Genomic DNA, 72,089 nt, shown 5'->3' on the forward strand with positions numbered 1-72,089 from the left:
TGTGCGGGTTAGGTGGATTGGTCATGCTAAAATTGCCCTTAGTGTCCAAAAAAGTTAAATGGGAGTTACTGGGTTACGGGGATAGGGTAGATACGTGGGCTTGAGTAGGTGCTCTTTGTAAGAGCAGACTCGATGGGCTGAATGGCCTCCTTCTGCACTGTAAATTCTATGATTCTATGATACACGTTCTCCCCGTGTTTCCATGGGTTTCCTCCGGGTGCTCCGTTTCCTCCCACAAGTCCTGAAAGACGTGCTGTTAGATCATTTGTACAATCTGAATTCTCCTCAGTGTACCCGAAGAGGCGCCGGAGTGTGGCGACTAGGGGATTTTCACAGTAACTTCAATGCAGAATTAACGTAAGCCTACTTGTGACACTAATAAAAATTATTATTATTTTAAATCCATAGAGGAAGACTCCAGACAATGTGGGGCGTGTGGCCGGAGAAGCCACAGGGAGCGGAAGCCACAGGGCAGCCAACAAACCCGCCACCCCCTCTCAAAATACACATCAACCCAGATCCCACACTTTTCAATTCGAACAGCCCAATGATGAATGCATACAGCTGAAATGCATCGCAGCACCCCAAGTTTCCTCCATTCAGATCACCCTCTCGTAGTGGAAGTGGAAAAGAATCTGCCATGGGCAAGGGAAACGCTACAGGAAGAGGCTTCACTCAAGTAAAAAGGCAATTGACTTCATAGAACATAGAACAGTACAGCGCAGTACAGGCCCTTCGGCCCTCGATGTTGCGCCGATCTGTGAAACCAATCTAAAGCCCACCTACACTATTCCATTATCATCTATATGTTTACCCAAAGACCATTTAAAGGCCCTTAATGTTGGCGAGTCCACTGTTGTTGCAGGCAGGGCATTCCACGCCCTTACTACTCTCCGAGTAAAGAACCTACATCTGACATCTGACCTATATCTATCTCCCCTCAACTTAAAGCTATGTCCCCTCGTGCTAGCCATCACCATCCGAGGAAAAAGACTCTCACTGTCCACCCTATCTAATCCTCTGATCATCTTGTATGCCTCTATTAAGTCACCTCTTAACCTTCTTCTCTCCAACAAAAACACCCTCAAGTCCCTCAGCCTTTCCTCATAAGATCTTCCCTCCATACCAGGCACATCCTGGTAAATCTCCTCTGCACCCTTTCCAATGCTTCCACATCCTTCCTATAATGCGGTGACCAGAACTGCACACAATACTCCAACTGCGAGTTAACCTTTTATCTCTAGACCTTTTGCTATAAAGTGCAAAGAAGGCCCACCAGGAGACCTGGGTCCTTGGTGTGGCTCTTGATGCCTCTGTTTATTTTGCCTGGATTTGTTGCTTCAAAGGAAATGTCCTTGGCAGCCGGACAGCCACTATTCCCATTTGTAAAAGTGCAAGAATCACACTCAGCGCTTTGCCGTTGATTGAGGCAAGACCGCGCTGCCCACAAAGAACTGAGATCCCACTCACTTCATGATAATGCTGGTTGGGTTTAAATTCACACAGTCTGCTGATGGTGGGAGAGCCACTTGTTGACCTTGGTTGCCATCCTGTAAATTGAAGCAAAAAAATAAAAATAAAAATTCCTCACCCGGAGAAAGTGAGCAGTTTTTCTCTTCCTTAAGCTGGCCTGTTAACGCACTACAATCCTGCCAAACCTCTAGCAGCCACATGTGATGCCTCACCGTACGGCATTGGTGCTGTGTTGCCCCACCGCTTGGACAACGGTAGAGAACGACCAATTGCATTCACCTCTAAACCACTGGCTTCTCTGAGAAAACCAGAGAACAACCAGAGGAGAACTACACACAAATTTAAAAAGAATTGGCCCTAGCTTCCGTAGTCAAAAGGTGCATCAGTACATGTATGGATGTCGCTTTACAATACTGATGGACCACAAAGTGTTGTTGTGACTTTTCAAGGAGGACAAGGCTATTCTGTCTATTGCGTTGGCCTGGATCCAAAGATGGGCTCGCTCCCTGGTGGTGTATGAGTATCTGTTCAAGCACCGACCAGGCACACAATCTGCAAACACGAATATTGAGCATACTTCCGCTGCTGTCACGACCACCGACTCCCCCAGAGTCGACAAAGTTGCAGCCACATTGAACTTCATGGATACATTGCAAGTCATGGCGAATACATGAGTGGACGCAAACCGATCCATTATCGTGCTATATGGTGGTCAACACCGGAAACTGCCCAACGAGCTAAAGGCATTTTCGACCAAGGTAGCAGAGTTCAGCGTTGAAGGTGCTGTAACTCATAGAATTTTTTTACATAGAATTTACAGTGCAGAAGGAGGCCATTCGGCCCATCGAGTCTGCACCGGCTCCTGGAAAGAGCACCCTACCCAAGGTTAACACCTCCACCCTATCCCCATAACCCAGTAACCCCACCCAACACCAAGGGCAATTTTGGACACTAAGGGCACTCGTGTTGTGATTCCACACAAGGGGCACGACTTTATACTGGCTGATCTACATAACAGGCACCCGGACTTATCAAAAATGAAAATACTCGTGTGAAGTTACTTTTGGTGACCAGGCCTGGATGCAGAGATAGAGTGACTGGCCCACCAGTGCATCATCTGCCAAGAACAGCAGAAGCTACCACCCACCATGCCTCTTCACCCATGAGAATGGTTGGGATGGCCTTGGGTGCAACTTCATGCCAACTTTCCCGGTCTTTTCCTGGGCTCCATGTTTCTGATTATGGCTAGAGGTCCACAAGATGTCGTCTACTGCTTTGAAGGCACCGATTGAAATATTGCAACTCTCGTTTACACATAATATTCCGGGGTTATTGGTGACTGACATCGGCACGCCTTTTACTAGCAAAGAATTTGGGGAATTCATGAAGGCAAATGGGGTGCGGCACATCCGCACAGGCCCGGACCACCCAGCTTAAAATGGGCGGTGCAAACTTTTAAAAGTGGCTTAAAGAAGCAGGCCCTGAGGTCTCTCGACACAAGGCTGGCCAGATTTTTTATTTTATTACGGAATCACACCACCTGCCCCAACTGGCGTGGCACCGGAAGATCCTTTCATGGGCCGAAGACTCCAGACCCGCCTTAGCCTTGCATTCCAGATATTGGCAGGAAAGTATGCTGCAGTCAGGGCAGCAGGGGCATTAGCCAAACAGGCGGTCACAGACCAGACAGATCACACCAGGTTACGTAGTTTACATTTAAAACATGGCGCCAAGTGTTTCTCAGGAACAGTAGCTCAACAGACAGGGCTAGTTTCATACCAGGTTTGGGCACAGGACTGAATGAAGAAGAAGCATGTGGACCACCTAAGAAGCAGGTCCATTGGGTTGCATTTAAAAGTGGCAGCAGGTGAAATAAAAGCCATGCAGTGACTGGGCAGGGTAAAGGGCAGAGGGTTTGCTCCCTCACCCGCCACCCCCAGAAGCAGGAGACCAGTTCAACGTGAAACTCCTCTAGAGGGATCAGTTTCAAATCAGACAACGCCGGCATCAGTGTATTCAAGGACGTTGTCCCTGGGGGACCCCATGCAGAAGGTTGAGGACTCTGACTCCAATATGGAGTCTCGGGCATCAGACATTTCTGATGGTGAACAAGCCAGGGAGCAACCACCAGCAGTGCCCCAATCCCCATGGTAATCAGCAACAAAACTGCTTTCACCATCCAGATATACACCTCCTGATCCGGCCCCACAAGCGCAGGAGGCACAATCACGAGCGAAAAAGAGCAGGCGCCCTCCTGCTCCACCTTCCTCAGACCGGCCTTCAGACTTTCGGGAGGTGGACGGGGGGGGGGGGGGGGGGGGGGGGGGGGGGGGAAGGGATGTCATAACCTGCACAAGACATACGGGAATGGACCAATTAGCCTCCCCGCGAGCCTCGTTGAATACAAGCTTTTTTTTCATAGAATTTACAGTGCAGATGGAGGCCATTTGGCCCATCGAGCTCTTGGAAAGAGGACCCCAATCAAGGCCACCCCTCCACCCTATCCCCGTAACCCCACCTAACCGTTTTTTTGGACACGAAGGGCAATTTAGCATGGCCAAGCCACCTAACCTGCACATCTTTGGACTGTGGGAGGAAACCCACGCAGACACGGGGAGTACGTGCAGACTCCTCAGAGACATTGACCAAAGCCGGGAATCAAACTTGGGACCTTGGAGCTATGAAGCAACTGTGCTAACCGCTGTGCTCCGGTGCCGGGGTGGGGGCTCTTCAGCGGAGTAATGGACTTGTCATAAAAGTCGGCCCAGATGGGAGCCGAACATGAATATAGTCCCAGTTGGGACTTGGTGTGTACAATAGTTTGATTTGCAATCCGGTTGCATTTAAAAGTAGCAGCAGGCAAAATAAGTCTCTTTATGCCTCTCCTTTTAGAGTCCTCTGGGGTCACTAAAGTTTGATAAATTGTTGATAGGGAGTCGTCTGAGCTTAAGGCGACATTCATTTCCACTGGGCCCCGTGCATTTTCTTTGCTAAGTGAGATTAAAACTGGTGGTGGATGTCAGGGATAAAGGCAGCAGGAAGGCCTGCTTTTGGCCTCCTGTCAATCATCCGAGCAGCAGCGCCCACCGGCGCCACCTGCAGGGCGGCGACAGCGCAGCAGGTCACGTGGCGGCCGCGCCGGGTCCCCGGCTGTGGGGGGCGGGGAGCAAAATGGCGACTCAGAGCGGAGCGGCGTCGGGCATCTTGGTCCCCGGGGTGGATTCTGGCGGAGAGGAGGCTTTTAAAGTATTTCTCACCGAGGTAAAGGCATCCGGCCTGAGGAAAGGGGAAGCGGGGTGGCGGGGTAGGTGGACGGATCTCATCTCTCGGGCGCCAAGCGGTCTGTCTATCTCTCTATTCCCTGACCTCTCTCCCTCTTAGGAAAAGGCGGCTGAAGCCTGAGGCCTATAGGTCACCCAGATTCCAAACGTTAACTCCATTCCCTCTCCACAGATGCTGTCAGACCTGCTGAGATTTTCCAGTATTTTCTGTTATTGCAGCCTATAGGCTTTGGTTTATAATGGGTTGGAGGGTGAGGGAGCAAACCCTCTGCCCTTTACCCTGCCCAGTCACTGCATGGCTTTTATTTTGCCTGCTGCCACTTTTAAATGCAACCGGATGGACTAATCTTGTTTTTTAAAAATAATGTAGCCAGCAATGCAGCAGCTGTGGATCAGAGAATAAACGTTCTTGTCTCGAGATAGAAAATGTTGATTCTGTTTCGTGTTTGATTCTGACTCTGCATGTGCACAAAAAAATGAGGGCCGACACTCCCAGTACAGTACTGAGGGAGTGCTGCACTGTCAGTTGGGACGGTAGTTCAGATCGGACATGTAACGGGTAGCATGGTGGCGCAGTGGTTAACATTGCTACCTCACGGCGTCGAGGTCCTAGGTTTGATTCCGACTCTGGTTCACTGTCTGTGTGGAGTTTGCACATTTTCCCTGTGTTTGCGGGGGTTTTGCCCCCACAACCCAAAGATGTGCAGGGTACGTAGAACGTACAGTGCAGAAGGAGGCCATTCGGCCCATTGAGTCTGCACCGACCCACATAAGCCCTCACTTCCACCCTATCCCTGTAACCCAATAATCCCTTTTAATATTTTTTGGTCCTAAGGCAATTTATCATGGCCAGTACACCTAACCTGCACGTCTTTGGACTGTGGGAAGAAATTGGAGCACCTGGAGGAAACCCAGGCAGACATGGGGACTCTGCACATACCCTGCAGGGAATCGAACCTGGGGTAGGCGGATTGGCTACACTAAACTGCCCCTTAACTGGAAAAAATGAATTGGGTACTCTAATTAAAAAAAAAAAAAAAAATCAAACATTTAACCCAGACTGCCCACTCAAGTGGATGTAGGTGATTTTATCCCAACCCCTAATTTTGAAGAAGAGCAAGTGTCCCTGGTGATTTGGTTGTCATATTGCTTGTGGTGGAAATTTGTGTGCAAACTGCCATGTTTTTTTACATTATGACACTTCAAGAGTACTTGGGAGAAGTGCTCTATAAATGAATGTTTTTCCCCTATCCCAGGAGTCGGGTAGACTCAATTGGTGATTTAAAAAGGAATGCTTGACAAATGTGGTCTTCCTGCACTGATAGTGTGCACTGTGGTGTTCCTGCATTGCATTTTATGGCTGTTGGTTAAGTCCTGGAGTGAGTCTTGAATCCACCTCCTTCTGATTTGTAACTTTAGCAAAGCAGCAAAATGGCAAATATAGCACATTGATATCTATCTGACTAGTTGAAGTCTTAAGAATATATTTGAAAGCTCTTTTGAATCTTATAAATGACAGAAGCAAAGTACTTTGGCTGCTGGAAATCTGAAATAATAGAAAATGCTGGCTGTACTCGAGGGATAGCAGCATCTGTTTGAGAAGGGTCTCTAGGAAGGAGCGATCACAATATGGTAGAATTTAAAATACAGATGGAGGGTGAGAAGGTAAAATCAAACACTAGTGTTTTGTGTTTAAACAAAGGAGATTACAATGGGATGAGAGAAGAACTAGCTACGGTAGACTGGGAGCAAAGACTTTATGGTGGAACAGTGGAGAACCTTCCAAGCGATTTTTCAGTGCTCAGCAAAGGTTTATACCAACAAAAAGGAAGGACGGTAGAAAGAGGGAAAATCGACCATGGATATCTAAGGAAATAAGGGAGAGTATCAAATTGAAGGAAAAAGCATATAAAGTGGCAAAGATTGGTAGGAGACTAGAGGACTGGGAAATCTTTAGGGGGCAACAGAAAGCTACCAAAAAAGCTATATAGAGTATGAGAGTAAACTTGCTCAGAATATAAAAACAGACAGTAAAAGTTTTTACAAATATATAAAACAAAAAAGAGTGGCTAAGGTAAATATTGGTCATTTAGAGCAGTGCTTCTCAAAGTATGGTACGCGTACCGGTGCCGGTACGCGAGCCATCGTCTGCCGGTACTTGGAGTGTTTCCAGAAAAGAAAGAGACAGTAATCCTGGATTGGCTTGTTTTGCTCACCGGTCCCTGGCACATTGAAAAAAAAAACTGCCGGTCCGCCACATCAGATAGTTTGAGATGCACTGCTTTAGAGGATGAGAAGGGAGTTTTAATAATGGGAGATGAGGAAATGGCTGAGGAACTGAACAGGTTTTTCGGGTCGGTCTTCACAGTGGAAGACACAAATAACATGCCAGCGACTGATAGAAATGAGGCTATGACAGGTGAGGACCTTGAGAGGATTGTTATCACTAAGGAGGTAGTAATGGGCAAGCTAATGGGGCTAAAGGTAGACAAGTCTCCTGGCCCTGATGGAATGCACCCCAGAGTGCTAAAAGCGATGGCTAGGGAAATTGCAGATGCACTAGTGATGATTTACCAAAATTCACTAGACTCTGGGGTGGTCCCGGTGGATTGGAAATTAGAAAACATGACACCACTGTTTTAAAAAAAGGAGGTAGGCAGAGAGCGGGATATTATAGGCCAGTGAGCTTAACTTTGGTAGTAGGGAAGATGCTGGAATCTATCATCAAGGAAGAAATAGTGAGGCATCTGGATAGAAATTGTCCCATTGGGCAGACGCAGCATGAGTTCATAAAGGGCAGGTCGTGCCTAACTAATTTAGTGGAATTTTTTGAGGACATTACCAGTGCAGTAGATAACAGGGAGCCAATGGATGTGGCATATCTGGATTTCCAGAAAGCCTTTGACAAGGTGCCACACAAAAGGTTACTGCATAATATAAAGATGCATGGCATTAAGGGTAAAGTAGTAGCATGGATAGAGGATTGGTTAATTAATAGAAAGCAAAGAGTGGGGATTAATGGGTGTTTCTCTGGTCGGCAATCAGTAGCTAGTGGTGTCCCTCAGGGATCCGTGTTGGGCCCACAATTGTTCACAATTTACATAGATGATTTGGAGTGGGGACCAAGGGCAATGTGTCCAAGTTTGCAGATGACACTAAGATTAGTGGTAAAGCAAAAAGTGCAGAGGATACTGGAAGTCTGCAGAGGGATTTGGATAGTTTAAGTGAATGGGCTAGGGTCTGGCAGATGGAATACAATGTTGACAAATGTGAGGTTATCCATTTTGGTAGGAATAACAGCAAACGGGATTATTATTTAAATGATAAAATATTAAAACATGCTGCTGTGCAGAGCGACCTGGGTGTGCTAGTGCATGAGTCACAGAAAGTTGGTTCACAGGTGCAACAGGTGATTCAGAAGGCAAATGGAATTTTGTCCTTCATTGCTAGAGGGATGGAGTTTAAGACTAGGGAGGTTATGCTGCAATTGTATAAGGTGTTACTGAGGCCACACCTGGAGTATTGTGTTCAGTTTTGGTCTCCTTACTTGAGAAAGGACGTACTGGCACTGGAGGGTGTGCAGAGGAGATTCACTAGGTTAATCCCAGAGCTGAAGGGGTTGGATTATGAGGAGAGGTTGAGTAGACTGGGACTGTACTCGTTGGAATTTAGAAGGATGAGGGGGGATCTTATAGAAACATTTAAAATTATGAAGGGAATAGATAGGATAGATGCGGGCAGGTTGTTTCCACTGGCGGGTGAAAACAGAACTAGGGGGCATAGCCTCAAAATAAGGGGAAGTAGATTTAGGACTGAGTATAGGAGGAACTTCTTCACCCAAAGGGTTGTGAATCTATGGAATTCCTTGCCCAGTGAAGCAGTTGAGGCTCCTTCATTAAATGTTTTTAAGGTAAAGATAGTTTTTTGAAGAATAAAGGGATTAAGGGTTATGGTGTTCGGGCCGGAAAGTGGAGCTGAGTCCACAAAAGATCAGCCATGATCTCGTTAAATGGTGGAGCAGGCTTGAGGGGCCAGATGGCCTACTCCTGCTCCTAGTTCTTATGTTCCTATGTAGAACAAAACAGCCATTTCTTTGTAATTATAATTGGAAGCTCTGATTTCTACCAGAAGGCAGGATTCCTACCAGCACAGTTGATTGTGCTTGCAATGGCTGACCTATTTGCATTTAACGTCTTACAGATTCCCATGCATCCACCTACAATAATGAAATGTTGCATTTATGTAATATCTTATCACATTCTGCACATGCCCTTGAGGCTCACAATCACTGACTTATTTTGAACAGCTTTCATTCTTGTGGAGACAATTGCAGCAGCCCGTTTAAAATTAGAACCTTTCATAGGCGATTTCATCAATTGATGGATCAATATACATCGGTTCTCAATATCAGGACAGTTGTCAGTTAAACACAATCGTTCAGTTTCCTTTTGTGAAATTGATCAGCATTTATTATGTACTATCTGATACCTACAGTAAGTGAGCCTACTGATTCTTTTGAGGCTTGCATGGTGCTATTGAAGAGGAAAACCCAACTTTTGGGTCATAGAATTTCGTGAGTGGAACACAGATTGTAGTATTTATAGAAAAATTTCTTGTTGATTTAGAGTTTTATTCACCAGGGGTTTCCCCTATGTGAACATTGGAATGAGTGTTATTTATTTTCAACTTAAATTTGTAAACACCTTTCCCCTACCAGATGGTATTCTGACTGTAAGACTTGTTCAAATGTTCTAATTTGTGGCAAAATTGAACCTACTTGGTTTTTAACCACCTGGGTGTTGGAAAGTTAGGCTGGTCACGTAGTGCTTTGACGAGATGTTCAAGAAGCTTGGCAAATGTCAATGATGGGGTATCATCCCACTGATTAAGTAATAAGTTTTTATTCACTCTAGTTTAGATTTTGACTGGCTGTTGTCTGCAGTTAACTATCTAAAATGTGTGCACGATGCAGAACATTTTGGCACATTTGGTATTAGTCCAGTGATCTTGATATTTCAGGAGTAAAAAGGAATTGTTTTATTTGAGCCATCAGTAGTGGCAGTATTTTGTTTCTCCCTTTAAAATCCTAACCTCTGTAATGCCAACAGTTATTTTTAAATGCAGGCACTGCGTAATTCCATTTTAGTCAAACAGATATTTTAGGATTATGGGGTCCAGTGATGGCTGTCCTTGCTCCATATGGAACTTGGAATGAAAAAGGGATCTTTAGATTGATTCTGGGGATGAAAGGGTGGGGTTGACTATGAGCAGAGATTAAACAGTTTGGGCTTATACTCGCTGAAGTTTATAAGGATAAGAGGGGATCTGATCAAGGTGTATAGAATACTAAATGAGTGATAAGTGAATGTAGACCAGATGTCCCCCTTGTGGGTAATCTCGAAAGAGAGGTCACGGATATAGGTTGAGACACGGTAGATTTAGAAGTGAGATGAGGAGGAAATACTTCTCGCAGAGGGTGGTGAATTTGTGGAACTCGCTGCCCCATAGTGCGGTGGAGTCTGAGTCGTTAAATGGTTTCAAGACACATTTTTTATAAAAACGGGTTAAAGGTATATGGGCAACAGGTGGGGAGGTGGATTTGAGACCAAGAAGAGATCAGCAATTGAATGGCGGAGCAGGCTCAAAGGACTGAATTGCCTACTTCTGCTCCTAATTCCTATGTTCCTGTATTCGTCGCACTATATCAGATACAAAAAAAAATCAAAATGGTCCCACTTCTCATTTCTTTCCTACTGGGGAGTGGGTTCAGAGTTGGTGTACAATGCAACTGATAAAAGCATGGCTCTTGTTGTAGGATTCTATTAGGAGCTGTGGCTATGTTTTTCATGCACAGTATTGTTCCCGTACCAGCCTCCCTAGACAGGTGCCGGAATGTGTCGACTAGGGGCTTTTCACAGTAACTTCATTGAACCCTACTCGTGACAATAAGCGATTTTCATTTTTTCATTTCATTTGTAATGAGAATGCAGTAGGTTGCCATGTGACCTCTACCCTCTGTGTTTCCATCTAAAGAGAGCACTTGTCCAGAGAAAACGTAAAGCTGTAAACCTAAATATGTAGCCAGCCCTCAATAATTAACTGGTGATTGATCTTGTATGCATGGTCAGTACTCTGTGTAATAATACACGGGTGAAGCAAAATTAATATGGTGGTAGTGGTGGGATTTTAAAATTCTGAATAACGAGGAGCTCGTCGTAGATATTAAACGATTTGTTGGCTACATGGTTTGGAAAACTGCATCAACTTATGTCGGCAGAAGGGCAGCACGGTGGCCTAGTGGTTAGCACAACCGCCTCACGGCGCTGAGGTCCCAGGTTCGATCCCGGCTCTGGGTCACTGTCTGTGTGGAGTTTGCACATTCTCCCCGTGTCTGCGTGGGTTTCACCCCCACAACCCAAAAATGTGCAGAGTAGGTAGATTGGCCACGCTAAATTGCCCCTTAATGGGAAAAAATAATTGGGTAATCTAAATTTAAAAAAAAACTTATGTCGGCAGTTCTGCATTCGTGTCGTGTAAAGTTGTTTGCACATTAATAGCCATATAGTGTTCCAGCACAGAAAGAGGGCCATTGGCCCATCATGCCTATGCCAGTCATCTAGCACCTATCTATTCTAACCCCATTTTTGCAGTACTTGGTCCGTAGTCTGTATGCTATGCAGTTTCAAGTGCTTATCTCAGCCCTCAAATGCTGTGAGGGTTTCCCCTCTATCACAGTTTCAGGCAGTGAGTTCCAGATTCCCACCACCTTCTGGGTGAAAAAGACTTTTCCTCAAACCCCCGCTAAATCTCCTGCCCATAACCTAATCCACATCCCATGGTTATTGGCTCCTCCACTTAAAGGGAAAGATTTCTTCCTATCTACCCTATCTATGTCCCTCAATTCTGTACAGATCAATCTCCCGAAGGAGAACACCCTCTTGTCGTAGCTGAAACAGACCAGCCCAGGTAACATTCTGGTCAATCTTCTCTGCACCCTTTCTAGTGCAAGCACTTTATAAAAAATACCCAAATATTTTTTTCCAATTAAGGGGCAATTTAGTGTCTTCAATCCACCTACTCTGCACATCTTTGGGTTGTCGGGGTGAAACCCGCATAAACACGGGGAGAATGTGCAAACTCCACACAGACTGTGACCCAGAGCTGAGATCGAACCTGGGACCTTGGAGCCGTGAGGCTGCAGTGCTAACCACTGTGCCACCGTGCTGCCCTTTCTAGTGCAATTCCCCTTCTAATGAAGCTACCAGAACTGTACACAAACTCCAGTTGTGGTCTAACGAGTGTTTTATACAGCTTCATCATAACCTCCCTGCTTTATATTATATGCCGTGGTTAATAAAGGCATGTATCTCATATGCCTTCTTGACCATCTTATCTACCTGTCCTGCTACCTTCAGGGACCAATGAATATGCACGCCAAGGCTCTGGTCCTCTGTACTTCCTAGTGTCCTACCATTCATTATCCCTTGCTTTGTTAGTCCTCCTAAAATGCATCACTTCACACTTTTCGGGGTTAAATTCCATCTGCCACTGTTTTGCCCATCTGACCAGCCCGTCTACATCACCCTGTAATGTAAGGCTTTCCTCCTCGCTATTTGTCATGCCACTAAATTTTGTGTCATCTGAACTTACTCATCATACCACCCACGTTTCTGTCTAGATCATTAATGTACACTACAAACACAAGGGGACCTAGCAGACTCTAGGGACCGAACGGCCTCCTCCTGTTCCTATTTCTTATGGTGTTTTGATCCCTGCAGTATACCATTGGACATAGGCTTCCAGTCACAAGAACGTCCTTCGACCAACACCCTCTGCGTCCTGCCACAAAGCCAATTTTGGATCCAATTTGCCAAATTGCCCTGGATCTTTCTTTTTTTTCCTTTAATAAATTTAGAGTACCCAATTATTTTTTTCTCCAATTAAGGGGCAATTTAGCGTGGCCAGTCTATCTAACCTGCGCATCTTTGGGTTGTGGGGGTTGTAGGACCACGCAGACACAGGGAGAATGTGCAAACTCCACATGGACAGACCAGGGCCAGGATTCGAACATGGGTCCTCAGCACTGTAAGCAGCAATGCTTGCCACGTGCCGCCCCCTGGATCTTTCTTGATGAGTCTCCCATGTGGGACCTTGTCAAAAGCCTTAATGAAGTCCACATAGACTACATCAACTGCATTGTTCTCATCTACCAAGTCACCTCAAAAAAAATTCAAGCAAATTTGTTAGACAGGAGCTCTCCATGACAAAGCCATGCTGACTATCCTTGATTAATCATTGCCTTTTCAAGTGGATATTAATTTTGTCCCTCAGAATTTTCCCCCAATAAGTTCCCTATTACTGACTCACTGGCCTGTAATTACTTGGTTTTTCCCTTCTTGAATTATTGTACCACATTAGCTGTCTTCCAGTCCTCTGGCGGCTGTTGTGGCCAGAAAAGATTTGAAAATTTATGTCCAAGCCCCTGCAATCTCCTCACCTGTCTCTCACAACCTGGGATACATTTGGGCCTGAGGATTCATCCACTTTTAAGCCTGCTGAGCTCCTCCCGTTCAGTGCTAATCTGTTCAATTATATTATCGTCCCCCTCCCTGCTTTCTAAACCTACATTGTCCTTCTCCATGGTGAACACAATGCAAAATACTAATTTAAGACCTCCCCTATGTAATTTGGCTCCACACATGCAGGTTGCCATTTTGGTCCCTAATTGGCTCAATTCTTTCCCCGGTTACCCTCTTGCCCTTCATATACTTATAAAATACCTTGGGCTTCTTTATTCTCTGCCAGTGTTTTTTCATGCCCCCTCTTCATTCTCCTGATTTCTTTTTTAAGAAGCCCCTGCACTTTCTATGCTCCTTAGGCATTCACTGTTTTCAACCCTCTGCATCTGCCATAAGCCTCCCTTTTTCATTGATCCAATCCTGTGATTCCCTGGGCATCCAGGGTTCTCTGGACTTTTTGGTCCCACCCTTTAACTTTACAGGAACATGACGGCTTTTCACCCTCTTTCTATTTAGTTTTTGAATGACTCCCACTGCTCTCACGTAGGAGTGTCCTACAAGTAGCTGCTCCCAGTCCACTTTGCCTCGATCCTGTCTTATCCTGTTGAAATCGGCCTTTTCCCCTGATTTAGAATCATTAATTCTGGTCCATCTTTGTCCTTTTCCATAACTACCGTAAATCTAACTGAGTTATAGTCACTATCATCATAAGTCACTGACACTTCTACCACCTGCCCGGCTTCATTCCCTAAAATTAGGTCAAGTACCGCTCCCTCGCTTGTAGGACTTTCTATATGCTGGCTCAAAGAAGCTCTCCTGGATGCACTTTAAAAATTGTGTCCCCTCCAAGCCTTTCACACTGACAATCTCAATTAATATTGGGGAAGTTGAAATCACCTACTTTTATTACCCTTTCGTTTTGCACTGAGATTTGCCTACGTATCTGCTCTTCTACTTTCCGACTGTTTGGGGGCCTGTAGTACACTGATAGTAGTGTGACTGCTCCCTTATTGTTAAGTTCCACCCATATGGCCTTAGTCGAGGAACTTGCTAAGATATCATCTCTCCTCACTGCAGTAATTGACTCTTTGATCGATATTGTGACACCGCCCCCACCCTGCCTCGGCTCGCTCGAAGATGTTGAGCTGCCAGTCCTGCCCCCACCTCAACCACATCTGTGATAGCAATAATAGCATACTTCCATGTGTTAATCAACTACCTCAGTTCATCGGCCTTACATTTAAGACGCTTCGCATTAAAATAAATGCCATCCAAGCGTACCATATTCCCTTGAGCCTTAACATGTCTGTCTTTGCTCTGCTTTCCATACTGACATGAGTTTTTCTTTTATATTTGGCTTTTCATGGCCCCCTACTGTACTTCCACACTGTGACCCACACCCCTCTGCCAAATTATTTTAAATCCATCCCCCCACCCCAACAGCACTAGCAAACCTCACCACATTAGTCCCTTTCAGATTCAGTTGCAACCCATTGACTTGTATATACATGGTCCCATCTACCCCAGAAACTGAGCCAGTGACCAGGAAACTAAAGCACTCCCTCCTACACCATCTCTTCAGCCACACATTCAGCTGCTCTATCCTCCTCCTCCTAAACTCACAGCATGTAGCACTGGGAGTATTCCAGAGATTACTGCTTTTGAGGTCCTGCTTTTCAATGTGCTACCTAACTCTCTCAATTTTTTAAAAATTTAGTGTACCCAATTAATTTTTTCCAATTAAGGGGCAATTTAGCTTGGCCAATCCACCTACCCTGCATCTTTGGGTTGCGGGGGCGGAACGCACGCAAACACAGCGAGAATGTGCAAGCTCCACACAGATAGTGAACCAGAGCCGGGATAGAACCTGGGACCTCGGCACCGTGAGGCAACAGTGCTAACCACTGCACCACTGTGCTCCCCAGCTCTCAATTCTTCTTACAGGATCTCATCCCTCTTTATTTTGGTATCAATGTGAACCACTACTGCCGAGGTTCCTCTTCCTGTTTAGATCCATACCGATCTTCATCCCCAAGGCCTTCTTCCAAAATGTAGACAAAATGGCCTTTGTGTGGGAGGATAAGAATCCGAGAATTCCCAAACCAACATTGGAAAGAAGGAAAATCAAAGGGGGCTTTATCAAACCTACAATATTACCACTGGGCAGCAAAGTCAGAAAGAGTGAGGGGTGGGTACACAAACCCGGCACAGAGTGGGTACAGACGGCGGAGGCATGCTGTAAAGGAATGACCCTCTGGGCCCTGGCTACAGCAGCAATCCCATCTTCAACAAGATGCACAATGAGCCCAGTGGTAGAGGCCACGCTGATAACGTGGGCCCAGCTGAGAGAACACTTTGGACTAACTAAAATGGCACACACCTGCGGCAACCACAGATTCCCCCAGCCATGCTAGATACCACCTTCAAAAGATGGAGGCAGGATGGGCACAGTGACAGTCTGAAACTTTTACGTAGGGCACAGACTGCCGACACTGGATGAACTGACGAGAAAGTGGAAACTAGCAAAAGGGCGGGAAATGAGACACCTCCAAATAAAACACTTCCTCCGCAGAGACAGTAGGTACCACGGGTACCCAGAAAACACACTACTAGAGGACCTGATAGGCACAAGCAACAAGGTGGGGGGGGGGAAATATATGGGGAAATATATGTGGGAAAATATATGGACATCTACTGGACAGAGCTCAAACACCACTGGACAAGACCAGACAGAAATGGGAGGATGAACTGGGGACAGAGGTAGGGTGAGGACTCTGAGCAGGGCTAACTTCACCTCCTCCTGCGCAAGGCTCAGCCTAATGCACAGAGCACACCTGACCAGAACCCGAATGAGCAGGTTCTTCCCTGAGGTGGAGGATAAATGTGAGCGGTGCCAGAGGGGCCCGGCCAACCACAGGCACATGTTCTGGGCTAGCCTTCTCCGAGGCTTTGTCCAACGTTGTGAGGGTGCAGCCATGCCCAATAGCGGCAATCTTCGGGGTATCGGAGCAGCCAGAGTTACACATGGGGAAGGGAGCCAACGCCCTTGCTTTCGCTTCCCTAATCGCACGCCGGAGAATCCTGCTCGGCTGCCGATCGGCAGCACCACCCACAGCTGCAGACTGGCTCGCTGACCTCCTGGAATTTCTCCACCTGGAGAAGATTTAAGTACGCCATCCGAGGGTCAGAGGAAGGCTTCCTGGATACTTGGGGGCAGCTTGTTGGCCTGTTCCAAAACCTGTTCAAGGCCAGCAATGAGGAGTAAGTTGAGAATAAAAAAACCAAGATCGATGAGGAACCAAAGGACTGCGCAACCTGGGTTGGGGGGGAGGGAGAGAAGAACGGAATGAAGGTGGAGAAACCACAGAAGAGAAGAGGAAGGGGGTGGTGTGCCCCCCCCCCCCCCCCCCCCCCCCCCCAAATAAATCAAAGCAAAGCAAAGCTGAAGTGGAGGGGCGGGGTGGGGGAGGGACCTTAGACCGTTCCAACGGGCAGCAAAATGTATATCCGACCAATTAAAAGAAAGAAGAAATAAACCTTTCTGTACAATAAAGTAAATTAACGCGGGTAAGAAAAATATGATGTGTGTGTATATATATGCAATTGTTTATAAATATGAGAAATGGCAATGGCAAAAGATTTAAAAAAAAACTCAATGTGTACCAAAACCTCTGACAGTTCACTCTCGCCCTTCAGAATGCCCTGCAGCTGTTCAGTGTCATCACTGATCCTGACACCAGGGAGGTAGCACACCATCCTGGGATCACATCTGTGGCTGCAGAAATGTCTGTCTGCACCCCTCAACATTGAGCCTTCTAGAACTTGCTCTTTCACTCTTACCCCTTTTGCAGCTGAGCCACCTACAGTGCTGTGAACTTAACTCTGGCTGCAGTCCCCAGAGGAACTGTCATTCGCTATTTTCCAACACAGAAAAATGGTTCTTGAGTGAGATGTATCCTGGGCTTTCCTGATTACCTGACTGGTGGTCACCCATTCCCGCCCTGACCGCATTCCGTGAAGCTGCGGGATGACCAGGTCTAAAAATGTGCTATCCGCGAATGTATCAGCCTCGTGGTTGCACCGCTCTGTCTCCAGCCAGCACTCGAGTTCTGAAATACAGTTTTCAAGTTGGTCAAACCCGGGGAATTTCCTGCAAATGTGGTCATCCAGACTGCATGGAGTGTCCAGGAATTCCCACATACTGCAGGCCGTGCAAAGCATAGGACTGAGATCCCCAGACATACTTTTAAGTTATAAGACCCCAACATTAAATTTATTCCAAGTAGAAGAAATATGTAATTTTATATTTTTAAAAAGCTAGAATTCTACTTAATGTAGCTATAAATTGGAGAAAGGCAACTTGTCTACCCCACTTTCCAATCCGCTCTCCCTTGTAGGCTCTACTCCAGCTCTAGGTGTTGCTTACTATCTGTTTCAGTATTCTACCCATACACTCTCCACTATTACTATCCAGTATTACGGCCTCGCTCCGTTCTTAATTGAAGTCCAGCTTCCCTCTTTCTGACCTTTACTGAAGTCTCGCCTCTCCGTGCCCTTTATTGCAGTCTTGCCTCGTGGTTTAGTATCTTTCCTGTGAAGCCCCATGGGATGTTTTAGCACATTAACGGTGCTATATGACTAAGTTGTTTGTTGGTATAGATTTTCAAAGGTGGCTTCCTTAGTCGTCAATTTGTTTTATGATGTATCAGTAAATTAATAATTTAAAAGTCCTATTTGGTAAAAGCAATCTTTTTGTTCTTGCAGGTTAAGCAGATTGAAAAGAGGGACTCTGTTCTGACCCCAAAACAGCAAATTGAAAGACTGACGAGACCTGGATCCACCTACATCAATCTAAATCCATTTGAAGTAAGTCTCTTGCCAACATATAATTTTGTTTGGCAGTTGCATGTCTGAATTCCTGACATCCTAAGTGACTATTTTTTTCTTATCCGTCTCAATATCTCTGCATCTGTTGACATGGTTGCTGACATCAACACTCTTCTCCTCCAAAACCACTCTTCTCAAAACAGAAAGTTCTGGAAAAGCTCATTGGATCTGGCAGCATTTGTGGAGACTAACAGAACTAAAATTTTGAATGCAATATGACTCTTAACTGGAACTGTTATCTCGCTTAGTGGGACTGCCCTTGTCTGATTACATTCCTGTATATCTGGTTGCAGCCACAGGGCTTCCTGCAATGGCTTCCCTTCCCTGATTCCATTGCCCCTGGAATCCTTGGCCACTTCCTATTTCTCGACTACGTGCTGTGCCTTGGTGACATCATCACAGCTTCGGGTTCCACATGCACTCAAATGACACCCAACTCTATCTCACCCACTATCTCCTCCCTTACACCCTCTACTGCCTTGTGCTACACTGGGTAAGTATAAAATTCCTCCATTTAAATATTGGATACTGTCAGAAACTCTCTTCATTAGCCCCAGAATCCAGCCCACTTCTTAACCAACATCCCAGGCGAAACCAGATTCCCATGATCATAGCTTCCTATTTGACCCAAGCTCTTGACCCTATAACCTCTGTCACCAAATCCACCTACTTCCGTCACCCTATATTCCCTGTAGGTAGTCCCTTCTCCTTAGGCAGTCCTTTGGGACCGAGGATGATTTCCTTCTACTCTGGCTCAATGGGTTCTGAGATGGCTGGTAAGTCCAATGACCGATCTTCAGACTCTACCACAAGTGGGGCAGGTAGTGCTAGGAAGAGTTGGGTAGATGAGTTGTTTTGATGCTTGTGAGTGCTCTCCTTGAATTCACCTCTGCGTGTTCTTGACAAAATCTCTGTGTTTAGTGCCTTCCCGAATGAGCCTGCTCCATTTTGGTCAGTCACAAGCAAGGGGCTCCCATGAGACAACAAGAATGTTTCACCTCTGCAAAGACGCTTTGAGGACATTCTTAAATCATTTTGTTGTCCTCTGCGACAAAATTCTATGTTGTGCAATTGCTTTGGGAGTCTGGTATTGGGCATATGAGGGACACGTGCTGCCAAGCGGATATGTTTTCAGTGATTAGTGCCTCGATGCTGGGCATATTGACTTGGGAAAGGACACTGCTGTTGGACTGACTTTCCTGCCATTGCATTTAGAGAATTTTGCGAAAGCACCATTGATGGTACGTCTGTAATGATTTGAGGTACCTGCTTTAGGTTGCCCAGGTTTCAGAATCAGATAGGAATCACCGCTATCTGGTAAACCATGGTCTCGGGTATTAAATCATAACCCTCAAATACTCTTTTCCTTAGGCAACCAAAGACTGAAGTGGCACATTGGAGGCGATAATGAATTTCGTCTCATCGTTGTCTCCATCCCTTGCTCAACCCCTCCAATGACAAAAATCTCATCCATGCTGGTATTGCTTCCGGATTCGACTATTCCAATGCTGCCGATTCCCCCCCCAAAACACCATTTTCCACCCGTCATAAATTTTAGCGCATTTCAAGCTTTGCCTCTAACCAGACTCGTGTCCCATTCATCGAGTCACCCCTGTGCTCGCAGACGTATATGGATTTCCTGTCTTGCAATTACTTACATTTTTAAATGTCTTTATCTCTTTGTTGAAAACTTTTGGCCTAGTATAAGTGTCTTGGGGAATTTTTCTATTCCCCATGTAAATCCAAGTTGTTATTGTTTGTATGAAGTAGTAGAGTTTCCGCTGTCAGGCACAATTTCATTAAAAATTATAGCTGTTTTCCAAAGTTTAAGTTACGGTTCAATCCTCTGCTCAAACTAATTTGCATATCAGAAACTAAATCTCGCATGAACCAGTGCAATTGGGTAGAATGTAACAGTTTATTTTTCTCCCTTGTGCTTTTAAAGAAAAGCTAATATATTTAAGAGTGATAGCCTGGTGGTATGACAGCTGAAAAGTAAATTATCACAAAAATACACATTTTAATCAATATCTTCGAATCATTTACTGGTTCCATTTATGTGCAATAGTTAGTTCTGAATTAATTAAATATTTTTTAACATTTACCTTCATTTTAAAAAATGGTTGTGTGTTCACTAAAACACATCCTTTTGAAAAACAAAAATCTGAAGAGCCTTGTTGAAGGGTTACAGAGGGGTGCAATTGGGAAAACTCAGTGCTCATCAATTCAGACTGGGGACATCCAGTTTATGGGAGGACCCACTTCCAAGGTAATTTAAAAAAAAGTTGCAGGAATTCAATTTGTGCTCCTTGTTAGTGGTGCTAAAAATTGCGCCATTTTTACTGGTTTGGTCTATTTTAGCCAATTGCAACCTAATGAAAACTCTCCATTTTGTTTTAAAGATGTATCTAGAAATAAGCGACTGATTGCTTTTGTTTGCACATTCAAACAGCTTTCTTCATTACATTCATTAAAATCCATTCTGTAACTTGTATATAAATATTAATAATGAAGTATTTGTAACATGCTTACTTTTGGACTACATCGCTATATTACGAACTCGCTCTGTTATAGCAATTTCCTGATGGTGCAAAATAGTAGTTGCAGTATTATGTTTTATTACACAGGTATTGCAGATAGATCCTGAAGCAACAGATGAAGAGTTGAAAAAGCGGTTCAGACAGGTAGACACATCTCTGTTTGCCATACTACAGGCTAAGGTAGCAAACACCTTAGGTACAGTCGATGTCATTTAAGTGAGTGAATAAAAATTGAAAATTCCAAAACATTTTATCTACATACATTACATTTTGTTAACTGAATGTTGTTTTGGTTGAGAATTCTTGTTAAGTGAATACATTTTCCCCCAAATTTTGCCTTGGTTAGACCCCAAATTCTGGAGTTATTGTCTGTAATAATATGTTGCATGGCATCAGTTGGTTCAATTTTTACCATACAAAGTAAGACAATTTATGGAAATGACAATGAAGTTCGCCGTGCTCTCCCACCACCAATTCCAACCCCCACCACTTCCCACCCAACTGATGGTCCCTTTGATAAAGTCCAGGTGCTACTGATCCATTCGGATCAGAAGAATGCAGGTTGCATTCTCGGCCTGAGCAATAGTTAGTGCTTTAGTGATCCTGTCCGAGAGTGCACACGTGTGAGGATGTCAGGTAGATCACCATTGGGCTTGATGACGTCTAGTCCTGCATGTGTAGGCTAGCCATTGGTGAGATATGGAGAGCTGTTGGTGTCTGTGGCGCCACGGTCCAGCATGAGTCAACACCTTCAAAAGAAAATGTGTGGCAAATAATCCTTACTAATACTTCACCACACTCTTTAGGGAGATCTTTATGGGCAACCAAGATATTCACTTAACAGGAATTGACATTAATGCTTATTGTTGCTTTTCTGTGTGAAAAAAAAACATTTCTACTTTGAAATTTTCTATCATTTAATGAATTAAAAGTAAATTATCATATTAAAGAAATTTGGCAATGTTTTTTATTTTAATTCACTGGGGCCATATCATGCACTAGACATAGCATATCCTTTACTAGCCTGTGAAAATCGACACTTTTTTTTTTCCAAATTCTCTCCCTTCCTCAAGGTGCTGACTCACGTTGGGGTATGGTTCTCTGGGTGCAAGCAGCCCTTCGGTACCTCGCCCAAGTGGCCATTCTTCAGCTGTGAGCCCAGACAGTGAGTATCGTCAGGCTACCCTCACCCAGCGTCCACACGTATGTACTTTCAGGCAGTGGTCACTGAATAGTGATCAGGAGCAAGAACTCTGGCTGATTTAAAAAAAAAGGCTATCCTAATCTGAGCACACTTGAGGCCTCTTCTAATGCCGTACCACAATTCCAGATCAGAACAGCCTATTTGGCACAAACCAGGCATTAGATTTGGGGCCTTCCTGGTGTGGAGATCTCAGTACTGTACCACGGCATTTATTTGCTGACTGAGTTATTGGGATCAGTAGTAGGATTAATCATTTACATGGTGTCAATTTGATCCTTCCCATGGGTTGACATTTAAGTGCACTACTTTAATGCTCTCTCAACACAAGTTTATTGTACACGTTTCCATTTCGATGTGTGCTGCTAGCACACCTGAGCTAAAGCTTTTTTTCCCCCCAGCCTTATTTCAGTAGCTACATGGAGTGTTTTGGATCCTTTCAGAACAACTGAGCTGGAAAAGTAGGAAAGGAAAAGAATCAGGAAGGACTTTAACATTTAAAATTTGAATGTTGAAAGGTATGGAGCAAATGGAGAGTAAATAAGAAACTGCAAAATGACAGGATTTTAATGAAGGCAAAGGATACAGAATAGAAAGGGAAATATTAGGAATACTCTGTCAAGAAGGATTGAAGTCTTTCATACATTGAAATATATCCTCTGCCTCTGAAAATTACAAGACTAGTAATTTCTATAACATTCTAATATATTTAATTATGCATTCATCATAAATGATTTTCTTTATAATTCTAGCTGTCAATCTTGGTCCATCCAGACAAAAATCAAGATGATCCTGAAAGAGCGCAAAAGGCTTTTGAAGGTAAGTCAATGCAATTGTGGTAGTAATAAGACCCAATGCGACAGTACAATTTCTATGGATCTTTATAATGTACATTTGGAAACTAGACAAAAGTCAGCTGGCAAATTCATTATTAAAATTATCCTTCTGATATTCCAGATAGTTTGAAATGTAATTGAATGCAAACATTGATTAGCTTGATCTCACTTTGAGCTACAGTTCTTGGTGTCCCTGGGTCAGTCAGGCTGTCCAGCAACACTTCCTGCAAATGTATGAGCATGGATGTTAAGGTGAGGGCAGCAATTGAGTTTGGATATGATGCTCTGTAGTTTCCAGTAGCCTGCAATACTGCCAGTGCTGATGCATAACTAACGGACGTTTGAAGAATGCCCAACGTTTAATGACCTGAGTCAATGCTTTCAAGAAAGGGAAATTAGGAAAGGTAGAAAATTCACATGGACAGAGAGATACAAGGAAGCAAGTTTCTGTGATGCCCTAGTTCAGGGGTGGGCAAACTACGGCCCGCGGGCCGCATGCGGCCCGCCAAAGGTATTTCTGCGGCCCACCAAGTCATTAAAAAAAAAAAAAAATTTGTTTTTTAAAAAAAAAATTTTTTTTTTTTTTTTAAATTTTTTTTTAAAAGGTTAATGGGTGGGGGGGCTGTTGGGTTACTTACTGGCATAGGGTGGATACGTTGACTTGAGTAGGGTGATCATTGCTTGGCACAACGTCGAGGGCTGAAGGGCCTGTTCTGTGCTGTACTGTTCTATGTTCTATGTGAGGCGCCCAGAATCATAACCGGGTGAAGTAATTATTTTACTTAATATACTATGCGGCCCTTTGTGAATTGTGAATTTCTGAATGCGGCCCTTGCACGGAAAAGTTTGCCCACCCCTGCCCTAGTTGATAAAGGCACCATCTACATAGAACTATATTAAAACTGCAGCTCAGTAGTAAGTTATTGAGCCTAACTGGTCCATGCCGGTGTGTGCTCCACACAAGCCTTCTCCTACCTCTCTTCATCTAAACCAATCCTATTAGCATATTCTACTATATTCCTTTCTCATTCATGTATTTTTCTAGATTCCCCTTAAAATGCATCTATACTATTTGCCTCAACTACTGCATATGGTAGCAAGTTCTAGTCTCTGAGTAAATTTTCTCCTGGGTTCCTTATTGGATTTATAGTGCACTTGTAGGTTACACAGATGAGGAAGATCCCAGATTTGATTTCTGCTCTGTGCCCCGATCTTGAGCAGGAACAGTAGTTTGGGGACACGGTTGATTTATATTGCCGTGGCAAGATGGAAGGACAATACACACATATGCCTCACTTTAGGTACCTGGGGGTGCAGGTTGCTCGGGAGTTTGGGGGGGGGGCGCTTCGCAGGTACAAAATTTCTAGTTTGGTGGGGGGAGTGAAAGCTGATCTGGCAAGGTGGGATGGTCTCCCTCTGTCACTGGCCGGTCGGGTACAGGCGGTTAAAATGAACGTGTTGCCGCGATTTCTGTTTATCTTTGCCTGCCGATTTTCCTGCCAAAGGCTTTTTTTCAGAGAGATTGAGGGAAGGATTATGTCGTTCATATGGGGAGGGAAGGTGGCCAGAGTTAGAAAGGTGCTGCTACAGAGGGGAAGGCAGGCAGGGGATTTGGGTCTTACAAAACTTATGTATTACTACTGGGCGGCGAATGTGGAGAAGGCGCGGAGCTGGGTCAGAGGGGTTGATTCCCAGTGGGTCAGAATGGAGGAGAGTTTGTGCGGGGGGGGTCGGGATTGAAAGCACTAGCAACAGGGCCGCTCCTGATAGCCCCGGGGAAATACTCAGGGAGTCCGGTAATAATAGCTTCATTGAGAATTTGGAGGCAGTTTCGCCAACACTTCGGGTTGGGGGCAGGGTCAAGAGAAATGCAGATTCGGGGGAACCACAGATTTGAGCCAGGGAGGTGGGATGGAAATTTTCGGAAATGGGAGGAGAAGGGCATTCAGACACTAAAATATGTTTCTTAGGGGTCGATTTGCAGGACTGAAGGAGCTGGAAGCGAAGTATGGGCTGGAGCAGGGGGAAATGTTTAGATACATGCAGGTTCGAGATTTTGCCAGAAAGGAGATACAGAGCTTCCCGGGTGAGCCGGCCTCCACATTGTTGGAGGAGGTGCTGATGACAGGGGGACTGGAGAAGGGGGTAGTGTCAGCGGTTTACGGGGCTATGTTGGAAGAGGTGAAGGCACCACTGGATCAAAGCAAAGGGGGAGGAAGAGTTGGGAGAGGATATGGAGGAGGGGTTCTGGTGTGAGGTGCTCCGGAGAGTGAATGCCTCCACCTCGTGCGCGCGGTTGGGGCTAATACAGCTGAAGGTGGTATACAGAGCACACCTCACGAGAGCAAGGATGAGCCGATTCTTTGAGGGAGTGGAAGATGTGTGTGAACATTGCCGGGGGGGGGGGGGGGGGGGGGGGGGCAGGGGAAGGGGGGCAGCGCTAATCATGTTCATATGTTGTGGTCCTGTCCAAAGCTAGAGGATTACTGGACGGAGGGTTTTAGGATAATTTCTAAAGTGGTGCACGTGAAACTGGACCCGGGCCCCCAGGTGGCCATATTCGGGGTGTCGGACCAGCCAGGGTTGGAAATGGGTGCGGAGGCAGATGTAGTCTTCGCCGTGTTGATCGCCCGAAGGTGGATCCCGATGGGTTGGAGCGCAACCTCCCCACCCTGTGCCCTGGTGTGGTGGGGGGACCTGTTGGAAATCCTGGCTTTTGAGAAGGTTAAGTTTGAACTGAGGGGAAGGATGGAGGGGTTCTACAATTCATTGGTATCATTCATTATGCACTTTCAAGAACTGGATAACATCGAACATTAGTTGGGGGGGGGGGGGGGGGGCAGTGTTGGGGGGAGGGGGGCATTGTGTGTTAATGGTGACTATGGATGATTCATGATTACTTTTTGTCAATTGTTTATGTGAACATGCAGGCTAATGTTTGGGGTTTGGTGGGAGGATGGGATCGTTGTTATTGATATGGGGATTGACATATTTGTTACTGATTATTGTTTATTGTTGGTGGGTGTAAATTTGGGAGAAAATGTGAAAAAGGAGGAGAATAAAAAATATTTAAAAAAAACACATGCGCACAGTGCCCAGATTTGCCGACAAGCAAACTTTTTGGGGTGTTTTCAGATCTTCTCATCACATCTGGAGAGACAGAAGCCAGTAGTGTCAAAACACCCCAATCACTGAGACCAGCTAATTTGGCACAGATTATCTCACAAATCTGGGGCCTTCTTGCCTGTGTGGTTCAAGACATACTGATGATGTTATTGCTCAGGCTACCTGAGGAGCTGGGAATGTACATTTTGTTTGGAAATGATTCCTTTGTTGTAGAAGAAATTAAATGCTAGCTTTTCTTGCTTCTCGGTAGCTGTTGACAAAGCTCACAAGATGTTATTGGAACCAGAGCAGAAGAAACGTGCTATCGATGTGATACAGGCAGCAAGGGAAACAATAGAACACAATGTAAGCATTAATTTTAATCACTTGGGCTTGATCCTGAATGACAAACAAGGTTGGTATACTTCTGTGGCAGCAATACCTACAAATCCCTATGCGTACGAGTGTGTCTGAGGATAGAAGAATTGGATCCTGTCACCCTAATCCTTTTTCGACCCGTTTTGTTTCTATTGCCCTGTCATGTTGATATGAACAGATATTTACAATGCATTATGTACTCATAGTACCTTTAATGTATTAAAAGTATGGAATGTTCGACTAACTTAGTCACAAGTAAGAAGAAACTTTCTCATCTGATCGATTTGTAAAAACTTAGATCAGAAGGAATTTCTTCAGCCAGAGGGTGGTGAATCTGTAGAATACAGAAGTCTGTGGAGACCAAGTCACTGTTTTTACGACAGATAGATAGAACTTGATTAATAAGGGGAGCAGAGGTTATGGGGAGAAAGCAGGAGAATGGGGATCATAGATCATAGAACATAGATCATAGAATAGTACCGCACAGTACAGGCCCTTCGGCCCACAATGTTGTGCCAACCATTTATCCTAATCTAAGGTCAACCTGACGTACACCCCTTCAATTTATTGCAGTCCATGTGCCTGTCCAAGAGAAACCTTAATAGGGGGAGCAGGGGTTACGGGGAGAAGGCAGGAGAATGGGGATGAGAAACCTTAAGGGGAGCAGGGGTTATGGGGAGATGGCAGGAGAATGGGGATGAGAAACCTATCAGCCATGATTCAGTGACGGAGCAAACTCGATGGACTGAATGGCCTAATTCTGCTTCTATATCTTATGGATTTAAGTAGCACATTTATCATATTCTGAATAATGTAAAATATATTTTTTGAATTTTGATTTGTTCTTGCCATGAGATCAGTGTTTTCAAAGTGGTGGTCGTGACCCTCGGGTGGGTCGTGGGATGATGTGAAATGGGTCGCCAAAAGGTCTGCAAAAATGGTCCCGAGGATCGCCTGACCTTGGACGGGCTATGACCCCACGCCCGTTAGAAAACGACACAAATCACTCTGGACTTTTCTGGAGAAAGTCCAGAGTGATTCTCCATTTTGCAGGGGGCCAGCAGGGCCCGGGAGTGCTCCTCGCAGCTCTGGCTGCCGATATGGGGACCTGCACTTCCGGCTGCGGGTCTGCACATGCGCGCGGCGGCTGCCCGTGGCGGAGGCCCTGTGCAAGATGGCGGGCCCACACTGCGGGCCGGCCCCGACAATATAGGCCCCCATCCCCCGGGATTCGCGAGCCTGGCCATCCTGGAGGCCCCCCTGGTGACTGATTCCTCCCGTACCCCACCTGGGCGGTCGCGGACTGAGTCATCAGCCGCCACTCCGAGCTCCCGCCGGGTGGAACCATGAGTGAACCAATCCGGCGGGAACTCGGCCAGTTGTCGGCGCGGAATCGCCGCAGGGGTCTCTTTCAATGGCCCCCGACCGGCGCTGCGTCGCCCGTGCGTCATTGGCGGCGATTCTCTGTTCACTGGAGAATTGCAGGAGCGTCGTTGGACCCGGGTCTGACGCCCATTCTCCGCCCTCGCGCCGAGCACGCGGAGGCTTGGAGAATCCAGGCACGTGTTTCCCATTTTCTCCCTGGGTGAATTCTGGCTGCAGTACAGTGTGTGGCCACATGAGGCTGATGTAGAAGCCCGTGCCATGGACTTTCTGCCTCCCTGAGTCACTCTTTTATAGTCGCTGCCACCGACACAGCCTCCGGCAGCCACTCCCGTTTCTGCAATAGCTGATCATCCAGGTTAGTCAGCACCTGCACCTACAACCGAAGAGTTCAAAAGAAAAAAATGAATTATTTTTACATTTATTTCCTGCAGATACCCCTCCTGCACAGTTTCCAGCAGTGCTTCACACTTTTTTTGTTTTTCCCGGCCAGCATCTCCCACCCAAAACCAAGTGACTGCTGACTGGAATATGTTTCCGCAAGTACCCCAGTCAGTAACTCTTAGCTGGAGCACTGCCATATATAGGATTTCACAGATAATTCTTGTGGGGATCTCCCCACCTTTCAATTGGTCCATTGTCACAATGCTGATTTTATGTTTGTCCCATTCTGAACTCGGCTCTGGGGCCACTGGTGTGGGTTTGGGAACTCCATCCATGATTTCCAGGATTTAGATGTTTGAGACGTGATTGAGGGGGATGTAAAAGGGGTGGCGGAGTTGCGCTACTGGTTAGGGAGAATATCCCAGCTGTACTAAGGGAGGGCACCTCAGAGGGTAGTGAAGCGATATGGGTTGAGATCAGGAATAAGAAGGGTGCAGTCACAATGTTGGGGGTTTACTACAGGTCTCCCAACAGCCAGCGGGAGATAGAGGAGCAGATAGGTAGACCGATTTTGGAAACAAGTAAAAACAACAGGGTTGTTGTGATGGGAGACTTCAACTTCCCCAATATTGACTGGGACTCACTTTGTGCTAGGGGCCTGGACGGGGCAGAGTTTGTAAGGAGCATCCAGGAGGGCTATACAAAACAATATGTAGACAGTCCAACTAGGGAAGGGGCTGTACTGGACCTGGTATTGGGGAATGAACCCGGCCAGGTGGTAGAAGGTTCAGTAGGGAAGCATTTCGGGAACAGTGACCACAATTCAGTAAGTTTTTTAAAGTGCTGGTGGACAAGGATAAGAGTGGTCCGAGGGTGAATGTGCTAAATTGGGGGAAGGCTAATTATAACAATAATAGGCGGGAACTGAAGAACCTAGATTGGGGGAGGATGTTTGAGGGTAAATCAACATCTGACATGTGGGAGGCTTTCAAATGTCAGTTGAAAGGAATTCAGGACTGGCATGTTCCTGTACGGAAGATGGAGAAATACGGCAAATTTCAGGAACCTTGGATGACGAAAGATATTGTAGGCCTCGTCAAAAAGAAAAAGGAGGCATTTGTCAGGGCTAGAAGGTTGGGAACAGATGAAGCCTGTGTGGAATATAAGGAAAGCAGGAAGGAACTTGAGCAAGGAGTCAGGAGGGCTAGAAGAGGTCACGAAAAGTCATTGGCAAATAGGGTTAAGGAAAATCCCAAGGCTTTTTACACATATATAAAAAGCAAGAGGGTAGCCAGGTAAAGGGTTGGCCCACTGAAGGATAGACAAGGGAATCCATGTGTGGAGCCAGAGGAAATGGGTGAGGTACTAAATGAATACTTTGCATCAGTATTCACCAAGAGAAGGAATTGGTGGATGTTGAGTCTGGAGAAGGGTGTGTAGATAGCCTGGGTCACATTGAGATCCAAAAAGACGAGGTGTTGAGCGTCTTGAAAAATATTAAGATGGATAAGTCCCCAGAGCCTGATGGGATCTACCCCAGAATACTGAAGGAGGCTAGAGAGGAAATTGCTGAGGCCTTGACGGAAATCTTTGGATCCTCACTGTCTCAGGTGTTGTTCCTTTGTTTTAAGAAGGATAGCAAGGATAATCCAGGGAACTACAGGCCGGTGAGCCTTACATCAGTGGTAGGGAAATTACAGGAGAGAATTCTTCGAGACAGGATCTACTCCCATTTGGAAGCAAATGGCCGTATTAGTGAGAGGCAGCATGGTTTTGTGAAGGGGATGTAGTGTCTCACTAACTTAATAGAGTTTTTTGAAGAGGTCACAAAGATGATTGATGCAGGTAGGGCAGTGGATGTTGTCTATATGGACTTCAGTAAGGCCTTTGACAAGGTCCCTCATGGTAGACTGGTACAACAGGTGAAGTCACACGGGATCAGGGGTGAGCTGGCAAGGTGGATACAGAACTGGCTAGGTCACAGAAGGCAGAGTAGCAGCAATGGAAGGGTGCTTTTCTAATTGGAGGGCTGTGACTAGTGGTGTTCTGCAGGGATCAGTGCTGGGACCTTTGCTGTTCGTAGTATTTATAAATGATTTGGAGAAAATGTAACTGGTCTGATTAGTAAGTTTGCAGACGACACAAAGGTTGGTGGAATTGCGGATAGCGATGAGGACTGTCAGGATACAGCAGGATTTAGATCATTTGGAGACTTGGGCGGAGAGATGACAGATGGAGTTTAATCCGAACAAATGTGAGGTAATGCATTTTGGAAGGTCTAATGCAGGTAGGGAATATACAGTGAATGGTAGAACCCTCAAGACTATTGAAAGTCCGAGAGATCTAGGTGTACAGGTCCACCGGTCACTGAAAGGGGCAACACAGGTGGAGAAGGTAGTCAAGAGGGCATACGGCATGCTTGCCTTCATTGGCCAGGGCATTTGAGTATAAGAATTGGCAAGTCATGTTGCAGCTGTATAGAACCGTAGTTAGACCACACTTGAAGTATAGTGTTCAATTCTGGTCGCCACACTACCAGAAGGATGTGGAGGCTTTAGAGAGGGTGCAGAAGAAATTTACCAGGATGTTGCCTGGTATGGAGGGCATTAGCTATGAGGAGCGGTTGAATAAACTTAGTTTGTCCTCACTGGAACGACGGAGGTTGAGGGGCGATCTGATAGAGGCCTACAAAATTATGAGGGGCATAGACAGAGTGGATAGTCAGAGGCTTTTCCCCAGGGTAGAGGGGTCAATTACTAGGGGGCTAGGTTTAAGGTGCGAGGGGCAAGGTTTAGACGAGATGTACAAGGCAAGTTTTTTATACAGAGGGTAGTGGGTGCCTGGAACTCGCTGCCGGAGGAGGTGGTGGAAGCAGGGACGATAGTGACATTTAAGGGGCACCTTGACAAATACATGAATAGGATGGGAATAGAGGGATACAGACCCAGGAAATGTAGAAGATTTTAGTTTAGACAGGCAGGATGGTCTGCACGGGCTTGGAGGGCCGAAGGGCTTTTCTTTTCTTTTTTCTTTGTTCTATCCTAGTCAGGCGGGAAATGCATCTGTTCAAGTACAGCTCACACAAAGAGACCGACTTCAGGGTTAACATTCTGAATCGGATGCACGTTTAATGTCTGCCACTGTTACCATTGTCAATTAATCTTGAATATCTGCTACCATTAACGTTGTTAGTGCTGGTTCAATTTCTGCGACAGTTAATCTTGTTGATGTCTGTTGAGTTGCGGTTACCCTTAACCTTGTCAATCAGACCTATGTTTAAAGTCGTATTGTGTGTGCACAAGGGGTTTGATGTGTATTTTAAATTAGGAGCCGCTTTCCGCTCGCTTTCTGAGATCCGTCGCTCTCTCAGTGAGACTGACTTCGCGATCAGTGGTGAGTCTCCTTCCTTCCCCATCAGCCCAAAATCCAAGCGTGTTTCAAAGAAATTCCTCATTTCCCCTTCAAACACCTCAGGACTCTGTGATGAAAAGACTCGCACACTAATCTGTGCAGAGATTTTTATTACCGGTTAATAAATCTCAACAACAAAAATAGAAAATATATTTGTATTTACATTTATTTACATTTAATAATACAGAAATGATAATACAGAACAATGAATGTGATGTTTGAAGAAGTAACTATGAAGAATCTATTGTGAACGTGCCGTGCATTGCGAGAGGCATCCATTTTGTAAAAATGGGTTGCTGGAAAAAAAGTTTGAAAAACACTGCATTAGTTGATGCCACAAGAAACTTCTGCATTGTATTGTTATAGAACCTGCCTACAGTGGTGCTTCATACTGGTATTCAACATGATTCTAATAAGAACTGCATTATAAAAGTGTAAGGCATGTACAGGTCCCCCAGAAAAAAATCAAATGATGGAACTGTTCTCTTTGGACGGAGAGAATGATTTTTTAGTGCAGTTTCAGAATTAGAGAATCTCTTAAAAAGCAAAACATGAAAGGAATAGAGAATTCAAGTCCTTGTACCATCAACATGTTTTACTTGTTTCAACTGCCCAAGTGGGATCACCTGTGTCTTGACTCCCAAAAAGCTGGAAAAGTTCCTGTAATAAGCATGTTAAATATGGAACATAGATGATATTTTGTGGATAAAATGTGTTATGAATGTTGCCTCAAATACCCATCTTCTGTTTTTCAAGGCAACCCATATTGAATCATGGAAGTGGAATTTATTTAATTGCTATACCATTCACTTCAGTTTTTCTTATCGTTCCTTTCCTTCCTCAATATGCTCGGGATAGACCTGTAGATTCCTGCATTTTGTCCGACCTGAGTGCCTTTTTGTGGTACGTGGTGAGTGCGTGTGAGCTGTTCAAATGGGTCAATTAGAGCTGAGCCCAGCACCACCACCTCATGGTGTTTGTTGGATCAGCTGTGGACTGCTTTGATAGTTTCCATTTGACCCTCCCTATCCCAGGGATGCTGATAGTTGCATCTTTGAGCTTGGCAAGCCTCATTACAAATCAGGATTCAAACCTGGGGCCTTGCTGATCTCTCTCTACTGCAATGCCATACCACATGATGCAATCATTCATTGGTGAGCTCATGCTATTCTCTGAATTCCACTTAATCATTCTGCATTTAAACATTTTTTTAGAAAAATAATTTCTGTTGCCTCAGGTAATTGAAATCAATGAACAATGAAATATTTCATGTCAGAAACCAAATAACCTTTCTTTCCTTTCACAATATAACCCCATCTCTCTCACTCACTTATGTCTTCCTCCAAGCATTTAAATTCAAGTTCTTATAGTCTTGTTTATGCTTTTTCTTATGGAGTTGCTTTGCACAATATTCTTGACCCTTGTTTGAACTGCCCAAGGCCATAACCTATGTCAGCAAATTATTGCATTCGGCTTCTTAGCTCTTATGATATATTCTGTGTGCGTTCCAGCTTGACTATTCTAAGGTTTTTAGTTGTCTTTTCTTATAAATATGAGCTGTTTATACATTAATTTATTAATCTTGCACATCCCGATTTAAACATTCTTGGTGCATACCCTTTCCTTTATCAGGCAAGAGATGTGGATGCCTCCTCAGTAGAGCCTGCATAGTGGAGCTGGCCTGGGACTGTTACAATGGTACCAATTCTGATGGAAACCATACTCCTCGATGGCAAGCTCAGCCTGGAAACATGGAATCCAGAGACAGTGGGCAACCATGTGGTATTGAGAAAGTACAGATGTTACAGTTTGTGATTCAATTCCTTCAGGCTCAGTTGGACCCATAATCTAAAATATATAGCACAGAAACAGCAGGCCTATCAGCCAAATGAGCCCATGCAGACCTAATAGGGATAAATGCAACAGTTAGTAAATTGATAACTGACACTGGGGAATCACTACTTGTTGGATTCCCTCAGGAGGGGTATGATTCTGGGAGGAGTATGATTTTGCTAAGACTAGACCTTAATTTAGAAAATAATTTTGGAACCGAGGCACATGCTGATCTCATTTGCCTTGAACAAGTGCTACCGAATTGGAATGTTCTGTTCAAAATGTGGCAGTCCATTTTGACTCACCCGATTACCTTTTCTTTCTTGGCAAAGCACATCATGAATTTGTTTCACTCTTGTACTCTTTATCAAGGCAATCAAATGGGGCCGGTCCTGTATGTTTCTATTCATACTACTTTTTTAAAATTTAGAGTACCCAATTCATTTTTTCCAATTAAGGGGCAATTTAGCATGGCCAATCCACCTAGCCTGCACTTCTTTGGGTTGTGGGGGCGAAACCACGCAAACACGGGGAGAATGTGCAAACTCCACTCAGCTGAACACCATTTGAAGGAGGCAAGGGCTCAGAATGTACTCTGGGTGGGGACTTCAATGTCCATCATTAAGAATGGCTCGGTAGCAACACCAGAGATTGAGCTGGCTGAGTCCTAAAGGATGTAGCTGCTGGACTGGGTTTGCGGCAGCTGGTGAGAGAAATAACAAGAGCGAAAAACATATACATTGACCTCCTCACCACCAACCTGTCTACATCTGTTCGTGTGTGACCACTGCACAGCCCTTGTGGAGACAAAGTCCCATCTTCACTTTTGAGGATACCCTCCATTGTGTTTTATGACACGACTACCATGCCAAAGAACAGATCGAGTAACTCCAGACTGGGCATCCATGAGGCATTGTGAGCCATTGGCAGTAGCAGAATTGTACTCGACCACAATCTGTAACCTCATAGCCCAGCATATCCCCACTTTACTATTACAACCAAACCTGGTTCAATGAATGTAGGAGGGCATACCTAAAAATGAGTTGTCAACTTGGTGAAACTACAATGCAGGATTGCTTGCGTACCAAACAGCAACAAGTAATAGAGCTAAGCCATTCCGCAACCAACAAACCCGACCTAAGCTCTGCAGTCCTACCACATCCAGTGGTGGACAATTAAACAACTCCTTGGCTGAAGAGGCTCCACAAATATTCACATCCCCAATGATAGAAGGAGCCAGCAAATCACTGCATTTACTATAATCTTCAGCCAGAAGTGCTGACCTTCAGGGTCAAAGATGCCAGTCTTCAACTTATTCAATACACTCCACATGATATCAAGAAACTACTTGAATGCACTGAATGCTGCAAAGGCCAGAGGCCCTGACAATATTCCAGCAATAGTACTCCAAAACTAATCACACCACTACACCTACAACACTGGTATCTACCCAGCAATGTTGAAAGTTGCCCAGGGTTTTAAAAATGTATTCATAGGATCTAGGCATTGTTATTGCCATCCCGGAGGGCATTTACAAGTCCACAATGCTGTGGATCTGGAGTCACTCATAGACCAGGTAAGGACAATAGACAGATTTCCTTCCTTAAAAGGGTATTAATGAACCAGATGGATTTCTATGGCAATTGACAATGGTTTCATGGTCTTCATTAGACTTCTTAATTGATTAACATTTTTTCTTGAATTCAAATTTCGCCATCTGCCGTAGTGGGATTCAAACCGGGATCCCGAGAACATTACCCTAGGTCTTCTGATTGCAAGCCCAGCGACACTACCACTATGCCACTGCTTCACTGTGCACAAAAAAACCAATCCAATCTGGCCAATTCCTGTCCCATCGGTCTATTCTTAGTATTCAATAATTGGAGGTAATTATCTCAGTTCCAGGATCTCAATACAGGGGTTCCTCAGGAAGTGTTCTTGGCCCAACCATCTTCAACGGCTTCATCAATTACCTTTCTTCCATCAAGAGATTAGATGTGTGGGGATGTTTGCTGATGGCTGCACAGTGTTCAATACCATTCGCAACTCCTTCTCCTACTGAAGCAATCCAAGTCCAAAAGCAGGAAGATCTAGAACAATATCCAGGCTTGTGCTGAGAAGTAAAATTTGCCCCACAGAAGATCCAGGCTATGACCATATCCAACAAGAGAGATCTAACAATTCCCATCATGACATTCAGTGGTGTTACAGTCGGTGAATCCCCCACTATCAACATCCTGAGGGTTACCATTGATCAGACTGGACTAGCCATATAAATATTATGGCAGCCCGAGCAGGTCAAAGGCTAGGAATCCTGTGACAAGTAACTCGCCACCTGACTCCCCAAAGCCTGCCCACCACCTACAAGGCACAAGTCAGGAATGCCTGGATGGGTATAGCTCCAACAACATTTGAAGCACAACTTAATCTAGGATAAAGCAGCCCACTTGATTGGCATATCTTGCACAAACATACACTTCCTTCACCACTGACGAACAGTGGCAGCAGTGTATACCACCGACAAGATGTAGTCGCCAAGGCTCCTTCGGCAGCACCTTCCAAACCCATAACCACTATCAACTAGAACAAGGGCATCAGACACATGGGAGCTCCACCAGCTGGAAGTTCTCCAAGTTACTCACCATCTTGATTTGGAACTTCCATTAGGAACAACGATCCTTCACTGTCGCTGGATCAAAATCCTGGAATTCTTTCCCTAATTGTACTGTGAGTACACCATGGGGACAATGTGGATAAACATTCTAACATCTTGTTCTTTGATTTATAGTCAGTATATTGCAGTCTTCTCACATTTCTGGGTCAATATTTAATTGGTTTGTACTGAAGCCTACAGACTAAAAATGTCAAATGATGCTGGGATAAAAACTTCAGCTGCTAATTTAAAATCTTAGAAAATAGAAGCAGGCCATTCGGCCCTTCGAGCCTGCTCTGCCATTCATCCCACCTCTCTCTCTTTTCTTCCCGCCCCCAGATCCCTTTAGCCCCAAGAACTATCTAATTCCTTCTTGAAATTACACAACGCCTTTGCCTCAATTATCTGTAGTAGTGAATTCACAGATTCACCACTCTGGGTGAAGAAATTTCTCCTCACCTCCATCCTAAAAGGTTTTATCCTCAAACTATGACCCCTAGTTCTGGACTCCCCCCACCATCAGGAACATTCTTTCTGAATCTACCCTGTCTAATCCTGTTAGAATTTTACAAGTTTCCATGAGATCCCCTCTCGCTCCTCTTCTAAACTCCAATGAATATAATCCTAACCAATTTAGTCTCTCCTGATATGATAGTCCCGCTATCCAGGGAATCAGCCTGGTAAACTTTCACTGCACTCCCTCCATGACAAGAACATCCTCCCTCTGATAAGTGCACCAAAACTACATATAATACTCCAGCTGTGGTCACACCAGTGTCCTATACAATTGAAGAACGATTGAAGATATCCAACCTTTCGAATTTAGCAATTTTACTAGAATGGTATAGGAGCTATTTTCCACATTTTAGATGAATTCAGTTAGGTTAATTTCAGTGAAAAGGAGACTAGAGATTAGATGGTTCAAAATGTGCAGTCCAGTATTAGCCATGACACAATTGACTTGCTATGAATATATAGTTGAAATCAAAAACTTTGTCAAATATGTAATTTATTACTCATTTTTTTGGAAACTTGAATGTCAGATTTGATTTTCCATTGTATAATCTCATTAAACGGTTATTTATTTCAAATATTTTTTTATCCCAAATTTAAAGTTACAAAGCCAGTGTTCAAAGTGAACAGGGCAAATCCTTAATCCATGTCATTGCTTGCTCCAGAAACCAATTCAATTGAAGCTAATTCATTGTCTCCACAAGAGAGGCATACAAGATCCAAGCTGACAAGAAAAGGCATTGCACCTCATCATGGGCTTGGGCTGATAGCCAAAAGGCCAAGAAGCAATCTGGTTAAACGTTTATAACTATATCTGATGTTTATTTTGCCATGGCTCAGTTTTATTTTACAAATAGAATTTATCTGTGCCCCTGTGTTAGATTTTATGATTCGACCTTATTAAAAACGACATATCTTATCGAATGTCGAAGGAGATTAAAACAACAGATGCAAGAGAGAGCATATATAGTTTGAGAATGGGGGAAAGAGAGGGTACAGCTTGAGATGGAGGAAAAGCGAGAAAATGCATAGTTTGACAAGGGGGAAAGAGAGTGTGTATAGTTCCAGAAAGGGGAAAGCCTCGTCTGTTAGATATGTAGAAAATGCTCCCAGGTCGACGTGAGAGGATGGGATCAGACTTTAGGATGATGGTTCTCCACAATCAAATAATCTGCCAGTAGCTGCAGTTTAGGTTATCCAATGAAGACAAGCCATTTAGCTAGTCAATGTAGAGCACCTGGTGCCCATGGAGCTGTCCGCAGCAGGGATCAGCATTTAGAAGAGACAAAGAATAAATAAAGGGAAAATAGCTGTGTAACTGGGATCGAGAACTTTTAATTTTTTTTCTGTACCATTAATTTTTTTTTTGTTTTAAAAGCCAACAGTACTCCATTCTGCTCCTAGATGGCTCTGTTGCACTGTGTACAAAGCTTGGTGACAGAAATTCAAACTGGCAACGGTTATCTGGCGGTACTTCAGTTGCATTGCTTTTCTTGGGGCTGTCAGAAATATCAGATGATTATTTATGGCTTCTAAGTAATTGACCTTGAACCAATTCAATTTTTTCATTAAACTTGTGAATTCGCAAATATCTGTTTAAAATCTTGCAAACCAAACTTTGGAGGCCGAGTGGATTTGATTGACCTGTGGAACTTTCCTCATTCTGACAAAGCTTTATCTGTTTTCTTGCTTAGCCTTTTATCACCCGGAGCCACAGAGAGCCTTTTACCTAGTTCTCGAAACTACTCTGCAATTAAGCTGTTGAAGTTGTATAACAGGATGTTGGGTTCTATTTTTGCTCCCTGTGATGGAGATGCCCATTTAACGACCCAGATGGAAACTGAAATTCATCTCATATTTTTGGCACATTTTAAATGTCAGATCTTCATGGAACATGGAACCCTTCTGTTTGATGGTCCTTTCAATCTGGCACAGAAGTCTACATTGAGTCTAGTTAGTTTTAACTGCTCATCAGTTCAACACTTGATTTAACTCTGACACTTGTATAAGTAGTTCATAAACTTTGCCTTGTCTATAATGTTTGCATTTACAGTTCCCGCTATACATACTTGTATGTATGTAATTCATAAACCTGCACAACTTGTGTCATTGGACTGTTTAACTGGGAGCCCATCGCAGCCAAAACTAATATTTGTATTTGTCTGGCCTTCCTATCTGAGTATTTCTCACAGGTTGGCTGATGATCGGGTAGTTTCATAGAATCCCTACTGTGCAAAAGGAGGCCATTCGGCCCACTGTTTGCACTGACCCTCTGAGAGAATACCCTACCTAGGCCCACAGGCCGCAAACCCGTAACACCACCTAACCTTGTTTGGACACTAAGCAATTTTGCATGGCCAATCCGCCTAATCTGCACACCTTTAGTACTATGGGAGGAAACCAGAGCACCCGGAGGAAACTCAGGCAGACACGGGGAGAAAGTACAAACTACACACAAGACAGTCACCCAAGGTTGGAATCAAACCAGGGTCTCTGGTGCTGTGAGGCAGCAGTGCTAACCACTGTGCCACCATGCCGCCCCTTGGCCTTATTGACTGCATGCTATTAAAACATTGTGCGCTTTGTATATGCCATTCAGCATCTACAATAGACACTTAGCAAATGTCACTGGAGTACCATAATTGGCCAAATTAATCCTGGATGACTTTTTGTTACCCTTCCTCCTGCCTAGTCTGGTGAATTGGTAGCACTGTAATTGTTACCGTGGTCTAGTTCTACTAACTCACTGTAAACAAAGTATTAAAACAGGTCATTCATGATCTTTTAGATTAATATTGTACCATATTTGTGTTACACACTTACCACAAAATTCTGGGAATTTAACATAGATGATTCACAAATCTGTCATCTATAATTTATTCTGCAACAAGTATGTTCTTTATAAGTGGCGCCTTCAAAAGTGTGCTTTTTGTTATCTTAGATGAAAGAAAAAAGAAAAGCATTGAAGAAAGAAGGAAAGTCTTGCATTGTGGAAGAGGATGATCCTGAAATGGTAAGATTTCAGTTAAGGTGGCCGATAACCTTTTCAGAAATGGGCCTCACAGAATCTGTGTCTTGCATTTTAGCTGGGGAAAATGCTTAAGTGTTGGTAGTGTTTTAGGAATAAAATTATGCACTAAAAAAGATTGAACACTTGGCAGTTCACATTGCAGTAGCTGCACCGTAATGGGCTTCTTGAGAGCACGCCAAAGTGAGCAGCACATTGTAGCAAGCATTTATTTCTAACCATTTGTCATTGGAGCAGACAGTTAATGGTAGCCCAAATGTTTTCTGCAGTTCTTTCTGTATTCCCATTTGTGAAGAAAATCGAGCTTGGATTTTTACTAAAATGGTTTGCTTTTTTTGAGTGCTTTTCTGAAATGAATTTTAGACCTTTAACATGTTAGGTGAAATATGGCTCCACCAAAAAGTGTAATGAAACTTGGTAAAAATATATAACATGATTGGATTGGATTTGTTTATTGTCACGTGTATTGTTCTCCATGCAGTGCAGACAGATCATTCCGTACATGAAAAGAAAATGCATAGGGCAAACATAAAATACACAATGTAAATGCATAGGGCAAACATAAAATACACAATGTAAATGCATAGACACAGGCATCGGGTGAAGCATAGAGGAGTGTAGTACTACTCAGTGGAGAAGATGTGTGAAGAGATCAGATCAGTTCATAAGAGGGTCGTTTAGGAGTCTGGTAGCAGCGGGGGAGAAGCTGTTTTTGAATCTGTTGGTGTGTTCTCAAACTTTTGTATCTCCTGCTCGATGGAAGAAGTTGGAAGAGTGAGTAAGCCGGTAGGAGGAGTCTTTGGTTATGCTGCCCGCTTTCCCCAGGCAGTGGGAGGTGTGGATGGGAGAGGGATCATGTGATGGACTGAGCTGTGTTCATCACTCTCTGTAGTTTCTTATGGTCTTGGGCCGAGCAGTTCCCATACCAGGCTGTAATACAGCCAGATAGGATGCTTTCTATGGTGCACCTGCAAACATTGGTAAGAGTCAATGTGGACATACCGAATCATGGGTAAAATTTTTGAAAGCTCTTTTATAATTTTATAAAAACATACAAGTTCAAACATTTTATTAAAAAAACGGTTTTATGCAAGTTTATTAAAAAAAAATATAAGGGAGTTTAATTCAAAAAGAGAAAGGCAGTAGCTTTCCTGTTTGCTCAGAAAAGGCAAATGTAGGTGACCCGCTGCAAAAGCTCAATTTGTAATGCCTTGAACCACATATACCTTAAACCACATTGGAAGACGTACAACAGCAGCAGGTCACTTTGAACAGGAGGCACTTTAAGCCAATCCAGTAGAGACCAGGAACACATTATGTGGGATCCCAGGTCTCTTTATTGTATTAGTTGACAGTCTACCAACTTAGCTGTGGTGTTACATTTCTGTATAATAATACATATTTAATCCTTTCTGAGCAATGATTACCCATGTGCTGATATACACTGCATCTTCAGATCAGTATCAAACCACTTTTCTTAATATATTTAAACTGTTTTCAAAAATGAATCTTTTTATTGGGATTTTCAATATTATATACATTGGCGCTCGTTTTCGTTTATTGTACAGTACAATGGTTTTTCAGTCTCTCTATTTACAGCTTGTCGCCGTCTGGCTCGGCGTACAATCCTTCTTACTAATCCCATCCCCTGATGCCCCCTCTGCTTGTTTTGGGGGTGGGGTTTTGGTGGGGTTTCCCCTTCCTCCTCGTCTCCCCCTTTTCGGCATGGTGGGGTCCCCCCCCCCCCCCCCCCCCCCCTTGCTTTATTTCTTCTGTCCCTCTCAGGCTGTCTTCAGTCAACACCCCCCCCCCCCCCCCCCCCCCCCCTCCCTTGGGTTGTGTGTCCCTGACATTACTCTTCGTCTTTTTTTTACTTTCCAGTTTCTCTCTACTGGCTGCTGGCCTCAAACAGGTTTTGAACAGGCCGGCAAATTGTCCCTATGCAGTAAAGGAGGCCTTCCTCCGACTCTCGGATGATGTATTTGATTTTCTCCAGCTGGTCATCTTAGTCAACCCGAAGTGTTGTCTTAATTGGTTCCACGTTTTCAGTGTGGCCGCTACTACTGGGCTGGATACGTTTTGCTGATGGGGATGGAAGCGCTGCCGTGGCTAGGGCCCAGAGGGTCGTCCCCTTGCAGGAGATCTCCTCCATCTGCACCCACTCCGAGTTGGTTTGTGACCCGCCTCTGTAGGTTCTGTTTTGATTTCCTCCACCAGGTCTGTCAGGTGCTATTTGTGGATCTGTGACCAGTCTCTGGCTATTTGGATCCCCAGGTATCGGAATCTGTTTTGGGCTGTTTTAATCGGGAGCCCCTCCAGCCCTTTCCCTCCCCCATTTGGGTTCACTGGGAATGCCTCGCTTTTGCCCAGGTTGAGTTTGTAACCTGAGAAGGTTCCAAACTCTTTAGGATCCGCATGATTGTCTTCAGTCCTTCCTGTGGCTTTGAGATGTATAGGAGCAGGCCATCGGCATAGAGCGAACTCTGTGCTCTGTCTCTTTTTTCAATGCCCTTCCAGCTGCTTGCGTCCCGCAGAGCTATCGCCAGGGGCTCGATTGGTAGTGCTAACAAGAGCGGGGACAGTGGGCATCCCTGCCTTGGGCCTCTTTGTACTTGGAAGTATTCAGAGCTAGTGGTGTTGGTTTGCACGCCCGCCATGGGAGTGTTGTACAGGAGTCTCACCCAGGCAGCGAATCCTGCTCCTAGCCCAAACCGTTCCAGTACCTCTCGGAAGTACTTCCATTTGACTCTGTTGAAGGCCTTGTCTGCGTCCAGGGAGACGATCACCTCCGGTGTTCTCTTCCCAGGCGGGGTCGTTATTATATTCATCAGCCACCTGATGATTGCAGTGAACTGCCTACCCTTGACAAAGCCCGCCTGGTCCTCTACGACCACCTCTGGTACACAGCTCTCCAGCCTTTTGGCCAAGAACTTTTGTGGATATTTTCGCGTCCACATTTAGCAGCGAAATGGGTTTATATGATCCATATTCCGTTTGATCTTTGTCTTTTTTACCTGCGCTGGTGTAGGAGGCAAAGTGCCCGTTGCCAGCGCATCTGTGAACATGTCCCTTAGATGTGGGGCCAGGGCCGGCGCAAACTTTTTCTAGAAGTCCACCAGGAACCTGTTGGCTCCTGGCGCTTTCCCCTCCTGCATGGTGCTGATGCTCTCCAGGATTTATCCCAGATCTATTGGTGCTTCCAGCTCCCCCGTCTGTTTCCCCCCAGAACTGGTATTTCCAGTCCGCCGAGGAACTGTTTCATACCTGTGTCGGGGGGCTCGGAGGTGTACAGTCCCCGTTAGACGGTCTCAAATGCTGGATTGATCTCTTTGTTCCGCTACCAGTCTGCCTCTGTCATCCCTGTGCATTTCCCTTGTGACTGCCTGCTTTCTTAGATGGTGAGCCAGTAGGCGGCCAGCCATTTCCCCTTGTTCGTAGAAGTTGCCCCGCGTCTGGTGGAGTTGGTGCACTGCTTTCCTCCTGGAGAACAGGTTAAAGTCTATTTATAGCTTTTTCCTCTTCGCCAGCAGCTCTATGTTGGGCCCTCGGAGTACTTTCTGTCGACCTCCAAGATAGAGTTGATCAGCTGTTGCCTGGTCGCCCTCTCTTCCCTGTCTCTATGTGCCTTGTGGCTTTGATTTCCCCTCTGATTACAGCCTTTAGTGCCTCCCAGAACGTGGAAGGTGAGACCTCCCTGTTCCGATTACCATTCACATAGTCGCCTGCGATGTTTCCTGGCAGAAGTCCTTGTCGGCCAAGACGTCTGTGTCCAGTTTCCATGTGGGGTGCTGGGCGCGGCCTGTCTCCAACCTTATCCCCACAGTGTGGAGTGTGTTTGGAGATGACTACCGCGTACTATTCCACTCGTACAATTCCTGGAAGCACCGATTTCCCCTCTGCAAACAAGTCTATAAAGGTGTATACCTTGTACACTTGTGAAAAGAATGGGAATTCCTTTTCCCCCGGGTGTAGGAACCTCCATGGGTCCAGCTCCGCCATCTGCTCCTAAATGCTCCCAGTTCCTTAGCCATGTCTGCCTTTTTCCCCGTTCAGGGGTTCTATTGGTCGGTCAACGGGTCCTGTATGCAGTTAAAGTCGCCTCCCATTATCAGTCGGTGTGTGTCGATGTTGGGGATTTCCGCCATGGTCCTTTATATAAATTCTGTATCCTCCAGGACACCGCTGACCATGATATACCATCACCCTTGGGTCCATAACCGTCCTAGTCTCTGTAAATCTCGTCCTCTTGCTGATCAGTATGGCTACTCCCCTTGTCCCATGGCATGAATGGTGCGTCTGTCCCACCCAGCCCTTCCTTACCAGTAGTCTGTTCGTCTCCCTCCGGTATATCTCCTGCAGGTAGACTATGTCAGCCTTTAGGCTTCTCAGATGGGCGAAGACTCTGGATCTGGGTGCTGAGACCCTTTACATTCCAGGTGACTATCCTGGTGGGAGGTTTTGTCCTCCTGTTCCTGCAGGATCAACCATACTTGCCTGTTGGGTGTGCCCCTACACTCCGGGGTTCCCTTTGTTAGGGGGCCTTCCAAAATGGCCACAGTCTCTGTTCTCACCATGAGGTTGGGCTCCTGCGCTCCGGGCTTTCCCTTTCTCCAGGGGGCATCCAACATGACCACCAACTATGTGCACGCCACGTGGGTGCTCCCCTGCACTCTGGAGTCTCCCTTTGTTTAGGGACCCTTCAAAGTGTCTGCTTGCGGCGCCATCTTGATTTCTCGGCCTGTTCCATGCCTGTCGAGGCCTGTGTCTGTCTTGCTGTCAACCCTTTCCTATCTTTCTGACCCCTGTCTGTTCTGTGAGTTCCCCCTGTCCCTGATCCCCTCCCCTCCTTGCCCCCCTCCTGTATTCTCCTTCCTTCTCTGCCGGGGTGCCAACGCAGTGTTGCTTCCCCTGGTATGTAACCCAGAGTCTGGCTGAACCTCACCCCATTCTTGTAGAGTGCCGAATTTGCCCTATTGAACTCTGTCCTCTTTTTACAATGTCCAATGTCCCTGTAAACCTGATTCTATGTCCTTCCCATGAGCACGACTTTGTTTGTCTGGCCCCCTCAGGATCCTTTTCCGGTCCTGGTACCGGCACAACTTTGCGATTATCGCTCTCGGCTGCTCCCCAGTTTTTGGTTTTGGTCGGAGCGACCTATGTGCTCTGTCGAGTTCTGGGGGACTGAGGAAGCTGTCTCTCCTGACTAGGTTGCCCAGTATTTGGGCAATGTAGTCCATTGGTCCCCTCCCTCAATGCCCTCTGGTAAGCCCACAATATGGATTTTTTTGCCTTTGGGACCTGTTTTCCTGGATCTCGGCCTTCTCCTGGGCCGCTACCAACCTCCTCACCTCTGCCTCCGATGACACCCTTTCCAGGTCCAGGATTGCCCTTTCCTGGGCCTCCACCATCTTTCCCAGGCCGTCCATTGTGCACTGGGGAGAGGCCATCGCTTCCATCCACAGCTCCTTCACCACCACCTGGAACTCCATTTTAATCGCCTTCCACATGGCGTCCAGTTCCTTTTTTAGGAAACTCTTCCATCCGTCCCCTGGTGTGGGGGAGGAGATGTCACCGTTCGCTCTTGTTCCACCGTCTGGGACGCGGTCTTCCATGCTCCTGTTTTATGGGTCCGCTGGTCTGTCCGCCTGTTGCTCTTGCCCCTTTCCGCCACTTCTGCCTTCTCGTCGGCTCTTTGAACTGCTGTTTGCCGGCATCATCTTCTGTTGTTGTTCGCCCCGTCTGGGTTTGGGAGAGTTGTGGGTGGCTTTTTGAGCCAGAAATCTCAAAACATTCATTATTTGGGTCTGGTTGGGAGGAGAGCCACCTGATGTGCGTCCGCTCAGCACATCACTGCCACCGGAAGTCCCTTAAAACTGTTTTTTAAGCTACTTTAATGTGTGATATTGTAAAGTAAAAAGAAGACACCACTTTCAGGTTAATGAGGCTGTTTATTTCAAACAAAAAAGAAATAATGTACCTCTGGGATCTCTGGTTCATCGTTATCTCTTGGTTTTTGTATTTTGTACCTGTTGTACCAATGTAAAATAAATAACTCCGTTAAAATACTGTATGCACTATTGGGCTTCACACAACAGGAAGGATCTTAAGGCTTTTGCTAAAGCACAAGCAGATTTGCTGATATGAGAAAATGCAGATTAGAAAATACTTAAAATTGGGTCTTTTTTTCATCAAAATGATACAGACTGTGGAGCAGTGTGGTCAAAGTGAAATTAATAAAGAACTGGGTGGCTAGATTGAAGTAAACCCCTTTCTGAAGATGAGGGATCCAGAACACAGAATTAGAGGTACAAATTGTAACAGATTTAGAACTGTACCTTACACAAAATGTGTGACATTTTGTACTCCTTTATGCTGTTGCCTTCAGAAACCATGGTGGTCAGATTGTGTAGCCTTTTGGAATGGCATTCAATCACCTTGCTAATGGTCATTAGCCATGTTGGAGCAGTTAACAAGAGGAACCTGTGAAGCTATCATCCTCTCTGGAGCTTGGATCAAATCACTCTTTGTTTTTGGCTAATGCTTCTTGAAACAACTTCCAATCCGTGAACTGAACATTGTGATGAACAGAAGTGTTTTAATCTGATAATGTCTTTACAGTTAACCCACCAATGTTACTGAGAAAAATGCTGGGCTTACACTCAATACTGGGCTTATGTGTGGGGCACGAGCAGTGTTATAAAATGTTTTTTAATCTTGCGCCCGCTCTCTTCCCTGTTTTTCAACAAAGTTGAATAGGGAAGTGAGAGTTGTAAACTTCCATCATTTCTGTAAACCAAATGACTGGAACTACAAAAAAATAGGTACTTGTTAACTTCCCTTCACTCTTGCTTCAGGAAACATTCTCTCCAAAAGCCCAGCTGTATTGTGGAAAGCAACTTGATGTTCAGCCTGTGATTCTGTGGATTAATGTAGTATGCCATCAAATATGTCAAAATATGAAACTGGAAAGGGGTTAGGATATTAATCTGTATGAGAACTTCTTGTAGAGTTCACTAATCTTCTACTTCTCAATAGTAAAGCCATAACTTAAGCAAATAAATATTCAATCATAAAGTAGCTATGCAGTGTTGGAGCTTGTTGGGTTATAACACCCAAATGTACGGTTTCCAAGTTCTTTCACACTTGGTATTGCCTCTTTTGACTATTATTGTTTATAAAGATGATTGCAAGCACTTAATCATTTGTATAAATAATCCCAGCATGTCCCATGGGTGTTCTGCCAGTCCACTTAAAGTCCTTCTATTCTCAAGTACACTGTGCCAATTTATAACTCTGAACTGATCTCAAAAGGATGGATTTTTCCACATTTTAGCAGCTCTTGTATAGTTGCTGGCCTCATTGTAGTGTTAGAGTTCATAAATATGATGAGCAAATCAGCCAACATACATATTTGTATTAGCACAGTGACCCATTGCTGAATGTCGTCACTTGAAGTGAGAGTTCAGTGAATTTAATTTAAACTCTGCTGAAGGATTTTCAAACGATTTTTTCTCTGAAGAGAGACAAGAGATAGTTGCCTGACCTAAGACTTTACTTCGATGCTTAAAAGGAATATATTCTATGAGTTCCATGACTTTGATCTTTCTGATGAGCCAAACCAAGATCTCCAGTGTTGCTGTTCATTATGTTGCCTGGGTCGTCTTCATTTATTTGTACATCACCTGTGCATCTGCCATATGTGCACAGATTTGCTTCCAGCTGCTCATTTGCATTCAGAGTGAATGCGATTTCAGTGAACATTTATTGATTTGTGAAAAACGAGGAATGTTCACTTAAAATAGCATAGATATGACTCTTATCGTGTTGAAAGTTTAGTCACCCGGATTAAATTATTTTTATGAAAAGGATGTGGTGGGGATCAGGGGCTATGGGGAGAAGGCAGGGGAATGGGGATGAGAAAATATCAGCCATGATTGAATGGCGTGGCAGACTTGTTGGGCCGAGTGGCCTAATTCTGCTCCTATGTCTTATGGTCTTATTATTTAAGTAAAGAAATCCAAAGTGACTGGTATTTTACAATTGGGGAATTTGTTTTAATTCTCTTTGGTCATTAGTTTATTGCCCTATTGTGTTTCTCCTCTTCTTGGATCCAAGTGTTGTGTTGGGGGTTTGTCAGTGTGAGTGCTAACTGGTGTCTGCTTTTCCATCATCTTCCCCGTCTTTCAGTCTTTAAAGGTTTAAAACTGCGCTGGTCAGTCCTTTGAACATCCAGAAGACAGAAGTTTACAAATTGGGGTGTGCAGGTCTTGAGACATCTGTAGATGTGTAAAACATATACTGTGAACACAGTGCCATGAGTATTCTACATCCTCTAACTATTCCAGATTTGTTGATTTACTTGTGTATTTTATCTTGCATCCAAGACAATGTTTAGATACTTGGACAGTAAGAAATCCTCTTCTGAGAACGTCACTTTAAAAGTCACTTTAACACCAGCTTTCAAGCACAGAGTCTCAATCTATGCAGATGATCTGCTCCTCTACATCTCGGACCCACAAAGCAGCATGGACGGAATCATAGCGCTCTTGAAAGAGTTTGGAGCCTTCTCGGGTAACAAACTCAACATGAGCAAAAGCGAGATCTTCCCAGTACACCCGCAAGGGGGGGGGGGGGGGGGGGGATCGCAACACTGGACGAACTGACAGAGAAATTTCGGCTAGCCGGGGGGAACGAGCTACGGTACCTGCAGCACAAAAACTTCTTACGAAAGGAGACAAGGACGTACCCACAACCGCCACGACAGACACTACTGGAAGACCTACTGGACGCAAGTATCCTAGAGAAAGGGAACTGTAGCGACATGTATGACCGACTGGTAGAAAGGGACGACACCGTACTGGACGCAACAAGAATGAAATGGGAGGATGACCTGGTGATTGAGAGAGGGTGGGGACTCTGGAGCGAAGCACTGCATAGGGTCAACTCCACCTCCACGTGCGCAAGGCTCAGCCTGACGCAACTAAAAGTGGTACATCGAGCCCACTTAACAAGAAACCGTATGAGTAGGTTCTTCCCGGAGGTGGAGGACAGATGTGAACGGTGCCAAAGAGGTCCGGCCAACCACGCCCACATGCTCTGGTCTTGCCCCAGACTTGTGGCGTACTGGACAGCCTTCTTCGAGGCTATGTCCAAAGTGGTGGGGGTGAGGGTGGAGCCATGCCCGATAGTGGCGGTCTTCAGGGTTTCAGACCTGCCAGATCTATTCCTGGGGAGGAGGGCGGACGCCCTTGCCTTTGCCTCCCTGATCGCCCGCCGTAGAATCCTGTTTGGCTGGCGGTCAGCAGCACCGCCCAGAGCTGCAGACTGGCTGTCCGACCTCTCGGAATCTCTCCAAATGGAGAAAATCAAATTCGCCATCCGAGGGTCAGACGACGGCTTCCACAGAACGTGGGAGCCATTCATGCAATTGTTCCGGGACCTGTTTGTGGCCAACGAACAAGAGGAAGAATAGTCGGGTGGCTAAGAATCAGGGGAAAATGGACGGGAATCGGGGGAAGGTAGCGGGGGGGGGGCACGGGTTCGTTGTGGGGGTTTGTTCGCATGGTTTTACGCTTATTTCTTTTTCTTGTTACATAGAGTAACATAGAACAGTACAGCACAGAACAGGCCCTTCGGCCCTCGATGTTGTGCCGAGCAATGATCACCCTACTCAAACCCATGTATCCACCCTATACCCGTAACCCAACAACCCCCCCCTTAACCTTACTTTTTAGGACACTACAGGCAATTTAGAATGGCCAATCCACCTAACCCGCACATCTTTGGACTGTGGGAGGAAACCGGAGCACCCGGAGGAAACCCACGTACACACGGGGAGGGCGTGCAGACTCCGCACAGACAGTGACCCAGCCGGGAATCGAACCTGGGACGATATATTACCAAAGAGGGTAATATAACAGGAGCCACTCAATAGGGCCATTCACCTGATCTAATTTTACTCACTGTAGGACCAGAGTGCTGGAGCCAATGATAGAATTGTTAATACCACCTCGGCTGAGAATCAACCTTAAAACGGTCGGCTCTGGATTTAGAACATAAGAAACAGGATCAGGGTCATAGAATCAGAGAATGGTTACAGCACAGGAGGTGGTCGTTCAGCCCATTGTGTTTGTGCTAGCTATCTGCAAGAACTCAACCAGTCCCATTCCCCAATCCTTTCTCCGTAGCCCTGCAAATATTCTGGCTTTGTCAAATTATTCAATTTCCTCTCGAGAATCCTGACTGAATCTGCCTTCCACCACATTTTAAGGCAGTGCATTCCAAATCCTAATCACTCAATGTGAAAAAGTTTCCCTTCATGTCACTTTGGTTCTTTTGCCAAGCACCTTAAATCCATGTTCGCTGGTTCTTGACCCGTCTGTAATGGGAATAATTTCTCCCAACCAGATCCCTCATGATTTGAATACCTCTAGCAAAGCTCTTCTCACTCCCTTCCTAGAGAATAATCCCAACTTCTCGATTGATCCCCACAACTGCAGTTCCTCATCCCTCAAACAATCCCCATATATCTTACCCGAATCCTCTCCAATGCCTTCACATTCTTCCGAAGTGTCCAGAATTCAGTATTGCTGATGCCGAACTAGTATTTTTATAAAAGCAATTTATTGTTTTTGTATTGGAGGGGAGGGGTTACTGTTTTTCTCTGTTGTGATAAAAATTTGTTGTTGAAAACTTGGAATAAAAATTATTCCAAAAAAAAAAAGGAAGGACAAAGCCGCAAGCGACAGTCTGATGGCAAGCTAAGGCCCAAAACCAAATTGTAAACAAATGCCTATAGACATGTGCCTCGGCCATATTGGGGAATGTAAAATATGTATGCCGGTTAAAGGGGGCGGCCACAGTTGTTATTATGAAGATGCTTACCTGTAAATATACATGTCAATTTTTGCGTGTTTTTTTTCTAATAATTTGTTGGATATAAAATATTAAAACTCAATAAAAAAACATTTCCAAAAAAAAACACTAGCTTTCGGAGCACTGCTCCTTCCTCAGGTGAATGAAGAGTTATGTTGAGGTCATTCACCTGAGGAAGAAGCAGTGCTCTGAAAGCTAGAGTTTGAAACAAACCTGTTGGACTTTAACCTGGTGTTGTAAGATTTACTGTGCTCACCCCAGTCCAACGTCGGCATCTCCACATCATAGATACTTGGAAGTTAAGATGGTAGTGATAGTTTATGAATCTTTGTGAATTGTGCATTGAAGTCGCTGCAAATATTATTCTGGGGAACAACTTTGGAAAAAAATTGCCAACTGCAGTGGACTCTCATTAGTGTTCTGCAAGAGAAATAACATTAAAAGTCAGGCAAATTCTAATAGTAGAATTCTGATGACCCCCATGGACCCTTCCCTGGTCCCTGTCAAAGGTGCCATAATATTTTGTAAATAAATCCCTGGGATTGTAGGGGTTTTACGATCAGTACAGTTGGGCAGTAATGTGGTGAATCTTTGAAAGGAACTGATTGAACTTTTCTGATTGAACTTCTCCTTTTATAACGAAATGTAATTCTCAACAGCTGATTCAAGTCAATTGGACGGTGTTCCCATTTGTGTCATTGCTGTAAAAAGTGTTGTGCAGTAATCTATTGTTCACTTGCGCTTTGAGGCATGTCAGAATCAATCTTTCTTTTTAACCTTACTAGTTCAAGCAGTTGGTGCACAAACAAACAATGAAACTATTTGCCGAACTAGAAATTAAAAGGAAGGAGCGTGAAGCCAAGGACATGCACGAGAGGTATATGGAATGATCTTAAAACCTATTGTACCATTCATTCTGCTTTTGATCTCCCTCCACCACGCACAACAATGCCTATTATAAATGGGGAGTCAATTTTTGATGAGGAAAATAAGCTGTGATAGTCTGCTCTTAATTCAAAGCAATTTTAATTATCCAATACTTGAGAACTTTGCACCAAATACTGATCACCCCAATACTCTGTTAAATTTCGGCTCCTGTTCTGAGAACGTCACTTAAAAAAAAAAAGACTTCTTATCCTCATTTTCAAATCCCTCCATGGACTCCCCTCTATCTCTGTAACTTCCTACAACCCTCGAACCTCCCAAGATATCTGTGCTTTTCTGATTCTTACCTCTTGCTCATCCCCAATTTCTGTTGGTCACCCATTGTCCATACCTTGTGCTGCCTGGGCCATGAAGCTCAGAAATTTCCTCCCTTTATCTCTCTGCCTCTCAAGTGTTCTAAAGGAATTAGTTCTTTCATAAGTTTTTGGCCATCTATCTGTGCTAATATCTCCTTAAGTGGCTCAATGTCATTTCATTTAATAGCCCATCTATGAAGTGTCTTGGGATGTCTTGCTATATTATAGATGCTTTATTAATGTAAATTGTTAATTTATACTTTGCCATTCTAAGTATCTGTTCATTCAAATGTATTTGGTTCAAACATTAATTCAAATTTTCAGTCTTTTATTGTGGCCTTATTTTCTTTCCAAAGAGGTCTTTCCAAAGGCCATTTACCTATTGTAATTTATTCATCAAACCTCTTCCCGACACTCCCTTCCACATTCTCAAGTTTACACCATTTTCAAAATTCCCTGGGGTGTGGTTCTTTGGATTTTAGCTATCTGTCAGCTATTTTAGCCAAATGCCACTCTTCATTTATGAGCTATGCCTGTGTACAATTGGCTTTTTTATACCCCGCAACAAGTTTGGGGTTGGGTCCAAGTGTGGGGTGTGAAAATTATAACCAGCTCTGTTATCACTCATGTTTGGTTTACCAGCAGGTAGTAATTTAGTAAAGGGGAGACTGGTTTTGTGGGCCTCCAGATAGCAGATCAGCTCTTCAATCCTAGGGCAACAAGTAAAGGGGGCCTCCCAGGCTGTGCAAGTTTGAAACGCCCTTAATTCACTGGGTTTTTAAAAAGACCCACAATCCATGTACAAATAAAACAATTGCGATAGCTGAATGCTCATCTAAGAGCACATTTTCACATGCTGTCCATTCTTCTTAATCCAGGAAACGGCAAAGGGAGGAAGAGATTGAGCAGGAAGAGAAAGCAAAACGTGATAAAGAGTGGCAGAAAAACTTTGAGGTTTGTGAAATTCTAATTTACCAATTTCTAATATTCTTGTCATGTTTTGAGTGGCTTGTGGAATACTGAACAATGGTTATGATTCTTCAGTCATATTGAATATGGTTTCCTTCTGAAAAGCCAATTTATTTTATGAACTACCTTGACACTGAGATGCCCAGTGAGTGATTCAGAATAGTCAACTTGATAGTATGCCTTGAAGGGCAGCACGGTAGCATGGTGGTTAGCGTAAATGCTTCACAGCTCCAGGGTCCCAGGTTTGATTCCCGGCTGGGTCACTGTCTGTGTGGAGTCTGCACGTCCTCCCCGTGTGTGCGTGGGTTTCCTCCGGGTGCTCTGGTTTCCTCCCACAGTCGAAAGATGTGCGGGTTAGGTGGATTGGCCATGCTAAATTGCCCGTAGTGTCCTAAAAAAAGTACGGTTAAGGGGGGGGGTTGTTGGGTTACGGGTATAGGGTGGATACGTGGGTTTGAGTAGTGTGATCATTGCTCGGCACAACATCGAGGGCCGAAGGGCCTGTTCTGTGCTGTACTGTTCTATGTTCTATGAAACAGTCATAAAAATAATCTGTTTCAGATTCTAAATTACAAAGAACTGTGGATTCTAATTAGAAAACATGGAATATCCGCTCCAAATCTAGGTCATATTTTCTCATGAGCTTTTTAAAATGACAGTTATATGCGAAGCAAATATAAATACAGAAATATATCTCATTGGGGACGGCATGGTGGAACTGGTTGGCACTGCTGCCTCACAGCGCCAGGGATCCGGGTTCAATTCCGACCTTGGGTGACTGTCTGTGGAATTTGCACTTTCTTCCTTTTGTCTGTGTGGGTTTCCTCTGGGTGCTCCGGTTTCCTCCACAGTCCAAAGGTGTGCAGGTTAGGAGAATTGGCTATGCTTAAATTGCCCTGTAGGTTTGGTTACACATCTATTGTACTACTTTACATGTTGATAGGGTTACTCCTTGGATATTCCAGATGGCACACAGGAGTGGAGGATAAGGGAAAGAATGGGAGGTCCCACCCATACTCTGAAATAGTGATTGGTTCTGGTCGCATGGACCCTTCTGTGCAATGATCAGTGTGAAATCCCCTGAGGTTTTATTGAATGGGAAGTGAGCCTATGCCTTCTGGTGCTTGCCTTGTCCCAGACTCGTCCTGTGTGCCACTGATTCAGATTTTCAAATGCCTTCTTGTTATGGAAGTCAGTTGTAGCATTGTTCGAGACCAAGCTCCCTCTAATCTGCTGTACTAATGTGCCCTCAGTCTTCAGAAGATCATTTTCTACTGCATCTGTACAAAATTTTCATCTTTTGCAATCATCATCTTTCTAACTTTTTTGAGTAAATTTGTAGTTCTGTGACACTTTTTATGGAAATTTTTATTGTGGGATGTTTTCAGTCGAAATTGATTGAAACTATGGAAAACTATCTTGCTCCTTTGACTCCACCGTTATTTTTTTTTCTGATTTAGTTCCTGAAATTCTGTAAATTTAATGTTGGATATTTGATTTTTTTTATATGGAGTTTTTTTGAAATGTGCAAAATACCTCCATGATTAATATTGTTATGTCACTGGGACGTGCGTTTCTGTAGAGGGTACTTAACAGTAATTTGGTATGCTGGGGGTTGGTTATTGGTTTCACGCAGTGGAGGTGGGGTGTGCTAGAACTGTTTGAAAATCAGGTTGAAGTGATGATTCCAGAGTCTTTTAAAATAATTGTGCTGACTCCACATTGTTTTTTCCCTATCGCATTTTGGTCTCCATGCAGTAAATTACCCTGGTGACAATATTTGATTGTTTTTTTTTCTGCCCATTGGTTGAATACATTGCTCCACAGCATCTTTGCTGGTGAATCTGATGTCTAAAGTTTGTGATTTAAGATCTCGTTTTGCTCTGTCATTTTTCCCAGCCAGAGATGGAAGTGCTTCAGATGGTGCGCCACATAATTAACAGGGAAGTTGAGGGGGTGAAGAGCCTGAAAATGTCCAAAGAACCCTACACGCTTCCGCTGGACCTAATGGCAAAACCTCATAAATGTCTTGTTGCTCTGTCTTCTGCCTGGCAGCAGGCCAAATGGATGGCCTGGTCAGTGGGTAGGAGGGAACACCAGTGGCAGGAGTCCACAGCCAGGACTGCCTCTAATGGGCAGGCAGGCCTGCAATTGGGGGTGGGGAAGGCTGAAAGCTTGGGCTAAGGTGAGCACCTGCTCCTCCTGGCCTAGTCTTCTGCCTCTCAGATACTTTGACACGCCAATATTCTCCTGCAGTAAAAGTGGCGAGTTGGGTTTATTGAGCACATTTCTCCTTTTATCTCTGACCCTTGGTCACTGTGTTGGGGGAATAAATATTGGGGCCAATAAGTTACTGAAGATCAGTGTTCCCATGTGAGAAAAGAGCTATTAAGGCTGCTGCTGCTCTAAGATCCACCTTCAAGATTTGTGCTTGCAATGCGAGCTGGAAGCTGCAACCAATTTAGGGTCCCAGAAGTAAACTGACAGTATTCTTCTCTCGATTGAAAACACTGGATGAACTTTGTCCTTGCCTAGTACTTTTTGGTGCCAGGTTTTGCACTGATTGAATGCAGTGCCCAGAACCCACCACATCCTCTCAACTGCAGAGCACAGTCCTCTACCACAGTGCTATTATAATAATTTTTCTCCCATATCTGACATCATTGTGGCCATTCTGAATCGTAACTTCTTCAATTCTGCATAGGCAGTCAGCCGTAGATGTTTACAGCATGGAAACCGGCCCTTTGATCCAGCTTGTCCATGCCGCCCAGTTTCTATCACTAAGGTTGTCCCACTGCCTGCATTTGGCCCATATCCCTCTATACCCACCCTGCCCATGTAACTACCTAACTGCTTTTTATAAGACAAAATCGTACCCTCCTCTACCATAGCCTCTGGCAGCTCGTTCCAGATTTTAACCACCTTCTGTGAAGAAATTTCCCCTCTGGTCTGTATCTCTCCCCTCTCACCTTAAACCTATGCCCTCTAGTTCTGGACTCCTCTACCTTTGGGAAAAGATGTCGACTATCTACCTTATTTATGCTTCTCGTTATTTTATAGACCTCTATAAGATCACCCCTAAGCCTCCGACGCTCCAGGGAAAAAAAGGCAGGCAGTACCTTTTGTAGATTTAAGAAAAGGTTGTTAATTTGCTGACGTAATAAGAAGTGACATTTGAAGAAAGAAATTACTGTACGTTTTATTTTAAAATGTCAGTCATTCTGTGTATGTGTTACCGCAGGAGAGCCGAGATGGCCGTGTTGACAGCTGGAGAAACTTCCAAGCCAATAAAAAAGGCAAGAAAGAAAAGAAACAGAGGAGTTTCCTCAAGCCACCAAAGGTTAAGATGGAACAGCGATAGGAGCCATCTGAAAATATTTTACGTAAAATAGGAAATCACAAACACAAACAACTATAGCAATGTTTACTCCAGAACATGTTCTTCGCTTAGGAGTAGTGTTTGCAGTTTAGTGGCAGAAATGTTTTTTTTCCTGTCCATTCTACTGACTCGTACATGTTGTCATAGCTTATACTATTTTTTAGTTTCACCCCTGATAACCTATGTAGCAGGGCTTCACTGCACCCTGATTCTAAACCAATATGATGTAAATGTACAGTATAAAAGAGGTTGAAAATGGCCTGATATCCTTTTGAAAACTTTTAATTTTTAAGCCCTGTAATTTAACGTTTTGTAACCTTTTTGTACTGTGAACAATTTGTCTATCTTTAGCCATCAAAGGTAATCATTAAAAGTGTTTGGAAAAAATGAAGTATGCATTTTCTATTTTCAAAGTTGATGGACTCCATGTATTGTTTGACTGGATTGATGCATCATTGTTTGAAGTATGTAGTGAATTTTGGCTTTGAAGTACACACTAAAGTTGAGCAACATTAAAATGCTTTCAATTTCAAACTCCTGGGGGAAAAAAATTGTAAAAATTAACGTTGAAAATGAGGTACTAATTCATAGATGGGAAAATGATTTTGCTAATTTTCACCCTTTCCTGTAAGTGCTATTTAATGTTGGGGCGGCAGTTTTAAAGATGGCAGCAATTACGCTTCACCACATGGTGTTGGTTATGGGTGGGCTGAGGACAATTCGTGGAATCATTCAATAGAGAGGTTAGCTTCTTATTGGATATTCTACAATCAATTCAAATTTTCTCCTATAACAAAGTCAAAGAATGGTGGAAATACTCAGCATATCTGACAGCATCTGTACAGAGCAACATTTCAGCTCAATAAATTTTCGTTCAGAACTCAAATCTCTCTCCTGTTTGTCCATAAAAAGTTCTGGTACTCCACCTGAAATTTTAATTAAAAAATGCTTGTAAAAGACTTGTGAATAAAACACAATTGAGTTCAGCCAATGTTGATTTCTGCTTCATTGCTTGATTTTTCCAGAACATGAAGTCTCCTTTGCTGCCCAAATATTACTGTTCTAATTACCATTACCCAATGATGTGGCAAGTTATCTTTCTTATCTCACTGTCTCCTTCTGTTTGCCACAAATCTCAATTTATATCTTGACCAAAATACTATTAATTTGTTTCTGGAAATTTGCACACCCATCAAGTAAGTAGTTGATGACAATGGGGTCTAAAATGCTGAATTTTCCTCCCGCTTTTCAACCTGTTGATGATTTAATGTCTATGGATCAATTACACTTGCATGAATGCCTGTCTCCAAGAAACTTGTTTGAAAACAAAAAACCTGGATTTTCTGTATCAAAATATAATTTTCCACGTTATCCCACCCATCTTATTTTTTATAATTTTCTGAGCGAATGGTAGCCCCTCCAAGCAAGAGTATGATTCTGTTGCCTTCAAAGTCGAGAAAACAACAATTTTGCATTTCATATAGCGCATGTAACACAGAAGAATACGCCAAATTTGACACTGCCACATGAGATGATAGGGAGTTTTAAGAGAGAGGTTTAAAGGCGAGTCTTAAAGATGGGAGAGGTTTAGGGACGGAATTCCAGGCTAGCGTCTTACAATTTTTAAATCTAGATCTGAGTTATAATATGCTTGACAATATCTTTTTAAAATAATTTTTATTCAAATTTTTCAACAACAAATTTTCTCCCAACAATAAAATAAACAAGGCATAGAAAAAACAGGAAGAAAAGCCCCTCTCTTCTCCTCCCCCCCCCCCCCCCAAATACAAAGTAATAAATTAATAACAAAAAAGAAAGTAACAAACACATAGTTGCAAAAACAAACCCCCTTAACCCATAATCCTCCCCATCTCACCCCCCCGCCCCCTAGGTTGCCGCTGAGATTGACCACCCCCTAACACTCCGCCAGGAAATCAAGAAAAGGCTGCCACCGCCGGAAGAACCCGTGCACCGACCCCCTCAGGGCAAACTTGACCCTCTTGACCTTGACTTGACCCCCTCACTTGACAATATCTTGACATGCCCATTTCCAGTTGTCACAATTGCTTAATTGGAATTGACAGCAGTCATGAAGAAGTAAATTTGTAATAGTCCCTAGTGCAGGTGGATGTACAGGGCAAACACATTGTAGATTGATTAAATTGACCACAAATAAAAGATCCTGATGGGATTGGTTCCATGCTTTTCTTTTTTAAAAGACTGCTGGCCAAGAAAAAAATCTTTAAAGGAAAATACATACGTTAAAATGAATACAGGGATGCGGGATGGATATTTAATACCCAGAAGTGACTTATTTGAATGTGATTGGCTTTCTCCAATTTAAATAGAATGCTGCTTACACTTTTACATTTAAAAAGCACCACATGGGCAGCACGGTGGCGCAGTGGTAGCACTGCAGTCCCACGACGCCAAGGTCCCAGGTTCAATCCTGGCTCTGGGTCACTGTGTGGAGTTTGCACATTCTCCACGTGTTTGCGTGGGTTTCGCCCCCACGACCCAAGGATGTACAGGGTAGGTGGATTGAACACTCTAAATTGCCCCTTAATTGGAAAGAATGAATTGGGTACTCTAAATTTAAAAAAAAAATAAATAAAAAGCACCACATGCTGGGGCAGCAGGGTAGCATGGTGGTTAGCATCAATGCTTCACAGCTCCAGGGTCCCAGGTTCGATTCCCGGCTGGGTCACTGTCTGTGTGGAGTCTGCATGTCCTCCCCCTGTGTGCGTGGGTTTCCTCCGGGTGCTCCGGTTTCCTCCCACAGTCCAAAGATGTGCGGGTTAGGTGGATTGGCCATGCTAAATTGCCCGTAGTGTCCTAATAAAAGTAAGGTTAAGGGGGGGGGGGGTTGTTGGGTTACGGGTATAGGGTGGATACGTGGGTTTGAGTAGGGTGATCATGGCTCGGCACAACATTGAGGGCCGAAGGGCCTGTTCTGTGCTGTACTGTTCTATGTTCTATGCTGCAAAATTTGAATAAAGATTGCATCCAAAATATTTTCCAGTCAGTACGATTTAAAATTCAATATTTCAAAATAAGGTTGTTCTTATGGCCATCATCATCACGTTTCATGTCCTGATAACTCAGCTGCTTTAAATATACTGCCTCTGCACACCCTAATTCATTATCAAAAGTTATGACATGAATCATCTTGTCTTTCATGAAGAATCATATCTGAAAATTACTGATGATTTGAATGCCAGTGTGATTTTTTTTTTAAAAACATTTTTATTCAAGGCATTTTCATATATTCAACTAAATCAGAACAATCAAGTAATTCAAGAAACAGCCAACAAAATATCGGCCTATCACCCCCTGGACTCCCGGGTCTTCCGACGCCACCTCCACAGTCAGCACTTTGGACATCATATCCGAGAACCCCTGCCAGAATCCTCTCAATCTTGGACCCCCCCCCCCCGCAAACTGGACACCGGCCACACTTACACTCTACCCCCTCAAAGAATCTACTCATCCCACCATCATATGAACCCTATGCACCAGGTTAAACTGAATGAGGCTTAACCTCACATGATGGGGATGCGTTCAGTCTCCGCAAGGCCTCCACCCACATCTCAGCCCTCCCCTCCTAGCTCCATTTCCTCTTAACACCCCCCCCCCCCCCAATAGGTCTCCCTCCCACTCTTTCAACTCCTTATAAACATCCGACCCCTTCCCCATCTATTTTGTCCTTCGACAGCACCTTATCCTGCAACCCCAGGGGTGGCAGTCCAAGGAAGGACGGCACCTCCTTACAAAGTTCCGAAGTAATTCCCCTGGCCAATTCATATACTTCCTCCAGCCCTGTGCAAACATGTACCCCCGAGGGCAGCACGGTGGTGTAGTGGATAGAGCTGCTGCTTCATGGTGCCGAGGTCCCAGGTTCGATCCCGGCTCTGGGTCACCGTGTGGAGTTTGCACATTCTCCGTGTTTGTGTGGGTTTCGCCCCCACAACCCAAAGATGTGCAGGTAGGTGGATTGGCCATGCTAAATTGCCCCTTAAAAAAAAGAATTGGACACTCTAAATTTATTTAAACAAAACATGTAGCCCTGCTCCCTACATTGACCTCTTTCCCCCATGCCCATTTCGTCACCAGCGCTGTGTATGCCGATCAATAATAGTTTGTTGTTTGGCAGTGCCAAGCATCCCCCCCCTGCCCCAAGAAAGTCCGCTGTACCTGCGGGTTCTTTCCCACCAACTCAAACTTGGAATCAACCCATTGACCTTCCTAAAAAAAGACTTGGGGACAAAGTTTGTGAGGTTCTAAAATACAAATAGAAACCTAGGCAGCCCTGTCATTTTCACTGAGTGCACCTGCCCTGCCAGTGACAGCAGCATCACATCCCACCTCTGATCCACCTTCAGGGTCAGCACGGTGGTGCAGTAGTTAGCACTGCTGCATCACAGTACCGAGGTCCCAGGTTCGATCCTGGTGCTGGGTCACTGTCCGTGTGCAGTTTGCACATTCTCCCCATGTCTGCGTGGGTTTGGACCCACAACCCAAAGATGTGCAGGGTACGTGGATTGGCCACGCTAAATTGCCCCTTTATTGGAAATAATGAAGTGGGTACTCTAAATTTTTTTTTTAAAGTCCACCTTCATCATCTGCTCCACCAGCCTAGCCAAGTTCAGTTTATGAAACTGCGCGCAACTCTGCAAAACAGAGATCCCAAATACCTGAAACTTGTCCCCACCACCCTAAATGGCAACTTCCCTAATCTCCTTTCCTACCGTCTGGCCTCAATTGGGAACACCTTCGCTTTTTCACATATTAAATTAGTATTCCGAAAACCGGCCAAATTCCCCCAGGATGCCTCCGATGCTGCCCACTGAGTCCGCAATATACAGTAACAGATCGATATGACCCACACTTCTCCGGATTCTTATACTTTTTTATGATTAGCGAAATGGAAGCCTGTGACAATGTGGGAGGGGGAGGAGGTGGTGGTGGCAGGGAGGGGGTGGTGGTGGCGGGGGGGGGGGGGGAGTGAAGTGAGTTCCCACCTCTCCCTTGCTTCATTATATACTCAGTGCCCCCAGGTCCGCCCCAAACCTTTTATACAACTCTACCGGGAACCCATCCGGCCCTAGGGCCTTCCTGCCTGCATTGTCCGCACCCCATCCATCACCTCCCTCAGCCCAATTGGGGCCTCCAGCCCTGAACCAGCCTCTCCTCCAATTTGGAAAACTCTAACCCATTCAGGAACCGTGGCAACCCCTCCTCCCCAACTCAGGGCTCTGACTCGTAGAGCCTCAAACACCCCATTCACCTCCTCCAGGTCCACCCTACCTTATTCATATTATCCCTAACAAGGCCAAACTCCCTTGCCGCCTCTTGCTTTCTCAACTGATGGGCCACGGTAGCACAGTGGTTAGCATTGTTGCTTGACAACCCTCTGTTCCCAGTTTCGATCCCCAGCTTGGGTTTCCTCTGGGTGCTCCGGTTTCCTTCCACAAGTCCTGAAAGACGTACTGTTCGATCATTTGGACATTCTGAATTCTTCCTCTGTGTACACGAACCGACGCCGGAGTGTGGCGACTCAGGACTTTTTACAGTAACTTCATTGCAGTGTTAATGTAAGCCATCTTGTGACAATAATAAAGATTATTATTAGACATTCTGCTTGCCTTCTCCCTGTATTCATACACTGTCCCTCTGGTCCCTCCGCAGTTGCCCCACCACTTTCCCTGCAGAAAGTAGCCCAAACTTGATCTCGATCCTCTGCCTCTCCGTCAACAACACTGCCTCCGAATACCTCCTGTTCACCCTCGAAATCTTGTCTACCAATTTGGGCCTCTCCTCCAGCCCCATTATCTCCCTGTGCACCCAAATCGATATGAACTCCCCCTGACTACTGCCTTGAGTGCCTCCCACAGCATGGTGGCCATGACCTCACCCATGTCGTTTAGCTCCACCTTCCCCCGAGTGGCCACCCCCCACCCAAATTCAACCGATCCAAGTCCAAGTCCGGAATCTTCCCCTAACACCCATTTCATAAAGTCCACATCATCCTAATTCGGAGAATAGACGTTCAGTAGAACCACCGGCATCTCCTCCAATTTACCATTCACCATTACATATCTTCCCCCCTGTATTGGCAACAATACTCCCCACCTTGAACGCAACCCGGTTATTAACCAAACCGCCAACCCCCTCATCTTCATATTCAGCCCCGAATGGAACACCTGTGCTACCCATCCGTTTCTGAGCCTCATCTGGGCCCCCAGCTACAGGTGTGTGTCCTGCAAAAAAGCCAAGTCCACCTTCAAACTCCTCAAATGCGTGAACACACGTGATCATTTAACTGGCCCATTCAACCACCCCCACCCCTCCACCCCCGCCATCGAACATAGCACCAACTCCACCCCCCCCCCCCATTCCTTCCTCTTGGCAACCCCCCCACTTCACTCCCGTTAACTAGCCCAACCAGCTAGCATGGTGGCCCCTGCCCACTTCCTCCCTCCAGTTCCCCTCCTCCTGACCAACCCAACCCTTAATGCCTAAAGGGTAACAAAAGCCACACTCACGACCGTTACACCCCCGTGAAAATCTGCTCCCAAAAACCCACCACCAAACACTTTACAAAGCACCCAAAACTCCCCCAAAGTTCAACGTCCTCACACTCCTCCTAGTCTATTGCCCCTCATAAATTCCATCGCCTCCTCTGGGGTTTCGAAATAAAGCGCTCACGTCTGAAAAGTCACCCACAGGCGTGCCCGGGACAATACCTCAAACTTCACCCCCTTTTTAAAGGGGGCAGCCTTATACTGGTTTATTCCGGCCCTCCTCTTCACCAGTCTGCTCCCAGGTCCTGGTACACCCGCAGCTTGTTCCCTTCCCAGGTACATTTCCTGGTCTGCCTCGCCCATCGAAGTATCTTCTCCTTGTCCAGAAAGCGGTTCAACTGCACCACCATTGCCCTTGGCGGTTAGCCTGCCTGCGGCCTGCTCCTCAGCCACTGGTGTGCTCGGTCCACCTCCAGAGTCTGATCGAAGGCCCCCTCCCACATCAATTTCTCCAGCATCCTTGACACATACACCATGGCCTCCACACCTTCAATGTCTTCAGGCATCCTGACAATCCTTAAATTTTGCCTTCTGGAGCGATTCTCCAAATCTTCCACCTTCTCCCTCAACTTTTTGTGGCTCTTCCGCTTCACTCCCTCCTCCGCCATCAATGAGGCCAATTGCTCCTTGTGCTCCCCCACTGCCTCCTCCACTTTCTGGATCGCCCAGCCCTGGGACTCCAGCCTCTGCTTCACTTGCTCGATCCCAGACATCAGCAGTTCCACCACCTTGGCTCGGTCTTCCAGGGCCTCTTTCCTCTGTTGCTGAAACTTATTCAAGAACTCCACCAACTGCTCCATTGGCCACCCTCCCTCGTGGTCCTCCGCTGTCTTTTCCTGTGGCACAGCACGAAGACTCTTCTGCTCCCGGTGCTCTTTCTTCCTTGCAACACTCCTTGTCCACTGATCCATCCACCAACCGCACCAGAGGAGTATGACCTTCCCCAGGCACTCCTGCACCTTTTGGCCACAAATACTTTGCCCTTCGGGTGGGGAAAAGGCCAAAAATATCTGCCTGGGCGGATCCACCAAATGTGCGACTACTCAATCCATGGCTGCCACCAGAAGTCCGAATGCCAGTGTGATATGACAGGTTGTGAATATTAGTCATTTACAATGACCCAGCATGGATAAGACTGAGGGTGGCACGGTGGCGCAGTAGTTTTCGCTGCTGCCTCACAGTGCCAGGGACCCAGGTTCAATTCCTGCTATGGGTGACTGTGAGGAGTTTATACGTTCTCCTCGTGTCTGTGTGGGTTTCCTCTGGGTGCTCTGGTTTCCTCTCACAATCCAAAGATGTGCAGATTATGTAGATTGGCCTTGCTAAATTGTCCCTCAGTGCCCCTGCTGATGCTCACTCTCCCGCAAAGAAGTCAATGAATGGTTGCCACCTCCGGGCGAACCCCTGTACAGATCCCCTCAAGGCGAACTTAATTTTTTCCATACCCAGGAAACTCGACATGTCCGCAAGCCACAACTCAGTCTTATGGGGCTTTGAGTCCCTCCACGCAAATAGTATTCGTCGCCGGGCTATCAGGGAAGCAAAGGCCAAAACATCAGCCTCTTTCTCCCCCTGGACTCCCGAAACCCCAAAAATTGCCACCCCTGGACCCATCGCCACCCTTGTTTTTAGCACCCGGGACATGACGCCCGCAAATCCCTCCCAGTACCCCCTAAGCTTAGTGCATGCCCAAAACGTGAACGTGGTTCGCTGGTCCTCCCGCGCACCTAGCGCATTTGTCCTCTATCCCAAAGAATTTGCTCATCCGAGCCACCGTCATGTGGGCCCAGTGAACGACCTTAAATTGAATCAGCCCGAGCCTGGCACATGTTGCGGTCGAATTTACCCTACTCAGGGCGTCTGCCCACAACCCGTCCTCCATTTCCCCGCCTAGCTCCTCCTCCCATTTAAGTTTCAGTTCCTCCGTCTGGGACCCTTCCTCCCTCATGAGCACCTTATAAATATCAGAGACTGTACCCTCCCCTTCTTCCCCCCGAGAGACTATTCTGTCTTGGATCCCCATTGGCGGGAGGCGTGGGAAAGATGGGACCTGTCTACGAACAAAGTCCCGCAACTGTAGGTACCTAAAATCATTTCCCCTTACCAGCCCAAATTTCTCCTCCAAGCTCCTCAAACTTGCAAAGCTCCCTTCCAGGAACATATCTCCCACCCGCCGCCATGCTCGAAACCCCCCATCCATACTCCCGGGGGAAAACCGTTTATTTTAATCTTTAACATCATCAAAATGCTCAGGGAGTTTCCATTCTGGGCGCAATCCAGCACACATTGCACTTGTGGATTTGGTCACTCAAATTTCTGCTCAAACGTGTTTCCTGAGGTGGTTGAGTAATGGAATTGTCACTCTACTAGTAAAAGGAGAGACCCAGGTTCGAATCCTGCCACTGCAGATGGTGAAATTTACATTTTATAAAAAACTAGATTTAAAAGTCTAGTGTTGACCATGCATAGTAAAAACCCATCTGGTTCACTAATGTCCTTTAGGGAAGGAAATCTGCCATCCTTTCCTGGTCTGGCTTCCATGTGACTCCAGTCTCACAGCAATGTGGTTGACTCTTAACTGTCCCCTCAAGGACAATAAATGCTGACACAGCCTGTGATGTCCATGTCCCATAAAGGAAAAAAAATATTGCCAAACAAAATCTGCCAGAAGCTGTTTAAATTGGCCTGTCTTTTAGAATTCTATTTGTTAAAAATTGCCTTGTAAAATATGCCTTGATTTATTTGAGCAGTAACCTGGTGTAGTTTTATTAATGTTGAAAATGGATTGATCGAATTTGACACCGAGTTTGCAAACTGTCTGGTTCAAAGATAGACTGGGATAAAAGCAATATACTTGGCAAAGAAAAGGAGGGGACCTATATATCTTTTGAGATCACTATGCTTTTAGTCCAACTGGGAGGAAAGCAAAGCTGGACCTAGTTCTCGGAAACAAAGCAGGGAATAGATTAAGTAAAGGCTATAAAACGTAACAGACTTTAGCATATTTTTGCAAGAAAAAAAAGAGAATGCAGCAAGCGTTGAAGAAACAGAAAAGTTAAAATGATGAGACTTGGAAAGAGCCCCATCTTTAACGTGTATCTCGCAGCTTTTTAAATTAAAAGATGCTGCAGAAATTTAAGATCCTCTTATCGAAACAGCATATGGGCGAGGTTTCATTACATCAAAATTAGTGACAAATTGTACACTGCCTTATGAAAGGATTGAAGCAGAGACCATTAGTTAATGCATGGGGAGAAAGTAGGAAGAGCTCATGAGATTGGGAGGGGGTATGTCAAAATCGGCCAGTTGGGACGACTAACCTATTTTGTCAAATCCATGTAATTTACTGTACAGGCATGAGGCCAATTTGAGGAAATATGGTTGAGTAGAAGGGATGTTTAAAATATTTTGGGGTGTTCACATGATGTGAACGAGGGAACGGCTGCGTTTTCACAGGCTCTGGTGCTACTCATCTTTTAATCCTTTTTAAAATCTCGATGCACAACCCATAATTATTTGTTCCCAGTCTGTATGTCCCTTGCTATGATCTTGGAAGATCCTGGATAGATTTTGGTGATGGGAAGTGTGACATTATCATAAATGTAAAGAACTGCAAGGGTTAATGTAATGTCTAAAATCAACCACTAGAGGGAGTTAGATGTACAAGTATATTAGACATTGATGCTAAGCCTTGTGGGTGAGAGGTTGAGGAGAAAGCTAGAGAGCAGACTGAAGGAAAGATAGTGTGAGCGAGGGCAGATCATAGTTAATGTAATAGTGTAGAGATTGGTGGTAGATGAGTGTAGATTATATGTATATTATCAATTGTGTATTATATAGGAGTAAGTGTCGAATCCAATTAAGTAGTGTTAACAAATTTATAGCTTTGTTCAATTTAAAGCTATTTGTGGTCTTTGTGAACACTACACCAACCATCCTAAAATTAGCAACACAAAGAACAGCACAGGAAGCTGAGTTAAGTCAAAATCTCCATGCTTGATTGAGGCGTTCGAATGTGGGCCTAGCTTGCAGTGACGATTTTGCTGGTGAGCAGGCCTATGCTTGGCAGTATCGAGATGATGGGTGCCTTTATGAATAATGTTGTAGACAATGGTCTCGGCTCTGGGCGCAGGTTAATGCCGCTCACTTTGATGAACTTTAAGATCTCCTAAAGAGAATGAATGAAGCGGAGAAGAGAATCCTGTTACTCGATAGGGAAGTCTCCTCACCATCAGTCCTTGGAAATCCTGTTGCATGGTATGTTGAATAACCTGGTCGATTTGGGGAGATGGGGTCGGACAGGGAGTGTTTGTGTGCCCGATCAGTTGAGGGGAGCGGGGGCAAATTCCCCGACTAATTTAAGAGTTGGCTGCCATGCCTTTGCAATCTCGATTTGAAGGCTGGCATTTTGAGTTTGATGGGGCACAATGCATCCGGTCTTCAGGATCTGGAGTCCGTCTTGTGCTGCCTCGTCTTTGATATTCATCGAGAAAAGTTGGAGGTGGCTGAACGTGGTGGGGCTCAGGGTGCTCACTCCCTGGACTTTGGGATGATGACATGGTGGAGGAGCAAGGGATTCGATGAAACTCCAGATGAATCCTGGATGCTGCTCGACACTCCTGTTGTGGCTTTGGCCCTTCCCAGCTCCGTGGGAGCATCCTGCAGTTCATCAATAATCCTGAACTTGATCCCCTTGTGACTATGCCGCTGATTTTATGGTATTGTCTTTTTTCCTGACAAGGGAATACGATATACAAGCACAGAGGCTTCTTGTTATTTTGTCATGGCAAAAGCCTTACTGAGTTTGTAGTATGAGGTGCGAGTTGTGCAGTATTTATCCTTGTTTTCTTCATGTGCTGTAATCCTTGCATTTATAAAGAAGGAGTACATTTTAGGTACACGCCACTTTGTTTATAGAGAAGATAATAATAATAATCGCTTATTGTCACAAGTAGGTTTCAACGAAGTTACATTGAAAAGCCCCTAGTTGCCACATTCCGGCACCTGTCCGGGGAGGCCGGAACGGAAATTGAACCCGCGCTGTTGGCCTTGTTCTGCATTACAAGCCAGCTGTTTAGCCCACTGTGCTAAACCAGCCCAGACAGTTGTTCAAAATGGTGATGCCATTAGGATTAAGAGGAATTGCACTGTGATACTGTCTATTCTTGATATTTCAATGCTATTCAGGCTATAAAAATTGAATTTTCTACTAATTCTAATTAAGCATTGCACATAGTTTGGAATGTAGGAATTTCTTGCAGAAAGATTAGGTACTTATAGTGAATATGAACGAAAAGGAAGGGGCTGCACATGACAGTTCCTGAAAGACAGTCCTATCCTATCGACCACGCACACACATTTGTCTCTTATTGTCATTACTTACTCTCATATTTAATTCCCTCTGCTATTCCTCAGACTAAAATTAGTTATTGCATCACTCAAAGCTTTTTCAGCAACATTAGGAGCGTCTAAGTGTTTTGTCTTTGTAGGTACTCAGTGGGTACATGTGGGGGAAACTGAATGCAATAGCGAATTCACTGACCATCACAATGAAATAAAAAATTAATTGTGCATAAATTTGTATCATGCTTTTCAATACCTCGGGACCTCTCAGAGTATTTTGCAGCCTTTGTAACTTTAGTAACTTCATAGAATTCACAGTGCAGAAGGAAGCTATTCGGCCCATCGAGTCTGCACCGGCTCTTGGAAAGAGCACCCTATCCAAGGTCCACACCTCCACCCTATCCCCAACCCAGTAACCGCACCCAATACTAAGGGAAATTTTGGACACTAAGGGGAATTTAACATGGCCAATCCACCTAACCTGCACATCTTTGGACTGTGGGAGGAAACTGGAGCACCCGGAGGAAACCCACACACACACGGGGAGGATGTGCAGACTCCGCACAGACAGTGACCCAAGCTGGGAATCGAACCTGGGACCCTGGAGCTGTGAAGGAATTGTGCTATCCACAATGCTACCGTGCTGCCCCTTGAGGAAGCAGGTGAAAATTGAACGTTCATTTATTTTAACTATAGAAAAGTTTTGCACGAAGCAGTATCCCGCTCCCAGTACAATCCTTGCTGGGTAGCCTTGTCTGTCGAGGCCGTCTTCTGGACCAGCTTTTATATCAGTCCACAACAAGCCCCAGGTGTGTGGCCTCCACCCCCAATCTGGTAAGCTTGTATTCCATGAGACTCACGGGAAGATCAATGATGGGTTCCCCGTGGGGGTTATGACAGCAGCCAAAGAATTACTTTCAAAGTGTATTGTAGGAAAAAGTGGTGAGCCAAATTGCGCACAGCAATTTCTGTCAAATCACAGTGAGGTAAATCTGTCCTTGTGATGTGAGGTGAGGGACACACATTGGCCAAGTCATTGGTGATACAATGGGAGGGAAGATACGAAAGACCAGGGATGGAGGATTGAAGCATGTGAGGGGAAATGCAAAGCCTGAGAACCGATGATAAAATATAGATCCAAATACTTTGACCCACTCCCAGGTGAGTTGCTCATCTTTGGTCACCATTGCTAAATGATTGTCCTGCTAGCAATTGGTCAGGTACTCCACATATAACACACAACTGCGAACCAATACAGGTCAAATATGAAGGAAATTAAAAATAAATTAGAAAAAAAACATAATTTACTTCTTAATGATCTCAACATCTAATCTTCTATGGTTTTCCTGTCTAGTCACCTTCCGGCAGCAATATCCAATGAACACTCTCTGCCAAAACATCCTTGAAGGCATTATCTGCCTCACGAACCAAGAAAGAATAGCTACAGTTTGGACTAAAAATAAATTAAATTAAACATCATGATTTCACAGTGGCACAGCCAGATGTTCCTGATATATTATTATAGAATGTAGGCTGGTTCTATGCATAAATTTAAATCATATAATTAAGGCCTTCTCTAAGCTCCCCATAGTCAGAGTTAACATAATGACTTACTTTGAAGATTGGGTATGTAGTTCATAATTCAGGTGATGAATTATCCACACCACTTTTGAGATGAATGTGGACAGCATCTTAATAAGCTCTGTAGTATAAACTGAACAGCCTAATGATATATAGGAATGTTTTGCGAGCAACTGTTCAGAGGAAATACTAGACTCTGTGCTCCACGGGCTGTTCCCAGGGATGTACAGCAAGACAAATCCATCAGTTGCAGCTGGAGGACCATCAGCTCAGTAAAAGGCGCCGTTTAGTCTGCCCGAAACTTGTTGGTGGACACTCAGAATCACAACTTCCAGTGATGGTGATGTGCTGAACGGACGCATATCAGATGACTCTCCTCCCAACTAGAAGCAAAAGAGTTAATTTTAGAGAAATTTGACCTGAAAAGCCAACAGAAAGAACTTCCAAAGCAAAAGGCCAACAATGGTAAAGAGGATGCCGGCGACCAGTAGTGCGAGGTGGACCCATGAGGCGAGGTGGAAGCACCGGCCGCCCAAGAGCCGGGAAGACCGGAAACCCGTGCATTGGCGCCGACACAAACAACAACCTCCCCCTCACTACCAGGGGATGGGTGGAGAAACTTCCTAAAAAAGGAATTGGCGGGCAGCACGGTGGCGCAGTGGTTAGCATTGCATCCCAGCCCTGGGTCACTGTCCGTGTGGAGTTTGCACATTCTCCCCGTGTCTGCATGGGATTTGCCCCCACAACCCAAATGATGTGCAGGATAGGTGGATTGGCCATGTTAAAATGCCCCTTAATTGGACAAAAAAATAATTGGTACTCTAAATTTTAAAAAAAAGAAAAAAAAAGGAGCTGGCCGCCATGAAGGAGGCAATAAAAATGGAGATCCAGGTGCTGGTGAAGGAGGTGGTGACGGAGGCAATAGCCTCCCTCCAGCACACGATTGATGGCCTGAGGAAGAAAGTGGAGGTACAGGAGAAAACAATCCTGGACCTGAAAAAAGCTCTGTTGGACCAGAGCGACAGGATTGTGGCTCTGGAGGCAGAATTGAAAAGGTTGGTGTCGGCCCAGGGGGATTTGAAGGGGAAGGTCGAGGACCAGGAGAATAGGTTTCGGCAACAGAATTTTCGGATTGTGGGCTTGCCGGAAGGCATCGAGGGCAGGGACCCAACAGACTATATCACCCAAATGCTGGGTAACCTAGTTGGGAGGGACAGCTTCCCCAACACCCAGAACTAGACAGGGCACACAGGTCGCTTGGGCCGAAGTCCAAAACAGGAGATCGCAGAGAGCGATCATTACAAAGCTACACTAGCACCATGACCGGGAAAGATCCTGAGGTGGGCCAGGCAGACAAAAGTGAGCTTGTGGGAAGGACACAGAATCCGGGTCTACCAAGGCATTGGGACAGACCTCGGTAATAAAAAAGGGCCGAATTCAATTCAATCGATGCTCTACAAAAGTGGGGTGCGGTTCGGCATGTTGTTCCCTGCCAGACTCTGGGTTACATACCAGAGTAAAGAACATTATTTTAATACCCAGGCAGAGGCGAACCTATTTGTGCAAACCAACGACCTGGAAAGACACCAATCTTGGCAGCGGTAAAGGCGTGCCGGGGAAGGACTGCAGAGGGAAAGAAAATGTTGAAACTAGAAACTACTGTCTGGACTATGTGTTTGCGTGGGACACATGAGCAAAGAGTCCGAATACAGAGAGAAGGAAGTGGGGACAGGGAAAGCAGGTGAGGGAGCAGAGAGAGGAATGCAGGCAGTCAGACGGCATAGGTATAGGGCTGAACCAGCCCTGGGAGGAGAGCAACTGTACTAGCAGGGAAGGTGAGAACGGGAAGACAGATAGTAGGGGGTGCTGCGGGGCACTTCTTGGAAGAAAGGGAGTGTGCGCAGAAACCCCACACCAGGATAGTCACCTGGACTGTAAGGGGACTTAACGGTCCGGTGAAAAGATAGAGTCTCCGCCCACTTAAGAAGCTTGATGGCCGACATAATCTTCCTGTAGGAGACACACCTGAGGGAGAAAGACAGACTGCTGGTAAGGAAAGGCTGAGTGGGACATACGTACCATTCAGGTTACAGAACGAGGGCTAGGGGGATAGCCTTACTGATCAGTAAGAGGACGAGATTTACAGAGACCAGGACGGTTATGGACCAAGGGGGATGGTGTATTATGGTCAGCATTGCCCTAGACGGGGCACCGGTAGTGCTAGTAAACGCGTACACTCCCAGCTGGGACCACACAGATTTTATAACAATGACCATGGTGGAAATCCCCGACATCCACACATACCGGCTGATAATTGGGGGGGGGGGGGGGGGGGGGGGGCAACTTCCACTGTGTACAGGACCCACTGACTGACCGATCAAGACCCAGAACGAGGAAAAAGACAGGCATGGCAAGGGAACTGAGAACATTCATGGAACAGATGGGGTCGGTGGACCCATGGAGGTTCCTGCACCCTGTTGAGAGGGAATTCTCATTCTTTTAGCTGGTACATCAGGTATACACCCGAATCAACTTCTTTGCAGTGTGGAAATCGGTGCTTTCAGGAATAGTAGGAGCGGAATACTCCGTGACAGTCATCTCCGACCATGGTCCACATTATGTGGATGTGAGGTTCGAGACGGGCTGTAGCCAAAGCCCCACATGGGGGTTGGACACGGATCTCCCGGCCGAC

General features: G+C 45.1%; 1 protein-coding gene across 1 annotated transcript; it reads left to right on the forward strand.

Annotated features, from left to right (window-relative positions):
- Positions 1 to 4,585: 4,585 nt before the first annotated feature.
- On the forward strand, positions 4,586 to 56,875 carry dnajc8 (DnaJ (Hsp40) homolog, subfamily C, member 8). The gene is made up of 9 exons (XM_038797081.1): positions 4,586 to 4,734; positions 18,038 to 18,139; positions 20,788 to 20,844; positions 22,654 to 22,720; positions 26,114 to 26,208; positions 39,339 to 39,410; positions 51,086 to 51,177; positions 52,420 to 52,495; positions 55,752 to 56,875. Exons 1-9 carry the CDS (start codon positions 4,645 to 4,647, stop codon positions 55,869 to 55,871), a joined length of 771 nt encoding a protein of 256 aa, XP_038653009.1. The 5' UTR covers positions 4,586 to 4,644; the 3' UTR covers positions 55,872 to 56,875.
- Positions 56,876 to 72,089: the final 15,214 nt, after the last annotated feature.

Source organism: Scyliorhinus canicula, chromosome 1 (assembly GCF_902713615.1).
Source record: "Scyliorhinus canicula chromosome 1, sScyCan1.1, whole genome shotgun sequence".
In the NCBI taxonomy this organism is placed as follows: domain Eukaryota; kingdom Metazoa; phylum Chordata; class Chondrichthyes; order Carcharhiniformes; family Scyliorhinidae; genus Scyliorhinus; species Scyliorhinus canicula.

What these genes read in the sequence shown, in the direction of transcription:
- dnajc8 (XM_038797081.1), top strand. Translation starts at nt 4,645, where the DNA reads ATGGCGACTCAGAGCGGAGCGGCGTCGGGCATCTTGGTCCCCGGGGTG. An exon ending in TGAAAAAGCGGTTCAGACAG is followed by an intron (nt 20,845 to 22,653) that starts GTAGACACATCT and finishes TTATAATTCTAG; the next exon opens with CTGTCAATCTTGGTCCATCC. An exon ending in AAGAGGATGATCCTGAAATG is followed by an intron (nt 39,411 to 51,085) that starts GTAAGATTTCAG and finishes TAACCTTACTAG; the next exon opens with TTCAAGCAGTTGGTGCACAA.